This window comes from Triticum dicoccoides, chromosome 4A (genome assembly GCF_002162155.2).
Source record: "Triticum dicoccoides isolate Atlit2015 ecotype Zavitan chromosome 4A, WEW_v2.0, whole genome shotgun sequence".
NCBI classification, from domain to species: domain Eukaryota; kingdom Viridiplantae; phylum Streptophyta; class Magnoliopsida; order Poales; family Poaceae; genus Triticum; species Triticum dicoccoides.
In genome coordinates, this window is record NC_041386.1 from 645,416,485 (window position 1) to 645,488,573 (window position 72,089).

Genomic DNA, 72,089 nt, shown 5'->3' on the forward strand with positions numbered 1-72,089 from the left:
CTTGTACTTTTTTGTTCTTTTTCTTTTTTCATTTCTATTTTAAACCCTTTTTTCTTCTTTTTTGTGATTTTTTTTCAAATTCATGGACATTTTTCCTAATTCATGAATTATTTTCAAATTCTTGATTTTTTAGACCGTGAAGTTTTAACAAATGCATGAACTTCAGCTCGTGAACTTTTTATTGAATTCGTGTTTTTCAGATGTTGTGAAGTTTTTCAAATTTTATGAATGTTTTTCAAATTTTATGAACGTTTTCAAATTTCATGAACTATTTTCAAATTTCACAATTCTTTTTAGCAATTCTGTGAATTTTTTTTCAAATTGATGAACCATTTTTTAACTCAGGAACTTTTTTCAAATTCATGATTTTTTTTACATTTGTTCACCATTTAAAATGTATGACCTTTTTAAAATTCGCAATATTTTCCTCATTCCAGAATTTTTTTAGATCTATTTTTTTCTAAAAGTCAATCATCAAACCGGTCAATCAAACAAACGAGCGAGGAGGACCCGAGCAAGCGGAACTCTGGTTTTGTGGGCCAGCCCACACGAAGAGCTATCGTCTATCTAGGCACAACTTCTAAAAAAAGAGTCTAATCTAGGCACAAGATCCACTGCCGAGTATAGGATGTCGTAAAATAGCTCATATATTCGGATTCTGGGTGGAACTACTCAATGCGTGGCAACAAATCTTGGCAGCAGTCTCACATGATGCGGTACGGCCTAATCACAAACCTAACAGTAACAGATAAAATCAGGCAGGCAGGCAGGCATCGCCGCCTGGAATGACACGCTCCCTTCCTAACATAGTACTCCCTTCATCCGGAAATACTTGTCGAAAAAATGGATGTATTTACATACATTTTAGTATTAGATACATTCATTTTTACCTATTTTTTCGACAAGTATTTCCGGACGGAAGGAGTACTGCATACACCTCTTCTCTAGTGCTTCATGGAGCAGGACGCTACGTGCCGTGGTGGCAGCAGGATTGCGGCAAAGCCGAGGCGCCCCAAGAAAAAACGATGTGGCCGCCGTCGGTAAAGGCTGGTGGGAGCGAGCGGCTAGTTCAAAGCAAACTGAACCAAGCTTGCTGCGAATGTAGAACCATCGTTCACGGCACCACATTCCCAATGCCTAACAGTAATATATCAACAAGCCAATGCTTTGAGGTACTCAAAGTATCCGCAAGATATAGCAAGTAGAAACCATTCATTACCGCATAATCCAAAGCATATAATTACTGTCAAAACAACTCTAGTCAAATAAAAGAAACATCCATTACTATTGTTGTTACATATCAATTCCCAGGGGACGCACCCAATGAGGCTCGAAAAAGCAAAGGTGGTCCCGTACTACAAAGGGTTGTGCATAAGATCAGGAGGCTTATATTGATATGATCCAACAGCGTCTTGTTTCCCCGGTGTCTACCTCCAGGGGTGAGCCATCATCGATAGTGCCAAGAATGCTGATGCTGCAGTACTTCATTGAATGATCAAATGATGGGCGTGGGGGTGTGATGTCCTGCCTCGCGTTGTTCAGACTCTTCAAGGGGTCAGCATCCAAGAACTGGCTGAAGCAATAGCGGCTTTGACCAAAGGTCTGCATTTTGCTGTGTCGGAAGGCTATCGACGAGTGATGATTCTGGCTTCAGATTGTCTGATGGCGGTGAACAAGCTACAGGCCACAGCTAGTTGCTGATTTTGACTTCCATTGCTCTTTGGATTCAGAGTTGTTTCATCTCTCATGTTAAATGTATCCGCATCGAGATTGTACAAGAATCTGTCAGTTCTTCAATTTTCATAAGAGTTGAATTCATGATCTCATTGTCCAAGTGAGTAGCTTAGCATTATAATGTTGCATACCTTGCTGCAACGAACCAGCCCTTAAAATGTTTCCGGCTGGTATGTTTGCCACCCCAAGTTGATTCTTACATATACATTTTCCTGCTCTAAGTTTCTTCATGTGACAGCAATTGAGGTCACTAACTTCAGTTTTGGCTATGGCCTACGTTCTCCATTTATCGGATAGTTTCAAGAGATGTAGTGTCATTTGACATATCTTCATTCACAGACTGCACCCGGCTTTAGGGCCACTGCGCTCATCCTCTACGTCACCACCACCCTGGAACACACTGCTTAGGTCCAGTTTCAAGGTCCCGTGGCAGCAGTCACCAGCCAAGGCTCCGTCGCCGTACACCAGTGGCATCGCAAGGAGCCAGAAGACAAGGATACCTCGACACATCATGTGGTTTGTGTTCTGAGCAGACTTGAGTCGGTTGGAGTAAAAAACCATGCCAAAATGCTGCAAAGTGCACGAAGCGTTCAACTGAGTCACTCATGTTAACTGAATATGGAGGGAAAGATTAAGAGAACTAAATATTGTAGTTCTGATTGGATGTTATGATTGAATAAGAGTTCCAGTCGGTACTTGTATACGTGTAGGATTGAACATATATTAATGGCAAAATGTTCCAGTGTTTGCTTGAACGTTATGACTCTCTGAGCATTTGCAGAATTGAACAGAACAACACATGCAGAATTATGAACAAAACTGAACTGGATTCCACTTGTTGCTCCTAACACTTAACTAAATGCACAGAAAACTGAACTTGAACTGAACTAAATGGCAACTATTGCCTAGAGTTTGAACTGAACTTATAAGTAAATGGAGAGAGTACAAAATTATACTATGCTTGAGACACTTATTTTGGGACGGAAGGAGTACATGCGTATTTGCATGTGGTGCACGATGAACCAGAATTGCAACAAATTCATTAACGACATTTGCCCATCATGTAGTATGTTATAAAGGTACATTCTATAAAATAAAAAAACCTTTCTCCCATACCTTGCAAAAAATGCAAGGTAAATTCAAGCGGTGACTTTCATAAGGCAATTACGCTAGAGCTCTAAAGTCGACTCACACTAGGGGAATTCTGCAAAGAGGAGAAAACAGTAGTATGTTTCCATGGAGTTCATCATGATTAATGAAAAATTGATAATAACTAATCCCTCCATCCCATAATATAAAAGCGTTTTTTATACTACACTAGTATCACAAACACTCTTACATTATGGGACATAGGGAGTAGATCTTACTTATATGGTTGCGGCCTCACCTGGATCGCTTCAACTACCAAACTCAACTAAAGAATGAACCTTGCTTCAATTAATAGAAACCACGTCAAGAAACAATGGTAGTTGGAGGCAAATGCCTTTCTTTTGAAATTGGATATTTGTACCTCCATGAGAATCAGGAAACAGTAGAACATGCAACAAAAATTAACACCGCATGTACCCAAACTACAAGCTGAAGAAAAATTGCAAGAGGCTAGATACCAAGGTCGCAGCTATGCTTGCGCTGTGGCAGATGCCACAGTACGCCGATGCAATTTCTGTTGACCAGCTCGATACCAACATAGAACTGCTACCTAATCTACCTAACTAAGGTCAACGAGGCAGCACAAGAGATGTAAAATTTAATAATGAAGTCTCTGTAATTTTATTTCACTAGTTAAAAACAATCGAACACATTACAAAATATTCAATCCAAAAATGCTGGTTCTGAAATTGATAAATGGGTTCTTCCCCATTACAGTTTCCAGGAACCACCAGTGGCTCTAACATAGTGATTTTTGGCAGAAACTTTTGGAAAAACTTACTACAACTACTATTGTTCTCAAGTGAAAGAGCACACTGAATATGTATGGACATATCATGGCAAGGCATAGTTAAGGATAATGCCATCATCCAGATCACGTTTTACACTTAAATGCTTATGTAATTCGGTTTTACAAGACATCTTTTTTGGATCAATAAACATGTACACGGTTACTATGAGCTAACTAAAGCCCATGTATTTTCGGTCATATGATGTGTTGATTCCAGAATGATTAGTTTTGCTAAGCATACCTAATGTCGCCATTGGAGTGTCCAAAACTGAAATGCATAGTGCTAATGGAAATAGTACAGTACATGTTAAACTCAAATTCGGGAGAGAATGGGTGTGTCTTCCTTGAGAGGCAAAACCTAGACATGCCCATGCAAATGTGATGATGTCACCTGTTCTCGGTTTACTGTAAGCTACTAGCAACAGTATCAGGCTATGTTTCTTTAAAAAAAACATCAATTGGTGAGTTTTGCCATGTTTCTTTAATGGATCTTCTAAGAAGGCAAGTGTGGCAGCTTTATTATGGTAATTATTGATCCTACTAATCAGTGGGGTTACATTTTCAAAAGAAGATAAAAAAATAGGAGCTACAAATCACTAACAAAAACACATAAGTGTCAACCGAACCAAAACTTGCAAAATCATCTTGCTCTTCCCGGTTCCTGTATCCATGAACAAGGTCAGTAGTTGCTAAAACAAGAAGAACCAAAGTACAAACAGGATTAGGACCTCTCAATAGTTAAACTAATCCTTGAATAAAATTGTTTTAGAAAATTACTTGACAGATTTACAAGGGCAACTTACTTTTTATCATTGTTAGGTTCAAATTATTTTTTTGCAGCTTCTCTATTAGTCTCATACAAGCTAAGTTTCACAAAAGTTTCTCTTTCTCCAGCCCTATATTATGTGCCGCCTCTGCAGCTTGGATATCAAATTCTGAACAAAAGGTTTGACATCTCTGCAGCTTTACAACAACGGACAGTATATACTTAAAGTTTGAACTGATTAGTATCTACAAACGAAAGGCGCTAAGCATCATACCTACCCATTGCCTTAGTTGCTATGACCGTTCTTGACTATATATATGCTAATTAGATTTGGACGGTGTAAAAAACAAACCATGAGGTAATCACACTGATATCATGCATATTTCTCTGTAAATTTTGGACCATTAAGTGCCTGCACCTTTTCATACAGAGACATGGGGTTTAATTTTCTTCTGTTATCAAATGGGTAGTGAAAAACTAGCGAACAACAACAACTAATTCTATGAGTAAATCATCCTCCATCGTAGAAGCTACTAATTACTAGTAAGCAACTCTGCATCATGTTTGACTAATCACCCTTTTTAGAACAACACACTTAATTTCTTTCTCTTGTGTAGCAAACAGAGAGCCTACAATGGAATAGGTGCTTCCTCCTGGGGTATAATTTTACATGGTTGAGCCAGTGGTCACTTGGTCAATCGACCAGGGTGAAGAATAAGTCTTCAACCTGGGTCCTTAATAGAGTTTGTATATATAAAATGGATTATGTTAACCTCTGAGTCCTTCATTTTCCATGCACGTGGGATTTCCCATGATTTATGCAGGGGCTAAACTATTGCTTTTGGGTCACTATCATACTGTTGAGCACTAGAATCAGTTTGACCCCGTGTAATGTAAATATACACAATAATCCTATGCCCCTGCCTTCAGTCCTCAGTTTCACAGGAAGAAATTCATCTTATGACTGTATAAGAAAATTCAGTGCATACTACTAAAGCAAATTTCACTCCCCAACTAAGATTTTTAATGAGGCCATCTTCGATAGTGATGCTATCAAGCATAATCAAATATTCACAGTAACAGCAGGCAATCAACAAGTTGCACCATCAAAATGCATTTTTGGAACTAGAATAAGGCGCAGAGAAATATGAACTAGGGAGTGGAAATTCTGCTCTTCAACTACAAAGGGTTAACAGTTAGTACTTAATACTAGCATCTAAGGCCTAATATAAAGGCCTGTGTGACTGACAAGTAAGAACAACCAATCAAAAAAATATTTTTTACTACAGAACCTAAATACTGTACAAGGAACATCTTTATCTCTCATGTGAAGGAGACCCTATGCACAGAAGGTTAGACAAATTAAGTTTATATCACCGGAAGTAAAAGGAATGCACCTTTAGTTAAATGGGGGATATCTGAAAAGCCTGCCTTACAGGAAGATTCAAAAGAATTATCAGGAAACCTTGATTTAAATCTTTTCAACTTACTGATTGCTGGACTATCAAGGAGAACAAAGGAGAAGAGGGTCAACCAAAAATGGAAATAACTCCTCTTGGTTTGTGGCTTGGTACAACCAAAAAATAAGCAAATATTAATAGCCGTTCTCATTGCAATGGAAATAACTCTATCTGTAAACAGGTACTAGGAGCCAAGCATTGACAGCATGCACACAGACCAACATTTGAATTACTCATGTCATCAGATGGATAATCACAATAATTTTACTTATGCAGTTGGTTGAAGAGAGAATAGCAGGTTACTTCCATACACAAACTAATGGAGCCTAGCTATAACCATATGATCACTCAGCAAAATAACACATTCCCATCTAGTTTATTCTATAGAAATTAACAGGAAATAACCTGAATGAATAATGGGTGAGCGTCAGTACGACACTCTGCAGTTCAAATAAATCTAACTCGAATTCTGTGAATATCTGGCTAATGGCAACTAAACAAAAGAAATTACGTGATGCATTGTATCTGGAATTCTAGTGTGAGAAGAGATTTGGGAGCATTACTGAAGAATACACACGCAATGAAAAAGGGCTATGAAATTAGATCCTTGCCAGAATCTCATACCAGCCTGGCCTGACGGTAGAGGATGGAACTGCGGCAAGGAGGGCTAGTAAAGGACTTGTGGGGCTGGATGCAGGTCTTCCACCGGTAGGAAAATGCCCAACTCCTCTGCAGTAGATTTCACACGCTGCTGCCCACCGCCAAATAACCTCAGGGCAGAAGCGGTGGCGGTGGAGACGCTGTAAAGTTTCATCGTGAAGCTGAGGCGTCGATTCCTCCATGGCTGAAAGCCAATGCCGACGAGGGCGCCCAACGCGAAATCGCCCGCTCGCCGCTGAAACTGCTCGGCCCTCGCCCCCGATCTTGATACTGCTGGTAATGGATCCCACGTTTTCCAGAAACTGTGGGGAGGGGGTAGGATTAGCTCGCAATACCTGCACCAAAAAAAATCGTGCGCCAGCCGCAGAGGTGGTGGGAATTTTGTTTTCGGGTATAAGAGCATTATAAACATGAAGTCTGGTACACAAGCTATATATAGGTGACACCGAAGGTTTACGGTGGTGTCCTCATAGGGAGTGAGCAGTTAGACAGAGGCGGAGGCACTTTGCCTTGCGTCTGAAGGTGAAGGCATACATCGTTCCTTCATCTATGTTTGCCATGTGAAGAACTCCGTCCAGTTTGTTGTTAAGCCTTGTCAGCAGCTCCTTCCAGAGAAATGTTTTCTCTTGTAAAGTAGACCATAAAGAAACCTGCATCATACAAACAGAGAAATATTTTCTCTTGTAAAGTAGACCATCAAAAGTTGAGGAAGGTGCTTCAGAACTGGAAAAAAATAGTAACTTCACACGAGAAATAACCTCTCCAATATGTATGCAAATACAATCGGCTTAAAATGAAATGAAACAAAAACAGAAATCAAGAGAAACTGAGAAATGCATACTAGACCATGCTAAGCACCTTCAGTTTGACCATAAGTCAGGGTTCTAAACCAAATACACACAGAAAAAAATTAGGCAATATTTCAAGTGAATGAAGAAGGAATTAATAAGATGGAGAGCTGCATTATCATCATTAACAGAAGGAAAAGGCATAGGCAATGAAGAATGTTTGTTTTATAGTAGGCATGAATATAGACATACACAGGATAATTTTCGACAACATGTACAATTTAATTTAAAGAAATCCCTGTTGTTTGATAGTAGGAAGACAACACTTGCACCGACAAAAATACAAAAATCGAAATGTAAGATCCGAGTAACTATAAAGATAGGCGACACAACAGAATGCAAGACATGATAACATAGAGCACTGTGTCCAGGAGCAGTTCTTAGGAATAGCAGTCAATTACATCAAATAGTAATTGGATCCAACACCATCAACCCATGGTACTTTTCTACAGATAAAGCACACAAAAAGATGATATAAATGCTTCTTTTGATCTTCTGTACCAAATATGATCAGTCCTATCTTTGTGACTCATCAGTCCGATAAAATATGCAAGCCATATGATTACAACCAAAAAGATGGACACAAACTTGTGAGTTTCCTTATGCACAGATCAGAATATATGTGTACTGAAAGTTGAAAGAGATTCAAGTTTCCAGATAAAAAACATCGATAAAATAACTCAGGATGTTGCAATCAGTTGACATTATACTGCAACCTAGAGCTGCTGCTCACCATGAGACCTGTACTGAACCATGAAACAAAAAGAATGTGCGACCTGACATTATACTACAGTTTCTTGTGACCGGCAAATTAGGAATGCCGAGCATAAAAATATGGTGGATATAATGATAAATTGAATGACTGGAGCTAGCAAGAAGGGTCGTGGAATATGTCAAACAGAAGAAATTACTAACATGAAAGTAGTTGTCATTTGTAAGACCACCCCTCAGTGTTCTGGCATGCATGTGCGTCCTGAACATTGTTATGACGCTAAACATATTTCTTGTTAAAAAGATGAGTGGTTCCCTTTCATACAACTCTTGTATATTTATTTGAGTGGATGTCAATAAATTTTTTTTTAAATAAGACCAACCCAAGGGCTAACCCTCGTTGGCATTTTTTTATAGGAGAAACTCCGCGAGCACCACGCGTCAAAGCCGGGGCTCGAACTCGGGTGGGCTGGCAGCTACCCCAGCTGCCCAGCCAACGGGTCGACGCCTCGTCCTCGATGTTAATAATTTAGATAGTCGCTATGTGGGAATAAGGCAGCTCAAATCATTAGTAAAATGTAGTAGCGCAACTGATAAAAAATGCATTAAAACATCTCTGTAAAAGAATCAGAATCTGTTGTTCAAAGATATGGAATCTACTTAAAAGATAATCTTGGCTCTTGTAGATTGATTGAGGAGAGTAGTCATTAGAGCTCTACCCTGTTTTTCCATAACTATGAAGCAACACAGATAGCCAACTGACATAGTTAACTACTTAGTTCTGTATCATAGAGCAAAATCTAGGCATAATAGTCAGGCTACAAAACAACTATGAGGTGCACCAACTTCTTTTTGGAAAATACAAATACCCACTAAAGAAGAATGAAGTTGCACTCGGCCAGCAGGGCATTTAACGCAAATGCATTGGCTAATGCCAATGATGTCTGTTTGTTACCTAGGATAGCCATGAAATTGTTAATCGTATGAAAGTACAGGAATGCAAAGAAACCATGATCATTCTACAATTGTGGAAGCAAGTTATTACTCCCTCCATTCCAAAATAGATGACTCAACTTTGTACTAACTTTAGTACAAAGTTAGTTCAAAGTTGGGTCATCTATTTTGGAACGGAGGGAGTATGTTTCAAGAAATCCTACAGAAAAGAAGCAATGTAAAAAGGGGAAACAGCTAGGCACGCACTAAGAAACTGACGAACAATATCTGTCCAACTAAACATCTACACCTGATGAATCAATATCCTTGCGGAGGGCCCTATACAATTGGAACAGAAAAAACAATTTTCAAAAACAGTGCCCCTCTGTTATCACCATACTCTAGCAGATTAATTTAACACAATCTCGCTACTTGTGCTTTCTGATGCCTTGTGGCATTGCTAATGAAAATACCTTGCGAACCCATTTAAATGAATTTTGTACACTTCTGTTGATTTGTCAAAAGGAACATACTGTAATAAGACAAGCACCTCTACAGAAGTTGGCATTAGAATAAGCTTAATGACCTTTCGGAATAACTTCTGTGGTACTAAAAGAGCTACCCCGCAATTACAGTCAACAGTTAATGGCTTCATTCTTAGTGGAGCAAGGAAAATAGGGAGCACAGATGAAAATGCTCATGCAGGAAGATCGTCATCGATGGGGAGTGGGAAAGTGTTCTGCACCTGGAGAGCAAAGCCTGCAAAAATGTATAGAAAGAACATGAACTATTGACCTGTTGCCATGTCGTCGGCAGAGTGCCATCGCCATGACCGAGTAAAAAAAATATAGCCTATCCCAGCTTGACTGGATATATAGATTCCCAAGGAAAAATTACAAACCTATACTAATATAGTGAATATCAAGATTCTTAGGAGAAATGTGTAACCTAAAATACTAAAAAGGAATCATAGCCCATTCCAAAACGACTGCATATACATACAAAGATTTTCAGGAGTAGATATGATTCTAGCATATGTTCAAACCAGGAATACAAATAGTGAAAATGTTTAACCTGAAATTTGCTCTAAAACATGATATATGTTTATTTTACAAATAGTAAAACATAAACATAAGCATTCCTTTTAGCATTAAAAAGAGGATCGAAACAGTTAAAGAAAGAACCACCTTTTTTTGTCAAACCATTCCTTTTCTGGGAACCTTTGTTAGGCAAGCCTTGTGGCACTGGCATCTGTAACCCTGAAACCACACATAACTCCCCATCAGAAAATTGAAGTTTCAAGCTTCCTATAAAGGGGCATTTGCATTCCTAACATACCCAGCAAAATAATCAATCGTGCAATCAAGATATGTAGGTAAACAAATGAAAGAAATCTCTTCACTGCAAATCTCATCTAACTTTGTCGTATTCTTTTCTCTCCCTCATGTAGTCATGTTTATAGCATCAAAATGAGAGAACAAAGGTTAACAAGACGGAGAAAAATCACCTTGATCTTCTTCAGTTCTTCTTGATGTACTCACTGAAGTGAGATTGGTACTTCTTAGGTTCCTCATCAGCTATTGACTGAAATAGGGTAGGGCAGAAGTTAAAACGAGATCCAGTAAGCTGCTTCAGAAATAAGAACAAAGTACACTGCTTTTGGATACTTTATATGGGTGAATCAGGCCCAGATATATCTTCCAGAAAGAATTCATGTATACAACAATGATAGCCCTAGGGAATGAAGAAATGGCATTATAATACCACGAGGGCAATGGATCCAACTCACCTTCATGTAGTCAGCAACATGACCTTCATAGATGTATTTGAGGTGAATCTCAGCGCCCAGCTGCTTATCCTTCTTGAAGCCAGCAAATCTCTTGTCACTGTGCGGAAGATCAAGACCACCATCCAAAGCTCCCTGTAGTAGCCAACAGACTGAGCGGGTCTCAAGCGGATAAACTGTATGCTTCCTAATTCAATAGCTTAGAACCCCCCCAAATATAGAATAAAAGAAGCACACCTACGACAGGCAATAAATGCAGTCCAAGATTAGGCATACTTCAGTTCCATCGTAAGTAAGCTATATATTTTTCTTGGCTTTCCATGTTTACCAACTATATCCTTTAAAATGTCTATTGTTTAGATTTCTAAGCTATCCAGCAAAATTATCAATCGTGCATTCAAGATCTGTAGGTAAACAAAATAAAGGAGACTTTCACCACAAATCTCATCTAGCCATCACAAATCATAGCATCAGAATAAGATAACAAAGTTTAACAAAGTGACAAAACAAAAGAAAATTTAAAGCATTACAGCAGCAGCTCACCATGGCAATCCTGGAAAGCAAAGAGTTGTCAGTGTAGAAGAGGTGTGTGAAACCCTCTCTGCCTGATCTTCCTACTCTTCCTCGCGACTGCAGATGAAAAGAAAAGCAGTGAACTTGAGGTCCAGATCTCAGATTCATACATCCAATTCTTTTGCCAAAAAAGGCAAAGTAAAAATCTGAGAACTAAAACCAACTGATACAGCTACAGGAGCCCAAATAGTTCTGCATACAAAAATCTTTATTTCCCTATAAGAAAACTTCTTCATACCAAGTTGTAATTGTTTGACACTTTCAGTGGGAAAAATATTTAGCAATAAAATTAGTATCAGAGTTCTAACATCAAATGTAGGTGCAGTCCATAGATAGGCTAACTACCTGGAATACCTAGCAATTTAAAATATGCTTGAATGAAGCTGCAGAATGAGACAAAAAGGGAAGACCAGAGTGAGAGAGAGAGAGAGAGAGAGAGACATTCCCATCTACCAATATAATAAAGATTTTTTTATCTACCAATATAATAATCACCATTCCCATCTACTAAACCTAAAATCTCATAGACTAGCAAACATCTATGACAATATTCTCAAGACACAATCACCTAACTAAATCCACCTACAATCTCATAATCCAGAGTGAAATTCGGTTCGGTATCGCAACCACTTCACTAAATCCAAGTTGTTCAAGATTAATTAATCCACAAAACATCTTTGACTATCTCTTGAAGATCACAATCAACTAATTAATCCATCAAAAATCTCATAATCCACCATGAAATTTGGTTCAAGGTCACAATCGTCTAACTAAATCCAAATTGTTTTAAATTTATTAAAGATTTATTTATCCATCGATATAATAATCAACATGCTCACCTACTAGACCTAAATTCACAATAATTCACCGAGCATCTTTTACTAGCTCATCAAAATCACATTCACCTAACTATATAATAATCACCATGCTCATCTACTAGACCTAAAATCTCATGAACCACGAAACATCTTTGATTATCATCTCAAGACACAATCACCTAACTAAATCCATATTCTTCAAGATTAATTAATACACTGAACATCTTTGACTATCTCCTCAAGATCACAATCGACTAAATCCATTGAAAAATCTCATAATGCACCATAAAATTTGTTCAAGATCACAATCGCCTAAGTAAATCCAAATTGCTCCATGTTTACTAAAGTCACTACTTCCTTTTACTAGCTCATCAAAATCACATTCACCTAACTATATAATAATCACCATGCTCATCTACTAGACCTAAAATCTCATGAACCACGAAACATCTTTGATTATCATCTCAAGACACAATCACCTAACTAAATCCATATTCTTCAAGATTAATTAATACACCGAACATCTTTGACTATCTCCTCAAGATCACAATCGACTAAATCCATTGAAAAATCTCATAATGCACCATAAAATTTGTTCAAGATCACAATCGCCTAAGTAAATCCAAATTGCTCCATGTTTACTTAAGTCACTACTTCCTTGAGATTGAGGTTTCTTCTACCTCTAATGGCTTCTTTATTTCCTAAGAGGAGTATATCCAGGATCTTCTTGCTCGTGCTGCTCTTACTGATGAGCACACTGTTGAGACTACTATGGAGCTCAACATCCACCTTTGTGTCCACCTCCGCTCCCTGTAAGTCCGGATGGGCGTCCGTTGCCTGGTGGCGGGTTGCTATGTGTGCTATCTTGATCCCACATCCCGTGTTCCCTTGCTAGGCAGCACAATGGCGAGCAAGAGCTCAGACAATCGACGCATACCTGAATTTTACCCACGGGACGCGCCCGAGAACACGGCGCTACCTATCGTCAAGGCCAAGGGCGCACATTAGGAGAACGTGGGATGCTTAATCAAGTGCGTGACACAAATCCAGAAACAGGACAAGGACACCAAGCCGGATCAGCGGGGAACGGAAAGTGCACTGGTAGGTAGGATGCTGGATCAAAGTCCATCTACTGCCATCACCCCCAGTCTCTCCGCCTCTCTTGCCGTGTTTACCAGTTATTTTCAGTAGTGGCATCATCGCCTTGAGTCACTCGTGTGGCCCTTACTTCTACCCACCAATATAATAATCAACATGCTCTCCTGCTAGACCTAAATTCACATAATCCACCGAACATCTTTTACTAGCTCATCAAAATCACAATCATCTAACTAAATCCAACCAAAACCTTATAATCCACCATAAAATTAGGTTAAAAGATCATCATCACCGAACTAAATCCAAATTGTTTCAAACTAATTAAATATTTGTTTATCCACCAATATAATATCACCATGCTCATTTATTAGACCTATAATCTCATAACCCATCAAACATCTTTGATTATCTTCGGAAGACACGATCACCTAACTAAATCCAACTAAAATTTCATAGATCACAGAGAAATTTAGTTCAATATCACAATCACCTAACTAAATCCAAATTATTCAAGTTAATTAATACATCGAATATCTTTGACTATCTTCTCAAGATCACAATCAATTAACTAATCCATCAAAAATCTCATAATCCACATTAAATTTGGTTCAAGATCACAATTGCCTAACTAAATCCAAATTTTTCCGAGTTTATAAAAAAATTATTTATCCACCAATATAATAATCAAGATGCTCACCTATTAGACCTAAATTCACATAATCTACCGAACATCTTTTACTAGCACGTCAAGATCCCAATCACCTAACTAAATCTAATCAAAATCTCATAATCCACCCTAAAATTTGGTTAAAAATCACAATCACCATACTAAATCCAAATTGTTCCAAACTATATTAAATATCTGTTTATCCACCAATATAATAATTATCATGCTCGTCTACTAGACCTAAAATATCATAATCACCGAACGTCCATGACTATCTTTTGAAGACACAACCACCTAACTAAATCCAACTAAAATCTCATAAATCACCGAGAAATTTGGCTCAATATCACAATCACCTAACTAAATCCAAATTATTCAAGATTAATTAATCCACCAAACATCTTTTACTATCTCCTCAAAATCGCAATTAATCCACCATAAAATTTGGTTCAAGATCACAATCGCCTAACTAAATTCAAATATCTTCAAGCTTATTAAAGATCCATTTATCCACCAATGTAATAGCCACCATGCTCGCTTACTAGACATATTAATCCATCGAACATCTTTAACTACCTTGTCAAGATCACAAGCAGCTAACTAAATCCAACCAAAACCTCAATCCATTGTAAAATTAGGTTAAAAGATCACAATCCCTACCTAAATCCAAATTGATCCAAACTAAAATAAATATTTGTTTATCTACTAATATAATAATCACCTTGCTCATTTACCATACCTAAAATCTCACAATCCACCGAACATTTTAACTATCTTTTCAAGACTCAATCACCTAACTAAATCCACCTAAATCCAAATTTATTCAAGATTCATTTATCCACCAATATAACAATCACCATGCGCATCTATTAGACCTAAAATCTCATAATCCACCAAACATCTTTGACTATCTTCTCAAAACACAATCATCTAAATAAACACAACTAAGACCTCATAAATCACGAAGAAATTTTGTTCAATATCACAATCACCTAACTAAATGCAAATTGTCCAAGATTAATTAATACACCGAACATCTTTGACTATCTCCTCAAGATTACAATCAACTAACTAATCCATCAAAATTCTCATAATCCACCATAAAACTTGGTTCAAGATCACAATCGCCTAACTAAATCCAAACTTTTCCAAGTTTATTAAAAAAATATTTATCCACCAACATAATAACCAACATGCTCACCTACTAGACCTAAATTCGCATAATCCACCGAACATCTTTTACTAGCTCGTCAAGATCCCAATCACCTGACTAAATCCAAATTGCTCCAAGCTAAATTAAATATATGCTTATCCACCAATATAGTAATCACCATGCTCATCCACTAGACCTAAAATCTCATAATCCACCAAACATATTTGATTATCATCTCAAGACACAATCACCTAATTAAATCCAACTAAAATCCCATAAATCATAAGAGAAATTTGGTTCAATATCACAATCACCTAAATATATTCAAATTGTTCAAGACTAATTTATCCACCGAACATCTCTGACTATCTTCTCAAGATCACAATCAACTAAATCCATTGCAAATCTCCACCATGAAATTTGTAGTACATCACAATCGCCTAACTAAATCCAAATTGCTCCATGTTTACTAAAGACCCATTTATCCACCAATATAATAATCAACATGCTCACCTACTAGACCTAAATTCACATAATCCACCGAAAATCTTTTACTAGCTCGTCAAAATCACAATCACCTAACTAAATCCAACCAAAACCTTATAATCCATCGTAAAATTAAGTTAAAGGATCACAATCACCTAACTAAATCCAAATTGCAAACTAAATTAAATATCAGTTTATCTATTTATCCATCAATATAATAATCACCATGCTCATCTATTAGACCTAAAATCTCATAATCCACCAAACATCTTTGACTATCTTCTCAAGACACAATCACCTAGCTAAATCCAACTAAAATCTCATAAATCAAAGAGAAATTTGGTTCAATATCACAATCACCTAACTAAATCTAAATTGTTTCAAACTAAATTAAATATTTGTTTATCCACCAATATAATAATCGCCATGCTCATCTACTAAACCTAAAATCTCATTATCCACCGAACATCCTTGACTATCTTGTAAAGACACAATCATCTAACTAAATCCAACTAAGATATCATAAATCACCGAGAAATTTGGTTCAATATCGCAATCACCTAACTAAATCAAAACTGTTCAAGATTATAATCCACCGAACATCTTTGGTATCCCCCAAGATCACAATCTACTAACTAAATATATTAAAAATCTCGTAAATCCACCGTGAAATTTGTTCAAGATCACAATCACCAAACTACATCCAAATAGCTTCATTTTTACTGAAGATCCATCTATCCACCAACATAATTACCACCATGCTCACTTACTAGACCTAAATTAACATAATTCACCAAACATATTTGACTATCTTGTCAAGATCAGTCACCTAACTAAATCCAAAAAAATCTCAAAATCCATCGTAAATTTGGTTGAAACATAACAATCACCTAACTGAGTCAAAATTGTTCCAAACTAAAATAAAGATTTGTTTATCTACCAATATAATAATCACCATTCCCATCTACTAAACCTAAAATCTCATAGACTAGCAAACATCTATGACAATATTCTCAAGACACAATCACCTAACTAAATCCACCTACAATCTCATAATCCAGCGTGAAATTCGGTTCAGTATCGCAACCACTTAACTAAATCCAAATTGTTCAAGATTAATTAATCCACAAAACATCTTTGACTATCTCTTGAAGATCACAATCAACTAACTAATCCATCAAAAATCTCATAATCCACCATGAAATTTGGTTCAAGGTCACAATCATCTAACTAAATCCAAATTGTTTTAAATTTATTAAAGATTTATTTATCCATCAATATAATAATCAACATGCTCACCTACTAGACCTAAATTCACAATAATTCACCGAGCATCTTTTACTAGCTCATCAAATCACATTCACCTAACTATATAATAATCACCATGCTCATTTATTAGACCTATAATCTCATAACCCATCAAACATCTTTGATTATCTTCTGAAGACACAATCACCTAACTAAATCCAACTAAAACCTCATAGATCACAGAGAAATTTAGTTCAATATCAGAACCACCTAACTAAATCCAAATTGTTCAAGTTAATTAATACATCGAATATCTTTGACTATCTCCTCAAGATCACAATCAACTAACTAATCCATCAAAAATCTCATAATCCACCATAAAATTGGTTCAAGATCACGATTGCCTAACTAAATCCAATTTTTTCCAAGTTTATAAAAAAATTATTTATCCACCAATATAATAATCACGATGCTCACCTATTAGACCTAAATTCACATAATCTACCGAACATCTTTTACTAGCACGTCAAGATCCCAATCACCTAACTAAATCTAATCAAAATCTCATAATCCACCCTAAAATTTGGTTAAAAATCACAATCACCATACTAAATCCAAATTGTTCCAAACTATATTAAATATCTGTTTATCCACCAATATAATAATTATCATGCTCGTCTACTACACCTAAAATATCATAATCACCGAACGTCCTTGACTATCTTTTGAAGACACAATCACCTAACTAAATCCAACTAAAATCTCATAAAAGGGCAACCCCAGTGCATGTAGCCCCTGCTTGCGCAGGGTATGGGGAAGGGTCCGACCACTTTGGGTCTATTGTACGCAGCCTTTCCCTACATTTCTGTAAGAGGCTGTTTCCAGGACTTGAACCCGTGACCTCATGGTCACAAGGCAGCAGCTTTACCACTGCGCCAAGGCTCCCCTTCAACTAAAATCTCATAAATCACCGAGAAATTTGGTTCAATATCACAATCACCTAACTAAATCCAAATTGTTCAAGATTAATTAATCCACCAAACATCTTTTACTATCTCCTCAAAATCGCAATCAACTAATCAAATCTAGCTAAAATCTCATAATCCACCATAAAATTTGGTTCAAGATCACAATCGCCTAACTAAATTCAAATATCTTCAAGCTTATTAAAGATCCATTTATCCACCAATGTAATAGCCACCATGCTCGCTTACTAGACATATTAATCCATCGAACTCTTTAACTACCTTGTCAAGATCACAAGCACCTAACTAAATCCAACCAAAACCTCATAATCCATTGTAAAATTAGGTTAAAAGATCACAATCCCTACCTAAATCCAAATTGATCCAAACTAAATTAAATATTTGTTTATCTACTAATATAATAATCACCTTGCTCATTTACCATACCTAAAATCTCATAATCCACCGAACATTTTGACTATCTTTTTAAGACTCAATCACCTAACTAAATCCACCTAAAATCAAATAAATCACCGAGAAATTTAGTTCAATATCACACTCACCGAACTAAATCCAAATTGTTCCCGTCAACTACGAGGCGCCTACGGTGACTTCGTAAAATCTCAAGATGATAAGCCGGCTTAGTCTCTCGGGGATGCTCATAGGTGTAGGGTGTGCGTGTGTGCGTTCATAGAGGCGAGTGTATGCACGTCTATATAGCACTTGCGCTTGTACTATGTTCAAAAAAATATTAATTAATCCACCGAACATCTTGGACTATCTCCTCAAGATCTCAATCAGCTAATTAAATTCATTTAAAATCTCATAATTCACCATGGAATTTGGTTCAAGATCACAATCGCCTAACTAAATCCAAATTACTCCAAGTTTACTAAAAATCCATTTATCCACCAATATAATAACCACCATGCTCATTTACTAGACTAGGCATAAATTCTGACATAACCCATCGAGCATCTTTGACTATCTCGTCAAGATCACAATCACCTAACTAAATCCAACCTAAACATCAAAATCCACCATGAATTTGGTTAAAAGGCCACAATCATCTAATTAAATTCAAATTGTTTCAAGCTAAATTAGAGGTCTATTCATCCACCAATATAAGTCCCCATGCTCACATACTAGACCTAAAATCTTAAAATCCACCAAACATCTTTGACATCTTCTCAAGATCATAATAACATATTTAAATCCACCTAAAATCACATAAATCATCGTGAAATTCAGTTCAATCACAATAGCCAAATGTAATTCAAATTATTAAAGGATAATTAATCCATCGAACATCTTCGAGTATCTCTTCTAGATCACAATCAACTGACTAAATCCATCTAAAATATCGTAATTCACCATGAAATTTAGTTCATGATCACAATCGCCTAACTAAATCCAAAATTTCTTAAGTTTGTTAAAAATTACTTATTCACCGATATAATAACCACCATGCTCACCTACTAGACCTAAATTCACATAATCCACCAAACATCTTTTACTAGCTCGTCAAGATCACAATCACCTAACTAAATTCAACCAAAACCTCATAATCCACCGTGAAATTTGGTTTAAGATCTAAACCACCTAACTAAATCCTAAATGGTTCAAACAAAATTAAAGATCTATTTATCCATCAGTATAATAATCACCATGCTCATCTACCATACCTAAAATCTCATAATCAACCAAACAATTTAGACTATCTTCTCAAGATTAAATCACGTAACTAAGTCCACCTGAAATCTCATAATTCATCATGAAATACGGTTCAATATCACAACCACCTAACTAAATCCAAATTGTCCAAGATTAATTAATGCACCGAACATCTTTGACTATCTCCTCAAGATCACAACGAACTAAATAAATGCATCGAAAGCTTATAATCCACCATGAAATTTGGTTCAAGATTACAATCGCCTAACTAAATCCAAATTGCTTCAAGTTTATTGAAGATCCATTTATCCGCCAATACAATAACCACCATGCTCATTTACTATACATAAAGAATTTATAATCCACCGAACATCTTTGACTATCTCGTCAAAGTCACAATCACCTAACTAAATCTCCACTTCATCTCCATTTTATATAACCTTATTTTCAGAATCATACCATGGGCATTAGTGACACCCTTAGGTTTTTGTAAAACATTTATGAGTAACAAAAATTCTTCCCAAGTCCTATGATTTATGCGACTAGCATGGCTAAGCAATACTATTAAATTGCACATATGACCCACATTTATTTGTGACCACTACATGGTGAAGGAACGGTATTATCAAAGGAGGGTGTCAATATCAAGCACATAGAGCATAGCGAAACCCTAGCTAATTTACTTAGCATAAGAATGTCAAAGGGGTGTCAATATCAAGCACATAGGGCATAGCTAAACCCTAGCTAATTTACTTAATAGCAATACTAGTAAACAATACTTTATGCATGAAAAATAATTCTAAGTGTAATGCAAATATGGGTTCAACATGATCAAAGTAGGTTTCTTGCCTCGCTCAGCAAAGTCTTCAATGGTACTAGTCACTCCTCGAACGTCCTTGAATCTTTCAAAAGATAATGATTTCTACTCGTTGGAAAAATAAAATGAACACACAATCAATAAACAATATGTGCAAATGGATCCAAAATTTACATAAGTAGTATCATTGGAAAGAGGAAACTTTAGATGAATTCTGGAAGTACCCTGGATTTTAGAAAAAGAGAAATGGTATTGTGGGCCAAAGATGTACAAAAATAGCAAACGAAAATTTGACAGGACAAGACCAGGTATATGAAATCCAATCATATAATCCAAATACAAACTAGTTCCTTCTGTTTCGATATAGAAAGACCAGGCATGTTCCTGGATGTATGTATTATATTCTAATGGTATACTCCAATGGTACACATGAGACTTTTATACCAAAACAGAGGGAGCAATTCATAATTTTATCTTTCGTCCATCGGCATCAAGTATATTAACATTAGGTAGTAACAAATCTGCCTCCGGGATTGATGTGTGCAGCCCTCAAAACTAGTTACTGACACTAATTTGGCCTTATGTCAAGATAATGATCAATAGACAGTATAGCCTGCGATATATGGATAACACCACAAGCACCGGTATGATATGTGGTGAAGACGTATAGGGTATATAAACCTCCCAATGGAAGTATGGATTTGCCAGTATTTAACTATGATTGTTCAAAGATTTCTAGTATCTTCATTAGAGAGACTACACAGAGCATAGCAGCTAATAACAAAGACTGCGCAAATTACAAATATAATTTCAGATTTGTTGTGCATCTCTGAACATCTCAGAAGCAAGCACACAATTGTATAAAGTATACAATCATGTCAAAGCCATACTGCTGCTGCTCCTAGACCACCTTGTTTTACAAGACAACCCGTTGAGATAACGTTTTGGACATGTACATTTTGACAAGAATATAGGGTATGTCATAACTAAAGAGAAGAGTTTCACAAGCAAACAATGGAAAAGGAAGGTCAAGTAGAGAAATATAAATCGAGACAAAAAATACAGTAACATAAAAAAAATTGATAATTAAACCCACATAATTTTAACAACACTGCAAGAATGCAACAACCAAACGAGTAAACTCCCAAGTAGCATACCTTCCATTTGGGATATCAATCTTTTTTGTTGTACTACCACTCTGGTATCCACCACCATATGAAGAATACTGATGTGTGTTTCCTTGAGAAGATAAGGGTGGGATGGAAGAACCATGCCTGGAAACAAAACAACAACTCATTATATTACTGATAGCTGCAGATCTGTTGAGTGAGAAGAACCTTCATGTGGACAACATAAAACAGGACAATAATGTCAGTACATAAGTAAAAAAACTAATAACATTCAGAGGTGACTGAAAATATTACTGGAAATCTCATCATCTATGTACTACATGAGATAATCAAATATTTGGCTCTGTGCCGATAGACAATCGTCAATGCAGTATGTTACCGTTTTTTGCATGTTAAAAAGGAATAACGGAAACTATTGTCACTTGTTGCATCTAGCAAACATGGGCCAGTTCCATGAGACATTGAATAAAATATTACATGATATAACAACATCAAACTATGGATACTATTGATCATCTACACAAGATATACTTGCCAGAATTATTAACAAACTCTACTAGCCATCCTTATAAGCCCGTAATAATATTGGAGCTCATTATATGGAGATCTAGACTCCCTAGCGAGGATAAAGGAATTGCTAGGCGTTTTCTTGTTGCCTAGATCCTAGTACAGTTAACCTTCGCCTAGGCGGGCTATTTTCTTCCACTACTTCCTAAACATATCGCTAAATCGCATGGATCGCATAGCAGTACTCAGCAGCTAAGGCCCACTTGGTGGCGAGAGAGAGAGAGAAAAGGGAGAGGGTGACGGGTGGGAGCCAGCTGTGTAGTATGTATATGTATAAATTTCATGTAGATTTGATGAGAAACTAGTGACACTATCTTTTGACTTGGGTTGGGTTTGATTTGTGGGGTACGGACAACGGCAGCATCAAGACCAAGTTATTAAACAGGAACTCAACATGTATATAATTTGACTGCCATGCACATGCACATACTATATTCAAACTCGGCCTACAAGAACAACCTAAACCTCTGTTTTATTCTACACAAGAGTAATCAAACATCTAGTCATGTTAAACTCGGCGCGAAAATAACATATATACACTGTGAAAAATACATGTAGCTGTCGTACTTATTAAATCTTGTCACTTGCTGGGCACAAACACTGAAAGTCATATACTGTAAATTTATACAAGAATATTTTCACATGGCATAATTTTTGTTGAGCTTCTCAGGGATGAGCATGCAACTAAAAATTAATTAATGTGCAGTGTTAAGTTTCATTGTCTGCCAGGACCATCATCGTACTATTCCCAAACCAATACAATTATATTAGTAGGAGAGGGTCGATAACAGAAACTTTATATAATAATGCAGCAAGTCTGCAGCAAAATGCTGAACATCAACATGCATATGGGTAATTGGGATATTCTAATAAGCATGTACAACTACACGGACTTTAGCGTCGACTCTACTAAACCTTAGTATCAGGGACTAAACAAAAAGGAGAGAAGAAGCAGGAGAACATTAAGGAGCGTACTGTGGTTCCATGAGGTTGGCCAGTACTCCAACAAGTTGAAGATAGTGAGGTGGCAGAAGCTGTGGCATGCAACATGCTAGGACTGAAGTCATGGGCACTGCGACCAGGGGTATGGTGGCACACAAGAGTTAATTAAGTAGTATGACACCAGGTCGACCTCACAGAATATCGTAGTTGTTGGAATCACACTTGCTTATATTCAACCTTTAGTTCTGATGCTTCTCAAGCCAACATACTTGCACCTGAAACATAAGTTTTATGGTAAGCTTCACATGAACATCATTTCGAAAGATGGAATATCGAAGTTAACGACATGACACATGCAATCAGCTATAGCCTTGTTATGTTCCTCACTTACACAAAATAGAGACCGTTGAGTACAATGATTCCTGTTGTGCATTGCATTTGCATCAAACACATGATGTGTACATTGTTAAGGAAATCAAAGCCTGAATTGTTTACAGAAATTTTTTATATAAACTATGAAGACTTCACCGGGAAGAGAGACTTGCCTAGAGCAAAGAATGGAGCATTCAGACACACATTGTGCCGTCTTCTCCGCTTTCATAACGAATGCTCCCTCTAGTCAGTGCAAGTTACATGAATGAAAGCTTCTCCCTACAATGAGAATGAGATACTAAGTATAATCAACAACCAGTATAATGAATACCAATGGAAGCCATGGCTGGGCTGCAGCCTCACCATGGTCCTCCCCTAACGAGCTAACTTCTTATTCCCCTACATCATTGTAATCATGAGAAATAAATTTCATATAGTGTGCATGCCATAAATTGAAGGAGAGAAATAAGACATATACATACAAGAAGAAATCTGAATCGAGCATTTCATCGAACACAAGACTCGGAAAATCTCGAGCAAAAGGGGTAATCCAGTAGCATGAAGGAGAAGCAATTACGATTGGACTGTCCTTAATGCTGAGGTGCGAGAGAGACTGAGCGGCACACACATGCACGGGCGCGAGAGGCACGCCCATGACGCCGAGGAGCAACCGGAGGTCGTAGTGGGCTGCATCAGCGCCAGCCGCCTTGCAGACACGACGACTGCGTTCGCGTGAGATTAACGAGGACCAACCGCCCCAACCTCCCCTTCCTCCCACACCGCGGCCCCCGCCATCGGCGACTCCAGCTTAAACTCCCTCCCCACGCTGCCAGGAGGGCCTCGCCTTATTGAGATGGGTGAAGACCGTGACGGGAAGCAGAGGAGGTACCATGGTGCTTATCCAGATCTTCGGGATGGTGAATGTTAGCCGTCGCTTATCCAGATCGTCGGGGCGCCGCGAGCGGGGTGGAAATGCTGGGGCGCGGCCGTAGTAGGAAAGGAGGCGCGCTGTGGCGGTGGGTGGAGCGGCTAGCGGTGGCCGCGGGAGGCGCTTGCCTGCCGGCGGCGGTGGGAATACGGCAGATCAGGGTTGGTTAGATAAATGGGCTGTCTCTTCGTCGTCAGATAAATGGGTTGCGGTGGGCAGAACAAGCCCAATTTACCAGAGGGCTCCGTTACAGGTGTTTCTACAATCCGGCGCATACCCGCTCCACTCTAGGCCGGCCCATATTTCTTTTCTTTCCTGTTTTAAACGCCCCAAAAAAGGTGCGGGCAAAAGGATTCGAACTCGGGACCCTGCGTCCGAAGGTAACAGCAGTAAAAAAGAATTCCAAATTCGAATGAACTTTTTTCAAAATCGATGAACTATTTTTCAAAATTGATGAACTTTTTAATTTGTGAACTTTTTTGAAAATCAATGATTTTTTTCAGTTTGTTATATTTTTCTACTCGTGATTTGTTCTGAAATCTGTGAACTTTCAAATTTTCTTCCAAAAAAATCACATTTTCCCAAATCTGTGTGCAATAAATAGCGCAACTTTACTTATTCTTATATCTTTCGCGCTGGAAATATTCACGAGCAATTGGTTGTTCTAGTGGTTAGTCAACTGGAACGGGAACTTGATGTCGCGTGGTTGAATCCTCGTGGGAGCAACCCTTTTTAGTGGAAGATAAGGCGTGTCGTGCACCGGCCCAATAGGCGTAGCTGTTTTTTTTTCTAGAATACGCACGAGCATGCGTATCATATATTCATAGAAGAAGAGGCCAAGATGACCGATACAACGCCTTTCGGCACAATGCTATACCAAGAGGTTAGCATCCACGTCCACCATCACAACACCGACACACTACTTGCCCTGCCCAAACTCAAGCCATAAATGGCGAAGATGTAGAACACATCCGAATCCAACACCTCGGAGCACGACCTTCAAACCAAACTAGATCAACGCACCGTCCACTCTTAGTGTCTAGGAGATCGGCAAGTGAACAACAGGAGCTAGCCTAACTCGAGGAAGACATCTCAAAAAAGGCGTCGAAGATGGAGTACATTGCGCCCTGGATGCCCATGCCCACGGCAACAACCAACATGTGACAACATGTGACAAAGCCGCGTGGCCGAGGCAAACAAGGCAACCCGCACCAGGTACTCCTCCATGAAAGACACTCCAAGCACCCACGCAGCGTCTCCAAGGAGAGGACGACGCCATGGTGCCGCCGCTGCCTGGCCCGGCGAACCGAGCCTGGGGTTTCCCTCGGTGCTTGATCAGGGGATGGACATGGCCATGACAACGCCTCCAGGGAGGAGACGGCGCCCACAGGCGTCATCGTTACCCGCAGCCGCAGCAGCGCACGGATTTCTCCTGACCATGTCCATCAAGTCTCCGCATCATAGCAAACTGGGAAGGGGGAGCAAAGGTGTCGCCTTGGGCCATTACCGTGGAGAGGGAAGTAGCATGTCGCTGTCGTCGAGCCATAGATCAGCCAGCAGCAACCACACGCCACCAAGATCTCGAACCACCGCGCCACCTTGTCGCACGGTTTTCCGGGGCCGCCGCCCTGGCTTCCACACTGAGGATCCACTTTCCGGAGCCGCTCCGCCACTAGCCAACACCCGCCTACCATCCATGGGCCAACACCGCCATCACCAGGACATCTTTGCACCACCTCGAGCGACGTCGTCACGCCGCCTCCGTCCATCCATGGCACACCGCCACCACCGCGGATCCTCAGACGCCAGCCGGAGCAGCCACGCCCCAGCCCGCCTGCCATGTGCGGAGGCCTTCCATGGAAGCCGTCGTCCTGGCCGGATCTGGGAGAGCACGGACCCCGAAACGAGGCCATCCCGTAGCCCCCACGCCGGGAACAGCCGGCCACCGCACTCCCCTGCCTCCGCGTCCCCGGGGCCGCCGCCCCGGCATGTCCGTGCCGGCCAGCCGCCATCCCCGCCCCCAGCCGATTCCAGCGGTCGCCAGCGCCACCACGAGAAGGAGCCGCCCCCGGCGCCGTTTGGCAACGGGGGCCCGCCGCCACCGTGGCGCAAATGCCGGCGACAGCGGCGGAGAGGGAGCACCTGAGGGAGGGCTTCTAGGCGGCGGCGCGGTTGCGCCCTCGAAGTCGCCTGGGGAGCGACTCGGGGGGATGGGGAAAGGTCGACAGAGCGCTAGCTTCCTAAACCGGCGCATAAAGCGTCGTTTAGGAGCTCCCCTCCATTTCGGCCAGTATTTAACACACGCGGGAGAGGTGACTACAACCACCAGATCGGACGACCAAAAATGTTCAGATCGTGAAAATGGACAGCCAGAAATGCAAATCGCTGAGAGGGTTCGCTTTAGGTGTGGTTATACTGTTTTAACTAGACCATAGTGGCGCGCGTTACCGCGCCCGTCAGTTTTTTCTATAAAATGATAGGAATTTCTATAAATATATTAAGACATGAACCATAAAAGTAAATTTGCATTAAGACCAATAAATATCTCCAGTAATTATTTTTTGTGGGCGATTAAATATCTCAGTAATTAAACATATAAAATTAGTTGATACCGAGCGAAATAGTGCAAAGTCGGTTCGAGCCTTGTGGGTATTTAGTTAGGACTGTCCATGGATAAATGTTCGATTTTTGTTATGCATCCTACCCGCCACCTTGTTAGCCTTTAACTCCAGGTGCATACGACCTCGCAACATGCTCCAACTTACCATTTGTAAAAAAGCACACCATTATAGTATTTCCCTACTAATTTTTCTTGTATTTAAGCATTTACAGAGCTATAATATATTTTCTTAATAGCACAGATTAACACCTCTTGAAGAATTAACAATCCAAACAATATACCAGTTTAGGGGGTATTCCTAAATTATGAACGCAAAATTTTAGGATGATTCTTAGTCTTCACACCATGTATATTCATAGTAACTCACCACAAATACTTCACTCCATATATATTCAGATAACTTTACTCCATATTCAGATAATTCACATGACACAAATTTTGAGTATATGGCACGACATTTGATAAGACAGTTGGTGAGTGCAAGTCTGTTTCATCAACCAATGCTACCTGCAGATTTTCAACCTTACACGAGGTAAAAGATATGGACCAAACATATAATTATTGGCAGTGGGATTCCTTACCCCTAATCAACCATTAGTTGGAAAGCCTATAGAAAAAAAACACTGGGGCAGAGAGGAAAGTAATTTGATAAATTTGGAAGAAAAATATAATTCTGTCACTACATAGTTAATGATTTCTGTTGTGAGAATCCTTTTTTCCTTATAGTTTCAGCTATTTGTTCTGCTATAGATAGGAAAGTAGAAAAGGCACCTCAAGTTTCAGATTGTCCCAAACTTATGCAAGTTATGCAACAAGATATCTTCCTGCAAAAAAAAAAGCAACAAGATATTACACTTTTTGTGTATATATAAAGTCAGGATAAATAATTAAGAAGGAAATATATCTTATAAGGTTTGTTCACAATTACCATCAAGAAGGTCGCCGAGTTTCCTTCTGCTCACATAACACCCTGAAACAATTCTTCTACAGCCCTATAATTTTTTCCACAGACGTAAACCACCCACAGTTGGTCTCATGGCTGACAGGCTATTGGCAAATAGAGGATCCGAAGAAAACAGTAAGGACTTTTGAGCCATTGAATCCAACACCCTGCAGTAATATAATCAAATCTCGACTGGAATTAGTACGGCAAGATATAGCCTCGTGCATGATATTATACTCCACATCAAGAAAATGGTGAATCAAGGAGAAGTTGATGTATATGCCAAGTAGAGTAGGAAAAATTATAATGCCTTGTTCATCACACTGCCAAAACATTATGAAAAGTAAGAATCTTCCTATCTTTTTAGATCGAACATAATTAAGCTTAGTCTCAATCGTTGATCAGAAATTCAGAAGTGATGTGAGATTCTCACCTGACAGAAAAAAGGTTGTCGTGGGACAAATCAAGAAACCTATTATCCCAGTTTTAAATCAATCCAGAAGTAAATCAAGCAACAACGGACTGACCTTGTTTGAGGATGCAACCAGAACCACCGTCCGTTGCACATAGAGAAGGATATCGTAGGCAAAAAGGAGTGTGCCGGCGGCAGACAATAATGTTGGAGCAGATGATGCCAGCTTGCAGCCTTGGAGTGAATCCAAGCTGCAAAGCCAATGGAGGCCAGGAAAGTCGTCGAGCGTCAGGACCAGGAAAGGCATGAGGAATCAGGAATTCAAAATCTAAGTAGAGAAATTACATATAATGAACCAAAGAATATAAATAGGCTTATACGAAGTAAGGAGAACATAGGGAATCAGGCCACTAATTGATGCACCACCATCGAACTTGACCAGGGAATAGACCGGCGACACAATCAAATCATACAGGAAAGGGGGAGCGTCGGGAGACGAAGTATATACACACACCTCCATTAATTGCCATCGGCGAGTGGCGCACATCACCCGCGATGAATTCTCCATTGAACTGACAATTGATTGCCTCCTTCAATCCCGGCAAATCCGTTTCACTGGTATGGCTCACGAACAGTCCACCACCGCTTCGCCTGATCGCATCTACCTGCGTAGGAGGCTAGAACCTGCTTGGTCGCATGGTTCGCTGCCTCTGCGTGACAGGCAAGGCCGCGTGATCGCATCGCCAAGCTTGGCTCGCGGTCGCTATGCGGGTCTTCATTCATGTCCACCGTACATCACCATGCCAGGGTTGCGGCCGAGCGAGCGTAATAAGGGTCGTGTAGAGGCCTGTTCTTTTCCTCTTTTTTAGGCAAACTCGTGGCCTGTTCTTTTCCTCTCGCTACGGATAAGGGTCGTGTAGAGAGTGGGAAGTTGGCCAAGTAGGCCCAAAATAACATCAATGGCCCAAAATTGTCACCGGAGTAGCGTCCCAGTACGGACAGCGGCCCACGCGGGATTAAAAGCCAGTCGGACGGCCAAAAATGCGTACAAGTGATGATCCAACGGTCTCAAACGCAGATAGCCTGGGATGGCCGGAAAAGTGTTCGGTTATAATGTTTCTAAATAATAAATTTTCAGACTTTCTCAAACAAAATAGTTTGCCTGAATAAAAACGCATCATGTTTGTTTGATGGGATTCCTCACATCTAGAATCAAGATTGTGCACAAGTGCCAAAGCAAGCGTCCACAACATTAGAAGATTATATTTAGGACGTGACTCGTCGGCACCCGTTGGCTAGATTGTCGATCAGGGCACACACCCGTAAAAGGAAACCCCCTGCCAGCTGTCATATGTAAAAAGGAAAGGGTTGTCCCCGCGCCCCCGCAACACAAAAAGATTCGGTCCCCACCAAAATCAAGGACCGAATCAAAACGTAGCTGGACGTCGCTGTCCAAACTAGCGTCCACCCTACGCTAACCCTCACGCAACATCATACCTACACAAACCATCTGGACCCTTTTCCCTGCTTCTCCTTCTTCCTCCACCTCGATTGCCCCCAAGGACGCCATTGTTACTGGATCCATAGCTCCATGGCTATAGCTGAAGTTTGACCCAACCCCAAAATCCATAACAGCACCTTCCAGAAAACTCTTGCCCCCACCCCTCCCCCATAGGCCCTGCCCCTCTCATACTTCTGCTGGTATGTAAAATCTTCCTCCTTTCCCTCATGGACTCCCTCATTGCTGCAGGAAAAAAAGAATGATAAAACATAGGGAAAATAGAGGAGGATGCATAGAATTGTAGACAAGTTCCATCCACAGGATTAGCAAGTCAAAATAGATCTGCAAGCAGGTTTGGTTTCCCGCCCTAAGATCACACAATTTGTTAGGGGGCAAAGGAATGAGAAAACATAGGGAAATAGAGGAGCATGCATATAATTGTAGACGAGTTGCATCCACAGGGTTGGCAAGTCAAAATAGATCTGCAAGCAGGTTCTGTTTTCCCTCAAACAGCACAACATTTGTTGGGATGTATGCAATTACACTAGTTTCTCATCGAGCAAATTGATGTTGCAATCTAGGCAATAACAATGTTAATTTCGAGTAGATAGTGTGTTTAGCTAACAAGACTTTGACATTTTCAGGTCTCGGGCAAGTTCATACATAGGGGTAACAACTCTAAATTGATTTGTAAGCAGGTTCTGTTTTGCAGGAAAAATAACATACCCAGCCACCCCCTCCTAGTTTCCCATGAATTATCAGGTGTATTGTGTTAAAAAACAAGTTGTTATTGCAAAACTAGGCAAATAACAATGTTAATTCAACCATCTTAATTTTCATGAATGAAAACAGGCAAATTGTGTTGTAATAAAAGTACATTTTGAATTGAAATGGAAAAAAAGAACATGTTCACTACTGCAAAAAAATATGTAGGGCAAAGATATAGTATAAAAATACCTAGTAAGTTGCTTTCTCTTGGAATTCGTCTTTCTTCATTTACCTGCTGATTTTGTAACATTGATAATGAAACTATGGTTTCCAAAAAAAAGCATATAGTGTAACAACTATTATAGAAGTGGGATAGAAGTTTTATGAAGTGACAAAAAAGCACTACAAGGACAAACCCTTGATCGGGTCTAGAACACACGAATCAAGTCTAGAAACAAATGTGCAACTCCTATGAAAAAATGAGACATAATTCTGCTATAGTTTTTTACTTCCTTCATAAAGATGCACAGTTCCGCTACAACTTCTACAGTTTTGCCACATCTTTAGTCTTCATATTCCTACAAAACACAAAAAAAGCAAAAGAATGTAGTTCAAACTAAAAGAATGATATGGTCTCACTTTTGTAACCTGAAAGTCAATCATTTCTGTAAGTTGAAAAAATATGGTGCAATTCCATAAATGAATTTGCTCATATTTTATTATGCTTTTGCAGCAAGAGTTGCCTTGAATATTATTGTTAGTTGCCTTTAAACCACCATCTTTTTCTTGCTTTTTCAGGTTTGAAAATGATTGACCTGAATGAGTTGCCTGATGATACAAACTGTGAAGTGCCTAGTGCAGATGGCGAGGGAGTTCAAGACCCCATGTACTGCACGCAACCTGCTGCCCCACAAACTGGTGGAGAATATAATGAATCTGTTGCTGAATCTCCTAATCCCAAAATTTCCCAACATATTGCTGCCCAGTCTAACGAAGCCATCCATGCAAATAGTGACACTTTTAATGACACGACTACAGTTGGTGAAACAAGGGGAACTATTGCACAAGGAGGTTTGGGAATAGATAATGATGATGAAGCTTGGTCCCAGCCGAGAGAACCTTTCATAGGCATGAGGTTCGATACTCTTGAGGGTGCCCAACAACACTACAATGCCTATGATCTCCGCCTTGGGTTTTCAATCAAGATGGACACACCTCGAGGAAATCTTCTTTTACTGGCCAGCTGGAGAATCAACAGTTTGTTTGGAACAAGTTTCGAAAAGCAAAAGTTGACGATGGAGGTGCAAAAGTTGCCCCTACCCTAGATGAGCTTAAAGATATTTGTGAAAATGCAGATGACGATGATGCACATGATGACATAGTTTTCATTGATGATCAGTGTGCAAAGAAGAAGAGAAGAAAGAAACGAAAACGAGATACAATAGTGCAGACAGGGTGCAAGGCAATGACGGTTGTGAAGCTAAAGGATGGTCGGTGGGAAGTGATGTCGCTTGAAGCTACGTCGGTATTTCCCTAAAGAGGAAGGGATGATGCAGCACAGCGGCGGTAGGTATTCCCCTCAGATATGAAACCAAGGTTATAGAACCAGTAGGAGAACCAAGCAACACAACGTAAACAACTCCTGCACACAAATAACAACTCCTCGCAACCCGACGTGTAAAAGGGGTTGTCAATCCCTCTCGGGTAATGGTGCCAGAAATTGGTGCGTGGCGGGAGAAAGTTGTAATAGATTGAATAAATATATTGCAAATAAAATAAAGTGCAACAAAGTATTTTGGGTTTTTTGGATTAATAGATCTGAAAATAAAAGCAAATAAAAGTATATCGCAAAGGCAAATAATATGAGAAAGAGACCCAAGGGCTGTAGGTTTCACTAGTGGCTTCTCTCGAGAAAAATAGCAAACGGTAGGTGAACAAATTACTGTTGGGCAATTGATAGAACTCCAAATACTCATGACGACATCCAGGCAATGATCATTATATAGGCATCATGTCCAAGATTAGTAGACCGACTCCTGCCTGCATCTACTACTATTACTCCACACATCAACCGCTATCCAGCATGCATCTAGTGTATTAAGTTCATGGAAAAACGGAGTAATGCAATAAGAATAATGACATGATGTAGACAAGATCTATCTATGTAGAGATAGACCCTATCATTTTATCCTTAGTAGCAACAATACATACGTGTCGGTTCTCTTTCTGTCACTGGGATCAAGCATCATAAGATCGAACCTGCTACAAAGCACCTCTTCCCATTGCACGATAAATAGATCAAGTTGGCCAAACAAAACCCAAATATCGGAGAAGAAATACGAGGCTATAAGAGATCATGCATAAAAGAGATAAAAAAACTCAAATACTTTCATGGATATAAAAAGATAGATCTGATCATAAACTCAAAGTTCACCGATCACAACAAACACACCACAAAAGAGTTGCTTCATATGGATCTCCAAGAGACCATTGTATTGAGAATCAAGAGAGAGAGAGAGAGAGAGAGAGAGAGAGAGAGAGATGAAGCCATCTAGCTACTAACTACAGACCCGAAGGTCTACAAAGAACTACTCACGCATCATCGGAGAGGCACCAATGGAGGTGGTGAACCCCATCTGAGATGGTGTCTAGATTGGATCTGGTGGTTCTGGACTCTGCGGCGGCTGGATGAATATTTCGTCAACTCCCCTAGGGTTCTGGAAATATTGGGGTATTTATAGAGCAAAGAGGCGGTCCGGGGGGCACCCGAGGTGGGCACAACCCACCAGGGCGCGCCTGGGCATTGTGCCTCCCTCGGGTCACCCCCCAGGCGCAGCCAGGGCCTGTTGTGTTCCTTTTGGCCCATAAAAATTCTCCATAAAGTTTCGTGGCATTTGGACTCCGTTTGATATTGATTTTCTGCGATGTAAAAAACATGGAAAAAACAACAACTAGCACTTGGCACTATGTCAATAGGTTAGTACCAAAAATGATATAAAATGACTATAAAATGATTATAAAACATCCAAGATTGATAATATAACGACATGGAACAATAAAAAATTATAGATACATTGGAGACGCATCAGCATCCCCAAGCTTAACTCCTACCCGTCCTTGAGTAGGGAAGTGATAAAAACATAATTTTTGATGTGGAATGCTGCCTAACTTGTCATAGCATATTTCTTTCTTTATAGCATGGACATTTGGACTTTTATATTGTTCGAAGCAATAGTCTAGTTTTGACATGATAATTTAAATACTCAAGCATATCAACAAGCAACCATGTCTCCCAAAATATCAATGCTAAAATAAGTTATCCCTAGCTCATCATGCTCAACCATTGATCCATTCATGAAACACACTCGCATATTAGCTATGTCCAATACTCAAGTACGATCATATTGCCTCCTAGTTGGTGCTTTTATAAGAGAAGATGGAGACTCAAAATAAAAATTGCATAAAGTAAAAGAAAGGCCGTTCGCAGAGGGAAGTAGGGATTTGTAGAGGTGCCAGAGCTCAAAGCGAAAAACTTAGAGATAAAAAACATTTTGGGAGGTGTATCCATCTCACCAACGAAAACGTATTAGAGTTCCCAATACTTTCCATGCTTAGATATATCATAGGCGGTTCCCAAACGGAAAATAAAGTTTTCTCCTTTTCCACCATACTTTTACTTTCCATGGGTAGCCGTATCCACGATTGCCCTCCATACCAACACTTTCCAAGGAATTTATTATTTGACAACATAAATAAAATTCATTTTTTTGCATTTTGGGACTGGGCATCCCTAATACCTTTGCCTTACTCTCGTGCAATGACAAGTGAATAAACACTCATCTTGAGAATAACACATCTAGCATGGAAAATATTAGCCACCCCTCACCGCTCTGAGAGCGAAACAAACACACAAAAGAGAAGTTTATTTTTGAAAATTAGAGATGGCACATGCAAATTTGCTTAGAATGACAAAAGAATACCGCATGTAGGTAGATATAGTGGACTCATGTGGCAAAACTAGGTTAAAGGTTTTTGGATGCACAAGTAGTGATCATACTTAGTGCAAAATGAAGGCTAGTAAAAGATTGGGAAGCAACCAACTAAGAAACGAATAATCTCATAAGCGAGAATTAAGCATAACTAACACCAAATAATGCACCAAAAGTAGGATATAATTTCATTGCATAATTATTGACTTTCATGCTTGCATAGGGAATCACAAACCTTAACACCAATATTCTTACTAAAGCATAATTACTCATCAAAATGACTCACATCATCATATCTCAAAACTATTACTAAGAATCAAGTTTATTTTGTCCAATGATCTTCATGACAGTTTTTATTATATCCTTCTTGGATATCTATCACTTTGGGACTAACTTTCATATGTTGCTTTTGACAAGCTCAAACAAATATAAGTGAAGATCACGAGCATAATATTTCTTTCTCTCAAATTAATTTAAGTGAAGCAAGAGAGAATTTCTTGAAAAAATTACTAACTCTCAAATAAATCTAAGTGAAGCAAGAGAACAATTCTACAAAAATACTAAGCACACCATGCTCAAAAATATATAAGTGAAGCACTAGAGCAAGTCCATAGCTCATAAAAATTTAAGTGAAGCATAGAGAGCAATTCTAACAAGTCATGACATAATTTTGGCTCTCTCAAATAGGTGTATCCAGCAAGGGGTCAAGACTTAAAACACAAAATAAAACAAGCAAAGACTCATATCATACAAGACGCTCCAAGCAAAACACATAGTATGTGACGAATAAAAATATAGTTTCGAGTAAAATACCGATGGTTGTTAGAAGAAAGAGGGGATGCCACTCGGGGGCATCCCCAAGCTTAGTTGGATGCTCATTTTTGTATAATAGCTTGGGCTGCCAGGGCATCCCCAAGCTTAGGCTCTTATACTCCTTATTCCTTCATCCATCGTAAGATAAACCAAAACTTGAGAACTTCAATCACACAAAACTCAACAAAACCTTCGTGATATCCGTTAGTATAAGAATAATAAATCACCAGTATAAGTGTTGTATTAAACCAATTCATATTTTGTTTTTGTATTATATCTACTGTATTCCAACTTTTCTATGGCAAAAACTCATCAAAGAAAACCATAGAGCCATCAAAATAAGCACACAACACAAAGAAAACAGAATCTATCAAAACAGAACAGTCCATAACAATATGACTATTTCAAATACTTCTGTAGCTCCAAAAATTCTGAAAAATTAGGATGACCTGAGAAATTTGTATATTGATCTACTTCAAGTGGAATGGGTATTTTATTGCTCTCTGGTAAAAATGATAATTATTTTCATGAGCACAAAAGTTTTTTGTTTTTTCAGCAAGATCAAACAACTATCACCCAAGAAGATCCTAAAGGCTTTACTTGGGACAAACACTAATTAAAACATAAAAACACAATAATAACAGTAGCATAATTGTGCTAACACACAAAAATAGAAAGCAAAAAGCAAAAATAAATTTTATTCATTGGGTTGCCTCCCAACAAGCGCTATAGTTTTACGCCCTTAGCTAGGCATAAAGCAAGGATCTAAGTTTTGTCATCCTTCTTCTTAACCTTCTCAGAGGTGTTTTCATCATGGGGTTTTGTAAACACAACATAAAACATATTATCCATAGAAACCTTAGCATTCCTAAGTTGATGTTTATCATAACCTTTTTGATTCCCCGCAACAATCCAAGAATAATGTTGATTAACATTATTGAAAACCTGTTGGATTATATCTAGAACGGGGACTTCCTTTTTAAGATTCTCATCAAAGATTTTATTATCCCCAAGCAAATGTCTTAAAGCATAGTCACTATTGTAAATAATTTCATCTATCATAGGTTTTTCAGGATTCATACCATAAAAATCAAAGATTTCCCTAGCTTTCTCGTATTATGTAATCAAATTCATTCATAATGACAAGAGTGGCCAACCTTTTAGCTCTAGGACTCTTTATAACAGGAAGCTCAAAAACAATATTTGCAAAGTAGGATGGGTATGAATAAATTTACTTTCAAGTTTTAGAACTAGTGCTGAAATAACATCTCCCTAAGATCTAGTAGTTTTAAGTATAGGAGCATCATCAAGACTTAGATTCCCAACACAATTGAAAAATTCCTGGATACATTATTTTCCCATAATGTTCCCTTGCCCCAAGATAAAAAAAATTAGCATCCAGATTGCCCGTACGTCCAATCGTAGGAGTAAGGCCATCATCTGTTGGTGCCATACCGAAATCACTCATGATTGCAAGCAAAGGATAGATCTGACGAGAAAACGGCGAACAAAAAAGAGGGCGAATAAAACGGCAATTTTTTGTGAAGTGGGGGAGAGGAAAACGAGAGGCAAATGGGAAATTATGTAAATTGCGAGGAGATGAAACTTGTGATTAGGAACCTGGTATATGTTGAAGATCCTCCCCGGCAACGGCGCCAGAAATTCCTTTTGATGTCTCTTGAAGCTACGTCGGTATTTCCCCAAAGAGGAAGGGATGATGCAGCACAGCGGCGGTAGGTATTTCCCTCACATATGAAACCAAGGTTATCGAACTAGTAGGAGAACCAAGCAACACAACGTAAACAACCCATGCACACAAATAACAACTCCTCGCAACCCGACGTGTAAAAGGGGTTGTCAATCCCTTTCGGGTAACGATGCCAGAAATTGGTGCGTGAAGGGAGAAAGTTGTAATAGATTGAATAAATATATCGCAAATAAAATAAAGTGCAGCAAAGTATTTTGGGGTTTTTGGATTAATAGATCTGAAAATAAAAGTAGATCGCAAAGGCAAATAATATGAGAGAGACCCGGGGGTCGTAGGTTTCACTAGTGGCTTCTCTCGAGAAAAATAGCAAATGGTGGGTGAACAAATTACTGTTGGGCAATTGACAGAACTTCAAATACTCATGACGATATCCAGGCAATGATCATTATATAGGCATCATATCCAAGATTAGTAGACCGACTCCTGCCTGCATCTACTACTATTACTCCACACATCGACCGCTATCCAGCATGCATCTAGTGTATTAAGTTCATGGAAAAACGGAGTAATGCAATAAGAACGATGACATGATGTAGACAAGGCCCTTGAGCCAATACCGTCAAGATACTACCGCGCTGATGAACTAGACCGACCACCACGTGGGCGAGATAAAGGGGCTACTTATGCCGAACACCAGCCCCTACCACCTCACCATCGAGGCAAACAGGTAGCAGCTCTGGGCTATACCTACGACTTAAGCCAGGACCTAGACAATAGAGCTGGTCAGGCCAGATCAATCTATGGATCAAGGGGGAGAGCCCCAACGTAAGACGACGGCCATCTAGCCTGGCGCGATAGGCATAACCTCACCCGGGCCAAAAACCGAATACGGATGTCATCCGAACTCCATCGCGATGTTGCCTGTTACAGAGGTGCCGCACACCCCTTATGCTTCACCGATGAGGTAATGCAACACTAGTTCCCAGAAGGGTTTAAACCCGTAAACATTGAAGCATATGATGGAATGACGGATCCCGCAGTATGGATTGAAGACTTTCTCCTCCATATTCACATGGCTCGCGGTGACGATCTCCACGCCATCAAATACCTCCCCTTAAAACTGAAGGGACCAGCATGACACTGGTTAAACAACCTCCCAGAGAGCTTCATTGGTAACTGGGAAGATCTGGAGGATGCCTTTAGAGACATCTTCCAAGGCACCTATGTCCGGCCCCGGACGCTGATGACCTTAGTCATATAGTTCAGCAACCCGGAGAGTCAGCCGGCAAACTCTGGACTAGGTTTTTAATTCAAAAGAACCAAATCGTCGACTGTCCGGACACCGAAGCCCTCGCGTCCTTCAAACATAGCGTCCATGACGAATGGCTCGCCTGACACCTTGTCCAAGAAAAGCCGAAGTCCATGGCAGGCCCTACCGCACTTATGACCCGCTTTTGCACGAGAGAAGACAGCTGGTTAGCTCGTAGAAGCAACAATACCAGCGACCCAGGAACCCAGGAACCTCCGAAGCGAGAGACGGCAATGTGTGACGCCCCTGATTCAATCATACACTAATCATACACGCAAATGTGTACGATCAAGATTAGGGACTCATGGGAAGATATCACAACACAACTCTAGCCACAAATTAAAATAATACAAGCTTTATATTACAAGCCAGGGGCCTCGAGGGCTCGAATACATAAGCTCGAATACAAACGAGTCAGTGGAAGCAGCAATATCTGAGTACAAACATAAGCTAAACAAGGATGCCTTAAGAAGGCTAGCACAAACCAACATCGATCAAAAAGGCAAGGCCTCCTGCCTGGGACCTCCTAACTACTCCTGGTCTTCGGCGGCATCCACGTAGGAGTAAGCACCCTCGAGGTAGTAGTAGTCGTCGGTGGGGGCGTCTGGATCCTAGGCTCCACCACCTAGTTGCGACATCCGAGAAGAATGGAAAAGGGGAAAAGAGGGAGCAAAGCAACCGTGAGTACTCATCCAAAGTACTCGCAAGCAAGGATCTACACTACATATGCATCGGTGTCAATGAAAAGGAGTAGTATTTGTGGATTGAACTGCAGATTGCCAGAAGAGAAGGGGGAAAGCCTAGACTATCGAAGACTAGCATCTTCAGCATCTTCAGCGGTCTTGCAGCATTAGAAGAGTGCATACTAGCATAAGTAAAGTAGTAATAGTGTTATCAACCTCGCCCTCAGATTCTTCCTCGACTCCCTGTGAGAAAGCAATCCCAGAGCCATACTATCCATTTCTCATCACAAGTATCCAGTTCTAGTTGTATCAATTGGGATACAACTCCGAGTGTCCGTTACCGTAGGACCGACTATCGATAGATGTTTTCTTCCCTGCAGGGGTGCACCAACTTACCCACCACGCTCGATTAACTCCGTCCGGACACACTTTCCTGGGTCATGCCCGGCCTCGACCAAACAATACGCCGCAACCCGACCTAGGATTAATAGAGAGGTCAGCACGCCGTACTAAACCTATGCCCCCAAGGATCTTGGGCCATCGCCCCGGGAACTCCTGCACATTGCGTGGGCTGCTGGTGAGCAGGCCTAGCTACCTCCTTAAAAAGGCAGGAGCTTACCAGTCCAACCCAGCGTGCGCCGCTCAGTCGCTGACGTCTAATAAGCTTTGCCTGATGCATATGACGCAGAACACCCATACAATGCACACGTGATGGTTAGTGCTATCAGGCCAGAGGCCCCTCGGATCAAATATCCAAATCGTAGTGGATTAGGAACGCGCAGTAACAAGCAGAGACTCACGAAAGATGTGACCCCGTCGCCCCATCTTGAGTACTTGCGGCAAGGGCTAAGAATGCCCGACCACGCCTCGTAAGTATCTCGCGGGCACCTTCCAGGTCAACCCAACTCCACATCACTCGCAATTAAGCTCGCGCGGGTACCCCTCAGGGCTGACCCATCTTTAGTAACATGGTTCAGTGTAAAGTTATAGTAACCATAGTAACTGTGTGTCTAACACCAAGGGAAACCCTGAGGAACCACCCTCGGTGGATTCCACTCGATGTAATCATCAAGGTGAACATAAGAGGAACCACCCTCGAGGTTCACACTTGAGGGGTTGCACGACAGAGTCGTATCGGAAGTGGTTAAGGAGGAAATCACCCTTGATGACCATGACCGAATAGCTACACTACAGAGATCTCATCAGGAGTGATGTATGAGGTGTCACCCTCGGCACTCAATAGTAACTTTGTAGAGTCATACAACTAGGGGGTGATGTGCGGTGTCGGGGCCTGGACGTCGATCACGTTGATCGAGTCATCGAACATAAAGCGGGGCAACAAGGACAAGGTGGGGGTCACTGATGGATCACTAACCAACCTATTCTAAGCAGTTTAGGATAAGCAGGTAAGGTAACAATAAGCAGGTTACAAAAGCAGGCTATGCATCAGAATAGGAGTAAACAGTAACAGTAGCAAAATCTAATGCAAGCATGAGAGAATGGAATGGGCGATATCGGGATGATCAAAGGGGGGGCTTGCCTGGAAGCTCTGCTGAAAAGGAAGAAGTGTCGTCGTCGACGTAGTTGATCACAGGGACATCAGCAGTGGTCTCGGGGTCTACCGAAGAAGAAGAGAGGGAAGAAATAGTAAATACAGAGCAAACAGAGGCATGGCATGACAATAGACAAATCTAGGGTGTTCTAACACGGTGCTACACGATACCAGCGAAGGGGGAAACATCCGGGAAAGTTTTCCCGAAGTTTGGCATTTTCGGACAGATGAATCGGAGGGGGACAGTTGCATGTTCGCTATGCTAGGGGCATGTGATAGATGAACGGAGAGCGTATTCCGATTCGTCTCATCGTTCTGAGCAACTTTCATGTAGAGAACTTTTTCATTCGAGTTATGATTTATTTTATATTAATTTTCAAAGGTTTATAAGATTTTCTATTATTATTATTTTTATTTCGAAAATAAACAGTAAATGCTACGGGTACACCGAAGTGTACCTAGCATAATGGACATGTGGCTGATAGATGGGGCTAGAGGGCCCAGTTTGACCAAGTCAACAGAGACCAGTCAAGCAGTGAATAGTAGAAGTGGGTCTGCATGTGATCCTCACATAAGCTAATCTAACAGTTAAAATTACTCTAATTCTAATTAGGTTAATTAAACAAAGTTAATTAGTTAGTTAATTAAACAAAGTTAATTAACTTAATAATTAATTAACATTATTTTTATTTGTACCAGTATATTTATTTTTGTTTCTAGGGGCTGGACCCCGCCTGGAAGTGGCCCAGGAGGCCAACTGGGTGGGGGTAGCGGGCTATCGGGCCTTGCGGGGCGAAGGCGAGGCCAGCGCAGGCGTAGGCAGCGACGGCCTCGACGAGGGGCGGCGAGCGGCGTCGGCAGCAGATGTAGCCGGTGAGCGGGGCGACCACCGGACCGAGCGGTTAGGAGGTCGGAGCGCCATGGGGAGACGGCGGTGGCAGCAGCCGAGGCCAACCGCGAGATACGCTCTACCACACATAAACCTCCTTATATCTTCCTCAAAACAGCCACCATACCTACCTATCATGACATTTCCATAGCCATTCCGAGATATATTGCCATGCAACTTCCATCATCATCATATACATGACTTGAGCATTTATCGTCATATTGCTTTGCATGATCATAAGATAGCTAGCATGATGTTTTCATGGCTTGTCCGTTTTTTGATGTCATTGCTACGCTAGATCATTGCACATCCCGGTACACCGCCGGAGGCATTCATATAGAGTCATACCTTTGTTCTAGCATTGAGTTGTAAATAAATAAAAGTGTGATGATCATCATTATTAGAGCATTGTCCCAGTGAGGAAAGGATGATGGAGACTATGATTCCCCCACAAGCCGGGATGAGACTCCGGATGAAAAAAGAAAAAAAAGAAAAAAAGAGAAAGGCCAAAAAAAGGAAGGCCCAAAAAAATGGGAGAAAAAGAGAGAAGGGACAATGTTACTATCCTTTTACCACACTTGTGCTTCAGAGTAGCACCATGTTCTTCATATAGAGAGTCTCTTGAGTTATCACTTTCATATACTAGTGGGAATTTTCATTATAGAACTTGGCTTGTATATTCCGATGATGGGCTTCCTCAAATGCCCGAGGTCTTCATGAGCAAGCAAGTTGGATGCACGCCCACTTAGTTTCCAGTTTGAGCTTTCATACACTTATAGCTCTTAGTGCATCCGTTGCATGGCAATCCCTACTCCTCACATTGACATCAATTGATGGGCATCTCCATAGCCCGTTGATTAGCCGCGTCGATGTGAGACTTTCTCCTTTTTTGTCTTCTCCACACAACCTTCATCATCATATTCTATTCCACTCATAGTGCTATGTCCATGGCTTGTGCTCGTGTATTGCGTGAGGGTTGAAAAGGCTGAAGCGCGTTAAAAAGTATGAACCAATTGCTCGGCTTGTCATTGGGATTGTGCATGATTTGAATGCTTTGTGTGGTGAAGATGGAGCATAGCTAGACTATATGATTTTGTAGGGATGATCTTTCTTTGGCCATGTTATTTTGATAAGACATAATTGCTTGGTTAGTATGCTTGAAGTATTATTGTCTTAATGCCAAATGATAGACTATTGCTTTGAATCACTAGTGTCTTAATATTCATGCCATGATTAGATTATGTGATCAAGATTATGCTAGGTAGCATTCCACATCAAAAATTATCTTTTTTTTATCATTTACCTACTCGAGGACGAGCAGGAATTAAGCTTGGGGATGTTGATATGTCTCCGTCGTATCTATAATTTTTGATTGTTCCATGCCAATATTCTACAACTTTCATATACTTTTGGCAACTTTTTATACTATTTTTGGGGACTAACATATTGATCCAGTGCCCAGTGCCAGTTCCTGTTTGTTGCATGTTTTTTGTTTCACAGTAAATCGATATCAAACGGAGTCCAAACAGGATAAAAACTGACGGAGATTTTTTGGAATATATGTGATTTTTGGGAAGAAAAATCAACATGAGACAATGCCCGAGGGGGCCACGAGGCAGGGGGCGCGCCCCAGGGGGTCAGGCACGCCCTGGGCACTCGTGGCCACCCCGTAAGGCGGTTGATGCCCTTATTTTGCCGCAAGAAAGCTAATATCCGGATAGAGATCATGTTAAAATTTCAGCCCAATCGGAGTTACGGATCTCCGGGAATATAAGAAACGGTGAAAGGGCAGAATCTGAGAACGTAGAAACAGACAGAGACAGAGAGACAGATCCAATCTCAGAGGGGCTCTCGCCCCTGCCATGCCATGGAGGCCATGGACCAGAGGGGAAACCCTTCTCCCATCTAGGGAGAAGGTCAAGGAATAAGAAGAAGGAGGGGGGCTCTCTCCCCCTCGCTTCCGGTGGCGCCGGAATGCCGCTGTGGCCATCATCATCACCGCGATCTTCACCAACACCTCCTCCATCTCCACCAACATCTCCATCACCTTCCCCCCTCCATCTACAGTGGTCCACTCTCCCGCAACCCGTTGTACCCTCTACTTGAACATGGTGCTTTATGCTTCATATTATTATCCAATGATGTGTTGCCATCCTATGATGTTTGAGTAGATTTTTGTTGTCTTATTGGTGGTTGATGAATTGCTATGATTGATTTAATTTGCTTGTGGTTATGTTGCTGTCTTTTGGTGCCCATCATATGAGCGTGCGTGTGGATCACACCATAGGGTTAGTTGTATGTTGATAGGACTATGTATTGGAGGGCAAAAGTGACAGAAACTTCAACCTAGCATAGAAATTGATGCATACGGGATTGAAGGGGGACCAATATATCTTAATGCTATGGTTGGGTTTTACCTTAATGAAAGTTAGTAGTTGCGGATGCTTGCTAATAGTTCCAATCATAAGTGCATAGAATTCCAAGTCAGGGATGACATGCTAGCAGTGGCCTCTCCTACATAAAACTTGCTATCAGTCTAGTAAAGTAGACAATTGCTTGGGGACAATTTCGCAACTCCTACCACCACTTTTCCACACTCGCTATACTAACTTTATTGTTTCTTTATCTAAACAGCCCCTATCTTTTATTTACGTGCTCTTTATTATCTTGCAAACCTATCCAAAAACACCTACAAAGTACTTCTAGTTTCATACTTGTTTTAGGTAAAGCAAACGTCAAGCGTGCGTAGAGTTGTATCGGTGGTTGATAGAACTTGAGGTAATATTTGTTCTACCTTTAGCTCCTCGTTGGGTTCGACACTCTTACTTATTGAAAGAGGCTATAATTGATCCCCTATACTTGTGGGTTATCACACTACTAGTTGGAATAGCTTCTACCCACTTAGTAACGTAATCAACAGCAACTAAAATATGTGTGTACCCATTAGAGGAAGGAAAAGGTCCCATATAATCAAAGCCCCAAACATCAAATGGTTCAATAACAAGTGAATAATTCATAGGCATTTCTTGACGTCTACTAATATTATCGATTCTTTGACATTCATCACAAGATAAGACAAACTTACGGGCATCCTTGAAGAGAGTAGGCCAATAAAAACCAGACTGCAATACCTTGTGTGCAGTTCTATCTCCAGCATGGTGTCCTCCATAGGCTTCAGAGTGACACTTGCGTAGGATCTGTTCCTGTTCATGCTTAGGTACACAACGTCTAATAACACCATCTACTCCTTCTTTATAAAGATGTGGGTCATCCCAAAAGTAATGTCTTAAATCATAGAAGAACTTTTTCTTTTGCTGGTATGTGAAACTAGGTGGTATAAATTTAGCAACAATATAATTAGCATAATCAGCATACCATGGAGCAGTACGAGAAGCATTTATTGTTGGGGAACGTTGCAGAAAAACAAAAAATTTCCTACGGTTTCACCAAGATCCATCTAGGAGTTCATCTAGCAACGATTCATTGGATTGCATCTACATACCTTTGTAGATCACGCGCGGAAGCATTCAAAGAACGGGGATGAGGAAGTCGTACTCGACGTGATCCAAATCACCGGAGATCTTAGCGCCGAACGGACGACACCTCCGCGTTCAACACACGTACGGTCAGTGTAACGTCTCCTCCTTCTTGATCCAGCAAGGGGAAAGGAGAGGTTGAGGAAGATGGCTCTAGCAGCAGCACGACGGCGTGGTGGTGATGGAGCTGCAGTACTCCGGCAGGGCTTCGCCAAGCTTTATGGAGGAGGAGGAGGTGTTGGAGAGGGAGAGGGAGGCACCAAAGGCAAAGGTAAGAGGTCCTCCATACCCCCCACTATATATAGGGGGGCCTAGGGGGGGCGCCGGCCCTAGGAGATGCAATCTCCTAGGGGGGCGGCGGCAAAGGGGTGGGGGGCTTGCCCCCCAAGCAAGGGGGCGCCCCCCCCTTTAGGGTTTCCCCCACCCTAGGCGCATGGGCCCTAGGGGAAGTGGCGCCCAGCCCACTTTGGGCTGGATCCCTACCCACTTCGGCCCATGGGGCCCTCCGGGATAGGTGGCCCCACCCGGTGGACCCCCGGGACCCTTCCGATGGTCCCGGTACAATACCGGTGACCCCGAAACTTGTCCCGACGGCCGAAATAGCACTTCCTATATATAATTCTTTACCTCCGGACCATTCCGGAACTCCTCGTGACGTCCAGGATCTCATCCGGGACTCCGAACAACATTCGGGTTACTGCATATACATATCCCTACAACCCTAGCGTCACCGAACCTTAAGTGTGTAGACCCTACGGGTTCGGGAGACATGTAGACATGACCGAGATCGCTCTCCGGTCAATAACCAACAGCGGGATCTGGATACCCATGTTGGCTCCGACATGCTCCTCGATGATCTCATCGGATGAACCACGATGTCGAGGATTCAAGCAACCCCGTATACAATTCCCTTTGTCAATTGGTACGTTACTTGCCCGAGATTCGATCGTCGGTATCCCAATACCTCGTTCAATCTCGTTACCGGCAAGTCACTTTACTCCCACTTACTTCTTTCGAGAGAAACTCTTTCTCTAGAAAGGATCCATTCTTGGCAACAAAGACCTTGCCTTCGGATCTGAGGTAGAAGGTATACCCAATAGTTTCTCTAGGGTATCCTATGAAGACGCATTTTTCTGACTTGGGTTCGAGCTTTTCAGGTTGAAGTTTCTTGACATAAGCATCACATCCCCAAACTTTTAGAAACGATAGCTTAGGTTTCTTCCCAAACCATAATTCATACGGTGTCGTCTCAATGGATTTCGAAGGAGCCCTATTTAAAGTGAATGCGGCAGTCTCCAAAGCATAGCCCCAAAAAGATAGCGGTAAATCGGTAAGAGACATCATAGATCGCACCATATCTAATAGAGTGCGATGACGCACGTTCGGACACACCATTACGCTGAGGTGTTCCAGGCGGCGTGAGTTGTGAAACTATTCCACATTTTCTTAAGTGTGTGCCAAACTCGTGACTCAAGTATTCTCCTCCACGATCTGATCGCAGGAACTTGATTTTCCTGTCACGTTGATTCTCAACCTCACTCTGAAATTCCTTGAACTTTTCAAAGGTCTCAGACTTGTGTTTCATTAAGTAGACATACCCATATCTACTCAAGTCATCAGTGAGGGTGAGAACATAACGATAGCCACCGCGAGCCTCAACACTCATTGGACCGCACACATCAGTATGTATGATTTCCAATAAGTTGGTTGCTCGCTCCATTGTTCCTGAGAACGGAGTCTTGGTCATTTTACCCATGAGGCATGGTTCGCATGTGTCAAATGATTCGTAATCAAGAGACTCTAAAAGTCCATCAGCATGGAGCTTCTTCATGCGTTTGACACCTATGTGACCAAGGCGGCAGTGCCACAAGTATGTGGGACTATCATTATCAATCTTACATCTTTTGGTATTCACACTATGAACATGCGTAGCAATACGCTCGAGATTCATTAAGAATAAACCATTCACCATTGGAGCATGACCATAAAACATATCTCTCATATAAATAGAACAACCATTATTCTCGGATTTAAATGAGTAGCCATCTCGAATTAAACGAGATCCTGATACAATGTTCATGCTCAAAGGTGGCACTAAATAACAATTATTAAGGTTTAAAACTAATCCCGAAGGTAAATGTAGAGGTAGCGTGCCGACGGCGATCACATTGACCTTGGAACCATTCCCGACGCGCATCGTCACCTCGTCCTTCGCCAGTCTCCGCTTATTCCGCAGCTCCTGTTTTGAGTTACAAATGTGAGCAACCGCACCGGTATCAAATACCCAGGAGCTACTACGAGTACTGGTAAGGTACACATCAATTACATGTATATCACATATACCTTTCGTGATGTCGGCCTTCTTGTCCGCTAAGTATTTGGGGCAGTTCCGCTTCTAGTGACCACTTCCCTTGCAATAAAAGCACTCAGTCTCGGGCTTGGGTCCATTCTTTGGCTTCTTCCCGGCAGCTTGCTTGCCGGGCGCGGCAACTCCCTTGCCGTCCTTCTTGAAGGCTTTCTTACCCTTGCCCTTCTTGAACTTAGTGGTTTTATTCACCATCAACACTTGATGTTCCTTTTTGACTTCTACCTCTGCTGATTTCAGCATTGCAAATACTTCAAGAATGGTCTTTTCCATCCCCTGCATATTGAAGTTCATCACAAAGCTCTTGTAGCTCGGTGGAAGCGACTGAAGGATTCTGTCAATGACCGCGTCATCCGGGAGATTAACTCCCAGCTGAGTCAAGCGGTTATGCAACCCAGACATAGTGAGTATGTGCTCACTGACAGAACTGTTTTCCTCCATCTTACAGCTGAAGAACTTGTCGGAGACTTGATATCTCTCGACCTAGGCATGAGCTTGGAAAACCATTTTCAGCTCTTTGAACATCTCATATGCTCCGTGTCTCTCAAAACGCTTTTGGAGCCCTGGCTCTAAGCTGTAAAGCATGCCGCAATGAACGAGGGAGTAGTCATCGGTACGTGCCTGCCAAGCGTTCATAACGTCTTGTTCTGCAGGGAGAACAGGTGCGTCACCTAGCGGTGCTTGTAGGACATAATCTTTCTTGGCAGCTATGAGGATGATCCTCAGGTTCCGGACCCAGACCGTGTAGTTGCTGCCATCGTCTTTCAGCTTGGTTTTCTCTAGGAACGCGTTGAAGTTGAGGACTACGTTGGCCATTTGATCTACAAGACATATTGTAAATTTTTTAAACTAAGTTCATGATAATTAAGTTCACCTAATCAAATTATTCAATGAACTCCCACTTAGATAGACATCCCTCCAGTAATCTAAGTATAACATGATCCGAGTTAACTAGGCCGTGTCCGATCATCACGTGAGACGGACTAGTCAACATCGGTGAACATCTTCATGTTGATCGTATCTTCTATACGACTCATGCTCGACCTTTCGGTCTTCTGTGTTCCGAGGCCATGTCTGCACATGCTAGGCTCGTCAAGTCAACCTAAGTGTTTGCATGTGTAAATCTGTCTTACACCCGTTGTATGTGAATGTTGGAATCTAACACCCGATCATCATGTGGTGCTTCGAAACAATGAACTATCGCAATGGTGCACAGTTAGGGGGAACACTTTCTTGAAATTATTATGAGGGATCATCTTATTTACTACCGTCGTTCTAAGTAAACAAGATGCAGAAACATGATAAACATCACATGCAATCAAATAATAATAGTGACATGATATGGCCAATATCACATAGCTCCTTTGATCTCCATCTTGGGGCTCCATGATCATCTCGTCACCGGCATGACACCATGATCTCCATCATCGTGTCTCCATGAAGTTGCTCGCCAAATATTACTTCTACTACTATGGCTAACGCGTTTAGCAATAAAGTAAAGTAATTTACATGGCGTTTCTCAATGACACGCGGGTCATACAAAAAATAAAGACAACTCCTATGGCTCCTGCCGGTTGTCATACTCATCGACATGCAAGTCGTGATTCCTATTACAATAGCATGAACATCTCATACATCACATATCAAGTCGTGATTCCTATTACAATAGCATGAACATCTCATACATCACATATATATCATTCATCACAACTTTGGCCATATCACATCACAGAACACTTGCTGCAAAAACAAGTTAGACGTCCTCTAATTGTTGTTGCAAGTTTTACGTGGCTGCAATAGGGTTCTAGCAAGAACGTTTTCTTACCTACGTGAAAGCCACAACGTGATTTGTAAACTTCTATTTACCCTTCATAAGGACCCTTTTCATCGAATCCGCTCCAACTAAAGTGGGAGAGACAGACACCCGCCAGCCACCTTATGCAACTTGTGCATGTTAGTCGGTGGAACCGGTCTCACGTAAGCGTACGTGTAAGGTTGGTCCGGGCCGCTTCATCCCACAATACCGCTGAAGCAAGATAAGACTAGTAGCGGCAAGAAAGTTGACAACATCTACACCCACAAGAAATTGTGTTCTACTCGTGCAAAGAGAACTACGCATAGACCTAGCTCATGATGCCACTGTTAGGGAACGTTGCAGAAAAACAAAAAATTTCCTACGGTTTCACCAAGATCCATCTAGGAGTTCATCTAGCAACGAGTGATTGGATTGCATCTACATACCTTTGTAGATCACGCGCGGAAGCGTTCAAAGAACGGGGATGAGGAAGTCGTACTCGACGTGATCCAAATCACCGGAGATCCTAGCGCCGAACGGACGGCACCTCCGCGTTCAACACACGTACGGTCAGCGTAACGTCTCCTCCTTCTTGATCCAGCAAGGGGAAAGGAGAGGTTGAGGAAGATGGCTCCAGAAGCAGCACGACGGCGTGGTTGTGATGGAGCTGCAGTACTCCGGCAGGGCTTCGCCAAGCTCTATGGAGGAGGAGGAGGTGTTGGAGAGGGAGAGGGAGGCACCAAAGGCAAAGGTAAGAGGTCCTCCATCCCCCCCACTATATATAGGGGGCCTAGGGGGCCTAGGGGGGCGTCGGCCCTAGGAGATGCAATCTCCTAGGGGGGCGGTGGCCAAGGGGTGGGGGGCTTGCCCCCCAAGCAAGGGGGCGCCCCCCCTTTAGGGTTTCCCCCACCCTAGGCGCATGGGCCATAGGGGAAGTGGCGCCCCAGCCCACTTTGGGCTAGATCCCTTCCCACTTCAGCCCATGGGGCCCTCCGGGATAGGTGGCCCCACCCGGTGGACCCCCGGGACCCTTCCGGTGGTCCCGGTACAATACCGGTGACCCCGAAACTTGTCCCGACGGCCGAAATAGCACTTCCTATATATAATTATTTACCTCCGGACCATTTCGGAACTCCTCGTGACGTCCAGGATCTCATCCGGGACTCCGAACAACATTCGGGTTACTTCATATACATATCCCTACAACCCTAGCGTCACCGAACCTTAAGTGTGTAGACCCTACGGGTTCGGGAGACATGTAGACATGACCGAGATCGCTCTCCGGTCAATAACCAACAACGGGATCTGGATACCCATGTTGGCTCCGACATGCTCCTCGATGATCTCATCGGATGAACCACGATGTCGAGGATTCAAGCAACCCCGTATACAATTCCCTTCGTCAATCGGTATGCTACTTGCCCGAGATTCGATCATCGGTATTCCAATACCTTGTTCAATCTCGTTACCGGCAAGTCACTTTACTCGTACCATAATGCATGATCCCGTGACCAGACACTTGGTCACTTTGAGCTCATAATGATGATGCATTACCGAGTGGGCCCAGTGATACCTCTCCGTCATACGGAGTGACAAATCCCAGTCTTGATCCGTGTCAACCCAACAGACACTTTCGGAGATACCCGTAGTATACCTTTATAGTCACCCAGTTACGTTGTGACGTTTGGTACACCCAAAGCACTCCTGCGGTATCCGGGAGTTACATGATCTCATGGTCTAAGGAAAGGATACTTGACATTGGAAAACTCTAGCAAACGAACTATACGATCTTGTGCTATGTTTAGGATTGGGTCTTGTCCATCACATCATTCTCCTAATGATGTGATCTCGTTATCAATGACATCCAATGTCCATAGTCAGGAAACCATGACTACTTTTGATCAACGAGCTAGTCAACTAGAGGCTTACTAGGGACATGTTGGTGTCTAAGTATTCACACATGTATTACGATTTCCGGATAACACAATTATAGCATGAATAAAGACAATTACCATGAACAAGAAAATATAATAATAATGCTTTTATTATTGCCTCTAGGGAATATTTCCAACATTTATGACATTTAATTGTTCATCAGGAAAGCTATCATCAATAGGTAGTGGGTCATCAAGAACATTCTCTAACCTAGACAAGTTGTCTGCAACGGGGTTCTCAGCTCCCTTTCTATCAATGATATGCAAATCAAATTCTTGTAGCAAGAGAACCCATCTAATAAGTCTAGGTTTAGCATCTTTCTTTTCCATAAGATATTTAATAGCAGCATGATCAGTGTGAATAGTTATTTTAGAATCAATAATATAAGGTCTGAACTTATCACAAGCAAATACAACTGCTAAAAATTCTTTTTTAGTAGTAGCATAATTTCTTTGGGCATTGTCTAGAGTTTTACTAGCATACTGAATAACATTTAATTTCTTATCGACTCTTTGCCCTAGAACAACACCTACATCATAATCACTAGCATCGCACATAATTTCAAATGGTAAATTCCAATCAGGTGGCTGAACAATAGGTGCAGAAACCAAAGCTTTCTTAAGTATTTCAAATGCTTCTACACAGTCATCATCAAAGACAAAAGGAATATCTTTTTGTAATAGGTTAGTTAGAGGCCGAGAAATTTTTGAGAAGTCCTTAATGAAGCTCCTATAAAAACCGGCATGACCAAGGAAACTTCTTATACCTTTGATGTCCTTGGGACACGACATCTTTTCAATAGCATCAACTTTAGCTTTATCAACTACAATACCTCTTTCAGAAATTTTATGCCCCAAGACAATACCTTCATTAACCATAAAGTGGCACTTCTCCCAGTTCAAGACAAGATTAGTTTCTTCACATCTCTACAAAACTCGATCAAGGTTGCTCAAGCAATCATCAAAAGAGGATCCATAAACGGAGAAATCATCCATGAAAACCTCACAAATCTTTTCACAAAAGTTAGAGAATATAGCCACCATGCATCTTTGAAAGGTAATAGGTGCCTTACATAAACCAAAAGGCATACGTCTATAAGTAAAAGTACCAAAAGGGCAAGTAAAAGTGGTCTTTGCTTGATCATCAGCTGACACAGGTATTTGAGAGATGCGAGAGTAACCATCTAGAAAGCAAAAATGTGTATGTTTGGATGATCTTTCTAGCATTTGATCAATAAAAGGCAAAGGGTAATGATCTTTTTTAGTAGCTTTATTTAGTTTGCGGAAATCAATTACCATCCTATAACCCGTAATAATTCTTTGTGGAATCAATTCATCTTTATCATTAGGAACGACAGTAATACCTCCCTTCTTAAGGACACAATGGACAGGACTTACCCACTGACTATCAGCAATGGGATAAATTATTCCTGCCTCAAGGAGCTTTAATATTTCCTTTCTTACCACTTCTTTCATCTTAGGATTCAGCCGTCGTTGGTGATCAATAACTGGTTTGGCATCTTTCTCCAAATTTATTTTGTGTTGACATAGAGTGGGACTAATGCCCTTAAGATCATCAAGAGTATATCCAATAGCAGCGTGGTGCTTCTTCAGAGTTTTAAATAATTTTTCTTCCTCCTTCTTTGAAAGGTTAGCACTAATAATAACAGGATATATCTTCTTTTCATCAAGATAAGCATATTTAAGAGTATCAGGCAAAGGTTTAAGCTCAAACACGGGATCACCCTTGGGTGGAGGAGGATCCCCTAGAATTTCAATAGGCAAGTTGTGTTTCAGAATAGGTTCCTGTTTAAAGAATACTTCATCTATTTCCCTTCTTTCATTCATGAACATATCATTTTCATGGCCTAGCAAATATTGTTCTAAAGGATCAGTAGGAGGCACGACAATAGAAGCAAGACCAATAATTTCATCTTTACTAAGCAATTCCTCATCATGGGGTTGTCTATGAAACTTAGCAAAATTAAACTCATGAGACATATCCCCTAAACCAACAGAAACAATATCCTTATTGCAGTCTATCTTAGCATTAACAATATTCAAGAAGGGTCTACCAAATATAATGGGACAAAAGCTATCTTGTGGGGAACCAAGACAAGAAAATCAGCAGGATATTTAACATTCCCACACAAGAATTCAACATCTCTAACAATCCCAATTGGTGAAATAGTATCTCTATTGGCAAGCTTAATGGTAACATCAATATCTTCTATCTCAGCAGGTGCAATATCATGCATAATTTCTTTGTATAAGGAATAAGGTATTGCACTTGCACTAGCACCCATATCACATAAGCCACGATAGCAATGATCTCCTATTTTAAAATAAACAACATGCATGCCTACAATAGGTCTATGTTTATTTTTAGTATCAGGTCTAGCAATTCTAGGAGTCTCATCACAGAAGTAAATAACATGCCCATCAATATTATCAGCCAAGAGATCTTTAACCATAGCAATATTAGGTTCAACTTTAACTTTCTCAGGGGGTTTTGTGTCCTTACATTACTTTTGTTGACTACAATTGAAACTTTAACATGATCCTCTATTCTAACAGGGAAAGGTGGTTTCTCAACATAAGCAGTAGGAACAATAGGATCATTATAAGTGATAGTCTTTTCTTCAACTTTAATAGGTGCAACTACTTTTACTTCAATGGGAGGATTATATTTAAACCACTTCTCCTTAGGGAGATCAACATGAGTAGCAAAGGATTCACAAAAGGAAGCTACTATCTCAGAGTCAAGTCCATATTCAGTGCTAAATTCACGGAAAGCATCGGTATCCATAAAAGATTTAACACAATCAAACTTATGTGTTATACCTGACTCCTTACCTTCGTCGAGGTCCCAATCTTCAGAGTTGTGCTTAATTCTTTCCAATAAATACCATTTGAATTCAATAGTCTTCATCATAAAAGATCCAGTACAAGAAGTATCGAGCATGGAGCGATTATTGAGAGAAAGCCGAGCATAATTTTTTTGAATAATCATTTCTCTTGAGAGCTCATGATTGGGGCATGAATATAACATTGACTTAAGCCTCCCCCAAGCTTGAGCGATGCTTTCTCCTTTGCGAGGCCAAAAATTGTATATATATAATTACGATCACGATGAACAAGATGCATAGGATAAAACTTCTGGTGAAATTCCAATTTCAATCGCTTATAGTCCCATGATCCCATATCATCACATAGCCTATACCATGTCAATGCATATCCCTTCTAAGATAAAGGGAAGACCTTCTTCTTGATAACATCATCGGGCATACCTGCAAGCTTAAATAATACACAAACTTCATCCACATAGATTAAGTGTAAATCGGGATGCAATGTTCCATCTCCTGCAAAAGGATTAGCTAGCAGTTTCTCTATCATACCCGAAGGAATTTCAAAGTAAACATTTTCAGTAGGTTCAGTAGGTTGAGGAGCAACTCTTTGCTCTACTGGTCGGGGTGAAGATACCCCGAACAAACCCCTCAAAGGATTATGTTCCATAGTAACAAGTGACAGTAAATTTCAGCACACTATATAAATTTTTCCTTACCAAATTCCACCTACCAAAGGCGCTTCACTCCCCGGCAACGGTGCCAGAAAAGAGTCTTGATGACCCACAAGTGTAGGGGATCTATCGTAGTCCTTTCGATAAGTAAGAGTGTCGAACCCAACGAGGAGCAGAAGGGAATGATAAGCAGTTTTCAGTAAGGTATTCTCTGCAAGCACTGAAATTATCGGTAACAGATAGTTTTGTGATAAGGTAATTTGTAACGAGTAGCAAGTGATAAAAGTAAAGAAGGTGCAGCAAGATGGCCCAATCATTTTTATAGCAAAGGACAAGCCTGGACAAACTCTTATATGAAGGAAAGCGCTCCCGAGAACACATGGGAATTATCGTCAAGCTAGTTTTCATCACGTTCATATGATTCGCGTTCGGTACTTTGATAATCTGATATGTGGGTGGACTGATACTTGGGTGCTGTCCTTACTTGGACAAGCATCCCACTTATGATTAACCCCTATTGCAAGCATCCACAACTACAACAGAAGTATTAAGGTAAACCTAACCATATCATGAAACATATGGATCCAAATCAGCCCCTTACGAAGCAACGCATAAAATAGGGTTTAAGCTTCTGTCACTCTAGCAACCCATCATCTACTTATTACTTCCCAATGCCTCCCTCTAGGCCCAAACAATGGTGAAGTGTCATGTAGTCGACGTTCACATGACACCACTAGAGGGATGACAACATACATCTCATCAAAATATCGAACGAATACCAAATTCACATGACTACTAATAGCAAGACTTCTCCCATGTCCTCAGGAACAAACGTAACTACCCACAAAGCATATTCATGTTCATAATCAGAGGGGTATTAATATGCATAATGGATCTGAACATATGATCTTCCATCAAGTAAACCAACTAGCATCAACTACAAGGAGTAATCAGCACTACTAGCAACCCACAGGTACCAATTTGAGGTTTGGATACAAATATTGGATACAAGAGATGAACTAGGGTTTGAGATGAGATGGTGCTGGTGAAGATGTTGATGGAGATTGACCCCCTCCTGATGAGAGGATCGTTGGTGATGAAGATGGTGATGATTTCCCCCTCCCGGAGGGAAGTTTCCTCGGTAGAACAGCTCTGCCGGAGCCCTAGATTGGTTCCGCCAAGGTTCCGCCTCGTGGTAGCGGAGTTTCTTCCCCAAAGCTTACTTATGATTTTTTTCCTCGACGAAAGACCTCATATAGCAGAAGATGGGCATTGGAGGGCCACCAGGGGGCTCCTTTTCCAGCCCAGAATCCCAGCTGTCGGCATTCTCCCTCTTCATATAAACCTTGTAAAATAAGAGAGAATAAGCATAAGTATTGTGACACAATGTGTAATAACAACCCATAATGCAATAAATATCGATATAAAAGCATGATGCAAAATGGACGTATCACTTAATTATCCGGGCATCACAATTCTCCTCCACTACAAGAAATCTCGTCCCGAGATTTAATGGGTGGAGTAAGGGGGAAAGACTCGAGAAGGAAGGAGATCAACACAAGATAGGTAACTGGGGGCTATCTCAATGAACATGGCATAGAGGCACCTCTCGAGTCGAAATTCAAGAAAGACGTCGAGAGCAAGGTAAGGAGGTGCAATAAGAAGCTACAACCGGGTAGGCAATCGTTCGTTGCGTGAAACAGAGGGTGAAAGGGGTTCAGAGCAATGGGAATAGGTATTGTGTCTTATACCAGAATAGATCGCTAGGAATGTGGCTCGTGATTTACATACAAAGCCAAGTGCGAGGAACAATTTTTGAAAACAGGGATGTATAGGAGAGTCAGGTCTCGATCCCGTGGAACTGTGGGTTATGGGCCCACCATGTGGGTTACAAAGTAGGAAGGGTGCTGACATCTTGCACGGTCATGATAGCAAGGCATGTCAGAGGATAGCCTGTCAGTTATGTTAGCAATAATGTTGGTACCAAGGGCGAGGGACGAAGAGAACCATTTTCCTGCTCGTTCAAACGAGGCAGACCAAAAGGCAAAGTTCTCGTCCATTGGTGGTTACCGGAATGTCATCAACAATAGTAACAGGGTCTTACAGACAGAGTTGGGCACCGAGGGAGTCCAGGATTAGGGGGTATCCGGACAGCCGGATTATATCCTTTGCTGGACTGTTGGACTATGAAGATACAAGATTGAAGACTTCGTCTCGTGTCCGGATGGGACTCTACTTGTCGTGGAAGGCAAGCTAGGCAATACAGATATGTATATCTCCTCCTTCGTAACCGACCTTGTGTAACCCTAGCCCCCTCCGGTGTCTATATAAACCGGAGGGTTTTAGTCCATAGGACAACATACAATCATACCATAGGCTAGCTTCTAGGGTTTAGCTTCTCCGATCTCGTGGTAGATCAACTCTTGTAATACTCATATCATCAAGAATAAATCAAGCAGGACGTAGGGTTTTACCTCCATCAAGAGGGCCCGAACCTGGGTGAAACATCGTGTCCCCTGCCTCCTGTTACCATCCGCCTTAGACGCACAGTTCGGGACCCCCTACCCGAGATCCGCCGGTTTTGACACCGACATTGGTGCTTTCATTGAGAGTTCCTTTGTGTCGTCGCCATTAGGCTTGATGGCTCCTACGATCATCGATAGCGATGCAGTCCAGGGTGAGACTTTTCTCCCCAGACAGATCTTTGTGTTCGGCGGCTTCGCACCGCGGGCCAACTCGCTTGGCCATCTGGAGGAGATCGAAAGTTACGCCCCTGGCCATCAGGTCAGGTTTGGAAGCTTAAACTACACGGCCGATATCACTACAAAAAAAATACACTTCCATGATGATACGTGTTTGTCACAGTAGGTCACTTTTTTGTCATGCATGTACATCCATGACAAATTTATGACAGAATCAAGATAGTCATACCTATGCTGTCGTAGAAGTGTTCCATGATATTACCAAAATTATCATCACGGAAGTGTCCACTTCCATGATGATAAATCACGCGTCACAGAAGTGCTTTCGTCAAGGGTGACCGACACGTGGCATCCACCATAACGGAACACCGTTAAGCTATCGGGTCGGGTTTTGGATCCGATAACCCGTTAACAGCCCCGACCAATGTGGATTTTCCACGTGTAAAATCATCATTGGCTAGAGGAAACACGTGTCGGCTCATCGTCGGGACAGATGTCATCCACTCACTGGACAGAAGGCGCCTATGATACGTCGACACGTGGCACGTCCCAACAAGTTTAAATGGGCCAGCCCAACTAAAGGCCCACAAGATTTTGCTGACCATAATGGGCCGGCCCAGCTAAAGGCCCACGAGATTTTGCGGACCATAATGGGCTGGCCCAGCTAAAGGCCCACAAGATTTTGCGGGCCATAATGGGCCGGCCCAGGTAAAGGCCCACAAGATTTTCGTGTGCCATAATAGGCCGACCCAGGTAAAGGCCCACGGCGACTCTAGCCCATAATGAACAGTAATTTTCTTTATACCCATTAATGGCCCGTGATTTACATGGGCCGTTTCCAGCCCGTGTTAGCTTTCGGCCTATTGACGGCCCATACGTTCTTGGGCTCCTTTTCGGCCCTCGATTACTTCCGGCCCGTTACTGGCGTGTTCCCCTAATGGGCCAAATTCGACCCATGGCAAGAGTCAACCCGTTACTGACCTGTTCCACTAATGTGCCAAATTCGGCCCATGGCAAGAGTCGGCCCGTTACTGGCGTGTTACCCTAATGGGCCAAATTCGGCCCATGGCAAGAGTCGGCCCGTTTCTGGCCTGTTAACCCGTTGCGCCATTTCCAGCCCGTCCTATATTCTAGCCCATTAACGACCCGTTATTCCTATGACAAATTAAGCCTTTGCTATCCTACGACCTGTTAACGGCCTGTTATCGTGCTGGGCCGATACCAATTACGCCCGATTATGGCCCAGTAGACCCATTTATCCGACGGCCCGAGGCCCACCGATTACATGCCCATTTATCGACGGCCCATAGGAGACCCATGGATCCTACGGCCCGTAATGGCCCATGGTAGTTACAGCCACTAGCAAACCAGGGAAAAAGAAGACTAGGAAATAAATAAGGCCGAAACTAATGCTAGGCTATTAAGGCGATTGCACAGATTACATCCACTCGGCATCAAAGATCGCCACCAGTGCAAATATAGGGAACACCCTACACTATACAAAAATGGCTTGCTGTTTTCTTCAGGCGGTGGTTGCACGTTAAGAATAAATTTTGTATCACACCAAAACAAATTACAACTATATAACAAAAGGAAGGTTGGCATAAAACTTAACAGTCTAGCAGATAAATGCACCACCAGAAGTTCAGAAGCCCAGTTCATTTGACCTGACTGTTACGTTTTCATGCTGTATTGTCCGATGGAGCACCATAACCCTCGCCTTCATTTCCCCTAGGCTCCTGAACAACATAGCAAATGTCTGATAGTCTGGTTTCAAAACCATGCATATCTTGACGACATTGATCAATGTTTCTCCTTGTTTCACAAAGGGTCTCTGTTAGGGAATGGACTTGTGTCTGGAGCACAGATACAACATTGCTTTGAGCTTGCATATCTTAATCATGAGGCAGTTTGGACGATATTGCCTTAACAACCAACCTAATATTATGCAGGAACGTGCTTTTGGCACTGTTAGTGGACAGATACTGACCCACTGCAGCAAGAGCTGACATTGCGGTTATAGTTGCTTCGCCACCTTCAGAAGGGGGCAGTTCCACCATTTTTTCCATAGCTTGCTGAAAAGTTGAGGTTTTACATTAGTAGTACCAGAACAGAAGATATTAATGTTGTAAATATGCCCTAGAGGCAATAATAAATTATTTATTATTATATTATATTTCATTGTTCATGATAATCGTTTATTATCCATGCTAGAATTGTATTGATAGGAAACTCAGATACATGTGTGGATACATAGACAACACCATGTCCCTAGTAAGCCTCTAGTTGACTAGCTCATTGATCAATAGATGGTTACAGTTTCCTGACCATGGACATTGGATGTCGTTGATAACGGGATCACATCATTAGGAGAATGATGTGATGGACAAGACCCAATCCTAAGCCTAGCACAAGATCGTGTAGTTCGTATGCTAAAGCTTTTCTAATGTCAAGTATTATTTCCTTAGACCATGAGATTGTGCAACTCCCCGATACCGTAGGAGTGCTGGGTGTACCAAACGTCACAACGTAACTGGGTGGCTATAAAGGTGCACTACGGGTATCCCCGAAAGTGTTTGTTGGGTTGGCACGAATCGAGACTAGGATTTGTCACTCCGTGTAAACGGAGAGGTATCTCTGGGCCCACTCGGTAGGACATCATCATAATGTGCACAATGTGACCAAGGAGTTGATCACGGGATGATGTGTTACGGAATGAGTAAAGAGACTTGTCGGTAATGAGATTGAACAAGGTATGGGGATACCGACGATCGAATCTTGGGCAAGTATCGTACCGCTAGACAAAGGGAATTGTATACGGGATTGATTGAATCCTTGACATCGTGGTTCATCCGATGAGATCATCGTGGAGCATGTGGGAGCCAACATGGGTATCCAGATTCCGCTGTTGGTTATTGACTGGAGAGTTTTCTCGTCCATGTCTGCATGACTCCCGAACCCGTAGGGTTTACACACTTAAGGTTCGATAATGCTAGGGTTATAGGGAAGGTATGTACGCGGTTACTGAATGTTGTTCGGAGTCCCGGATGAGATCCCGGACGTCACGAGGAGTTCCGGAATGGTCCAGAGGTAAAGATTGATATATAGGAAGTATGGTTTTGGCCACCGGAAGTGTTCCGGGCGTCACCGGTAGTGTACCGGGACCACCAGAGGGGTCCGGGGGTCCACCAGGTGGGGCCACGCGGAGGCCTACATGAGCCAATAGTGGGAAGGGACCAGCCCCGGAGGCCTACATGGGCCAATAGTGGGAAGGGACCAGCCCCTAGGTGGGCTGGGGCGCCTCCCACCAATGCCCAAGGCGCAAGGGAGAGTGGGAGGGGGCAAACCCTAGGTCCAGATGGGCCTTAAGGCCCACCCTAGGTGCGCCCCCTCTCCCCCCTTGGCCGCAACCCTTGATGGGTTTTGGGGCCGCCGCCACCCCTAGGGAGGAACCCTAGATGGGGGCGCAGCCCCTCCCCTTCCCCTATATATACTTGAGGTATTGGGGGCTGCAACATACACGAGATCATCTCCCTCTTGGCGCAGCCCTACCTCTCTCCCTCCTCGTCTCTCGTAGTGCTTGGCTAAGCCCTGCTGGAGTTCTGCGCTCCTCCACCACCACCACGCCGTCGTGCTGCTGCTGGACGGAGTCTTCCCCAACCTGTCCTTCTCCCCTTGCTGGATCAAGGTGTAGGAGACGTCACCGGGCTGTACGTGTGTTGAACGCGGAGGCACCATGGTTCGGCGCTTAGATCGGAATCAACCGCGATCTGAATCGCTACGAGTACGACTCCTTCATCCGCATTATTGCAACGCTTCCGCTTAGCAATCTACAAGGGTATGTAGATGCACTCCCCCTCCCCTCGTTGCTAAATTACTCCATAGATTGATCTTTGTGATGCGTAGAAAATTTTAAATTTCTGCTACGATCCCTAACAGTGGCATCATGAGCTAGGTCTATGCGTAGTTTCTATGCACGAGTAGAACACAAAGCAGTTGTGGGCATCGATATTGTCAATTTACTTGCCGTTACTAGTCTTATCTTGATTCGGCGGCGTCGTGGGATGAAGCGGCCCGGACCGACCTTACACGTACGCTTGCGTGAGACTGGTTCCACCGACTGACATGCACTAGTTGCATAAGGTGGCTAGCGGGTGTTTGTCTCTCCCACTTTAGTCAGATCGGATTTGATGAAAAGGGTCCTTATGAAGGGTAAATAGAAATTGGCATATCACGTTGTGGTTTTCGCGTAGGTAAGAAACGTTCTTGCTAGAAACCTATAGCAGCCACGCAAAAAACTTGCAACAACAGTTAGAGGACGTCTAACTTGTTTTTGCAGCATATGCCTTATGATGTGATATGGCCAAAAGGATGTGATGAATGATATATGTGATGTATGAGATTGATCATGTTCTTGTAATAGGAATCACGACTTGCATGTCGATGAGTATGACAACCGGCAGGAGCCATAGGAGTTGTCTTAATTTATTTATGACCTGCGTGTCAACATAAACGTCATGTAATTACTTTACTTTATTGCTAAAGCGTTAGCCATAGTAGTAGAAGTAATCGATGACAAGTCAACTTCAAGAAGACACGATGATGGAGATCATGATGATGGAGATCATGGTGTCATGCCAGTGACAACGGTGATCATGGAGCCCCAAAGATGGAGATCAAAAGGAGCAAAATGATATTGGCCATATCATGTCACTATTTGATTGCATGTGATGTTTATCATCTTCTACATCTTATTTGCTTAGAACATCGGTAGCTTAAATAAGATGATCCCTCACTAAAATTTCAAGAAAAGTGTTCCCCCTAACTGTGCACCATTGTGAAGGTTCGTTGTTTCGAAGCACCACGTGATGATCGGGTGTGATAGATTCTAACGTTCGAATACAACGGGTGTTGACGAGCCTAGCATGTACAGACATGGCCTCGGGACACATGCGAAACACTTAGGTTGACTTGACGAGCCTAGCATGTACAGACATGGCCTCGGAACACGGAAGACCGAAAGGTCGAACATGAGTCATATAGAAGATACGATCAACATGAGATGTTCACCGTTGATGACTAGTCCGTCTCACGTAATGGTCGGACATGGCCTAGTCGATCCGGATCATGTTTCACTTAGATGACTAGAGGGATGTCTATCTGAGTGGGAGTTCATTAAATAATTTGATTAGATGAACTCAATTATCATGAACATAGTTTAAATTGTCTTTGCAAATATGTTGTAGATAAATAGCTCACATTGTTGCTCCCTATTTCAATACGTTCCTAGAGAAAGACCAAGTTGAAAGATATTGTAAGCAATGATGCAGACTGGGTCCATAGTCCGAGGAGTGTCCTCACTGCTACACAGAAGGCTTATGTCTTTGATGCACCGCTCGATGTGCAAACCCCTACAACGTCGTCTGTGGATGTTGTGAACACCTGACAGACACATCCCGATGACTACTTGATAGTTTAGTGCACCATACTTTATGGCTTAGAATTGGGATTCCAATGATGTTTTGAACACCATAGAACATATGAGATGTTCCAAGAGCTGAAATTGGGATTTCAGGCTCATGCTCGTGTTGAGAGGTGTGAGACCTCCGACAAGTTCTTTTGCCAACAAGATGGAGGAGAATAGCTCAGCTAGTGAGCATGTGCTCAGAATGTCTGGGTGCTACAATCACTTAAATCAAGTGGGAGTTAAACTTCCAGATAAGATAGTGATTGATAGAGTTCTCTAGCCACTATCACTAAGCTACTAGATCTTCATGATGAACTATGACATGCAAGGGATGGAGTTGATCCTAGAGCTGTTCGCGGTGCTTAAGACCGCAAAAGGTAGAAATCAAGAAGGAGCATCAAGTGTTGATGGTTTAACAAGACCACTGGTTTCAAGAAGGGCAAGGGCTAGAAGGGAAACTTCATGGATGGCAAACCAGTTGCCGCTCCAGTGAAGGAACCCAAGGTTGAACCCAAACCCGAGACTAAGTGCTTCTATTGTAAGGGGAACGGTCACTGGTAGCGGAATTACCCCAAATGCATGGTAGATAAGAAGGTTGGCAACTTCAACAAAATTTATACATGTTATTAATGTGTACCTCACTAGTACTCCTGGTAGCACCTAGGTATTGGATACTGGTTCAGTTACTATTATTGGTGACTTAAAGCAAAAGCTACGGATTAAACGGAGACTGGCTAAGGGCGAGGTGACGATGTGTGTTGGAAGTGTTTCCAAAGTTGATGAGATCACCATCGCACGCTCCATCTGCCTTCGGGATTAGTATTGAACCTAGATAAATGTTATCAGGTGTTTACGTTGAGCATGAATATGACTAGATCATGTTCATTGCAATACGGTTATTCATTTAAGTTAGAGAATAATGGTTATTCTGTTTACATGAATAATACCTTTCATGGTCATGCACCCTATGTGAATGGTTCATTGAATCTCGGTCGTAGTAATACACATGTTCATGCCAAAAGATGTAGAGTTAATAACGATAGTACCACTTTCTTGTGGCACTGCCGCTTAGGTCATATTGGCGTAAGATGCATGAAGAAACTCCATGTCGATGGATGTTTGGAGTCACTTGATTTTGAATCGCTTGACACATGCGAGCCATGCCTCATGGGCAGGATGACTAAGACCCTGTTTTCAGGTACAATGAAACGGGCAAGTGACTTGTTGGAAATCATACATGCTGATGCGTGTGATCCAATGAGAATTGAAGCGTGCGGTGGATATCACTATTTTCTCATCTTCACTAACGATTTGAGTAGATATAGGTATATTTACTTATTGAAGCACAAGTTTGAAATGTTTGAAAGGTTCAAGCGATTTCAGAGTGAAGTTAAGAACCATCATAACAAGAAGATCAAATTCCTACGATCTGATCGATGAGAATTTCTGAGTTATGAGTTTGTCAATCACTTAAGACATTATGGAATTGTTTCACAGTTGAAGCCACCTGGAACACCACTGGGTTATGGTGTGTCCGGACGTCGTAATCGAACCTTATGAGATGTGGTGCGATCTATGATGTCTCTTACCGATCTACCATTTCATTTTGAGGTTATGCGTTAGAGACAACTGCATTCGCTTTAGATAGGACACCATCTAAGTCCGTTCAAATGACGTCGTGTGAACATTGCTTTGGCAAGAAACCAAAGTTGTCGTTTCTTAATGTTTGGGGCTGCAATGCTTAAGGCTTCAGCCGGAGAAGCTCGAACCCAAAGCGGACAAACACATCTTCATAGGATACCCAAAGGTGATAGTTGGGTACACCTTCTATCTCAGATCCGAGGGCAAATTGTTTGTCACTAAGAACAGGTCCTTTCTCGAGAAGGAGTTTCTCTCGAAAGAATTGAGTGGGAGGAAGATAGAACTTGATAAGGTTGTCGAACCTTTGTGATGCAACACAGAAAGATGTTTTCTGTGGTGCCTACGTCTGTTGAAGAGGAAGTTAATGATAGTGATCATGGAGCTTCGGATAAAGTTGCTATCGAACCTCATAGGTCGACAAGGATATGTACTACTCCTGAGTGGTACGGTAATCCCGTCTTAGATATCATGTTGTTAGACAACAATGAACCTACGAGCTATGGAGAAGCGATGGTAGGCCCGTATTCCGACAAATGGTTAGAAGCCATGAAATCCGAGACAGGATCCATGTATCAGAACAAAGCATGGACTTTGGTGGACTTGCCCGATGATCGGCAAGCCATTGAGATAAATGGATCTTTAAGAAGAAGACATACGTGGGCGATAATGTTACCGTCCATGAAGCTCGACTTGTGGGAAAGAGTCTTTTCACAAGTTCAAGGAGTTGACTACGATGAGAATTTCTCACCCATAGCGATGCTTAAGTCCGTCGGAATCATGTTAGCATTAGCTGTATTTTTTGATTATGAAATCTGACAGATGGATGTCAAAACAAGTTTTCTTACCAGTTTTCGTAAGAAAAAGTTGTATGTGATACAATAAAAGGTTTTGTCGATCCTAAGGATGCTAAAAGGTATGCTGGCTCCAGCAATCCTTCTATGGACTAGAGCAAGCATCTCGGAGTCAGAATATATGCTTTGATGGAGTGATCAAAGCTTTTAGGTTTATACAATGTTTGCTAGAAACTTGTATTTACAAGAAAGTGAGTGGGAGCACTACAACATTTCTGATAAGTATATGTGGATGACATATTGTTGATTCGAAATGATGTAGAATTTCTGGAAAGCATAAACGGTTGTTTGAAGAGTGATTTTCAAAGGAAGACCTAGATAAAGCTGCTTACATATTAGGCATCAAGATCTATAGAGATAGATCAAAACGCCTAATGATACTTTCAAAGAACGCACACCTTGACATGTTTTTGAAGGAGTTCAAAATAGATCAGTCAAAGAAGGGGGTCTTACCTGAGTTGTAAGGTGTGAAGTTGAGTAAGACTCAAAGCTTGACGACGGCAGAAGAAAGAGGAAGGACGAAGGTCGTCCCCTATGCTTTTGTCATAGGCTCTATACGGTATGCCATGCTGAAATACCACACCTGATGTGTGCCTTGCCACATGTATGGCAAGAGGATACAAAGGTGATCTAGGAGAGGATCACCAGATAGCGGTCGAAATTATCCTTAGAGGAATAAGGAAATGTTTCTCGGTTATGGAGATGATAAAGAGTTCGACGTAAAGAGTTACGTCGATGCAAGCTTAACACCTATCCGGATAGCTCTGAGTAGAGATACCGGATACGTATAATGGAGCAAAAATTTGGAATAGCTCCAAGTGGAACGTGGTAGCAACATCTACGATATAAAGTTTTGCGAAATACATAGGGATCTGAATATGGCAAGACCCGTTGACTACAACCTCTCTCACAAGCATAACATGATCAAACCTAGAACTCATTGAGTATTAATCACATAGTGATGTGAACTAGATTAGTGACTCTAGTAAACTCTTTAGATGTTGGTCACATGGCGAGGTGACCTGTGAGTGTTAATCACATGGCGATGTGAACTAGATTATTGACTCTAGTGCAAGTGGGAGACTGTTGGAAATATGCCCTAGAGGCAATAATAAATTAGTTATTATTATATTATATTTCATTGTTCATGATAATCGTTTATTATCCATGCTAGAATTGTATTGATAGGAAACTCAGATACATGTGTGGATACATAGACAACACCATGTCCCTAGTAAGCCTCTAGTTGACTAGCTCGTTGATCAATAGATGGTTACAGTTTCTTGACCATGGACATTGGATGTCGTTGATAACGGGATCACATCATTAGGAGAATGATGTGATGGACAAGACCCAATCCTAAGCCTAGCACAAGATCATGTAGTTCGTATGCTAAAGCTTTTCTAATGTCAAGTATCATTTCCTTAGACCATGAGATTGTGCAACTCCCGAATACCGTAGGAGTGCTTTGGGTGTACCAAACGTCACAACGTAACTGGGTGGCTATAAAGGTGCACTACGGGTATCTCCGAAAGTGTCTGTTGGGTTGGCACGAATCGACACTGGGATTTGTCACTCCGTGTAAACGGAGAGGTATCTCTGGGCCCACTAGGTAGGACATCATCATAATGTGCACAATGTGACCAAGGAGTTGATCACGGGATGATGTGTTACAGAACGAGTAAAGAGACTTGCCGGTAACGAGATTGAACAAGGTATGGGGATACCGACGATCGAATCTCGGGCAAGTATCGTAACGCTAGACAAAGGGAATTGTATACAGGATTGATTGAATCCTTGACATCGTGGTTCATCTGATGAGATCATCGTGGATCATGTGGGAGCCAACATGGGTATCCAGATCCCGCTGTTGGTTATTGACCGAAGAGTTGTTTCGGTCATGTGTGCATGACTCCCGAACCCGTAGGGTCTACACACTTAAGGTTCGATGACGCTAGGGTTATAGGGAAGGTATGTACGCGGTTACCTAATGTTGTTCGGAGTCCCGGATGAGATCCCGGACGTCATGAGGAGTTCCGGAATGGTCCGGAGGTAAAGATTGATATATAGGAAGTATGGTTTTGGCCACCGGAAGTGTTCCGGGCGTCACCGGTAGTGTACCGGGACCACCGGAGGGGTCCGGGGGTCCACCAGGTGGGGCCACCAGCCCCGGAGGCCTACATGGGCCAATAGTGGGAAGGGACCAGCCCCTAGGTGGGCTGGGGCGCCTCCCACCAATGCCCAAGGCGCAAGGGAGAGTGGGAGGGGGCAAACCCTAGGTCCAGATGGGCCTTAAGGCCCACCCTAGGTGCGCTCCCCTCTCTCCCCCTTGGCCGCAACCCTAGATGGGTTTTGGGGCTGCCGCCACCCCTAGGGAGGAACTCTAGATGGGGGCGCAGACCCTCCCCTTCCCCTATATATACTTGAGGTATTGGGGGCTGCAACATACACGAGATCTTCTCCCTCTTGGCGCAGCCCTACCTCTCTCCCTCCTCGTCTCTCGTAGTGCTTGGCTAAGCCCTGCTGGAGTTCCGCGCTCCTCCACCACCACCACGCCGTCGTGCTGCTGCTGGACGGAGTCGTCCCCAACCTCTCCTTCTCCCCTTGCTGGATCAAGGTGTAGGAGACGTCACCGGGCTGTACGTGTGTTGAACGCGGAGGCACCGTGGTTCGGCGCTTAGATCGGAATCAACCGCGATCTGAATCGCTACGAGTACGACTCCTTCATCCGCGTTCTTGCAACGCTTCCGCTTAGCGATCTACAAGGGTATGTAGATGCACTCCCCTTCCCCTTGTTGCTAGATTACTCCATAGATTGATCTTGGTGGTGCATAGAAAATATTAAATTTCTGCTAAGATCCCCAACAATTAAGGAGGCAGCAAAACCAAACAAAATAGCTTTGGTCTATATACAGAACTTATTCTGGTGAACCCATGTAAAATATTAGTTGTATTTTATTGCAAAGTACATAATAAAACCAGGTTCCAAACATATGACCATGTACCATTGCTAATGTATTGTCTATTTCTTCACATTGTATTGAGGGTTAAGGATAAAGAGACGAAGTTTATAATGCGGTAAGCATAGTATGACATCATTCATATCACAAAACAACTGAGAACAGGCAAACAGGCAATTGTAACGTTGTGTGGGCAAGTCCAGCACGGAACTAGATTATGGGTCAAGATCAAAGGAACATCACTCCTCTCTTTTAAACCTTGTAAGGTGCAATGATACGCTAAGACAATTGTGTATAAAATTGAAAAGAGTAATAGACATTGGCTGCAAACCATGCAGTTCAAGGCACAAGTCAGAGTAAGTAGTAGTTAAAAGGCATGAGGATTAAGGACTTACAACAGCGGCTTTGACTGGTGTAGTCATGCCCTTCTTCTTGCTGGTGTGACAGTCCTTGAAGATTTCCACAACATTTGGTTCAGGTACTTTTTGGTCCTTGTGGGCTTTCCTTTGCATTTGGAACAAGTCAATATAGATCTGATAATATGGTACAACGAAAAGAGTGAAACATCAGCTAATTACAAGAGCCTCGCAGTGTGCAATATAGCTACGAGATCCTGTCGTCTGTTGGAATTTCACTTTCGTACTGTTGGCCTTATTCTTTGAACAGTTCACCTACAAGAAGATAGATTTGTGTGGCACATGCGTAAATAGGACTTTAACATGTGATCTAATGACATATATATAATGTACCTGATACTTCGGATCGGACCAGTGTTTAACGAGGCCTCTCCAGTCTTCATCAGATATATTTTCCACTGGAGATGTTTGGGCAAGTTCACTGTTAGCCTTGCCTTCAAAGTGAGTTTTCCTCAAGTTATACCGATACTGTCGCAGAGCAGACTTGAAAACATGGGTGCAAGCTTGTCTGGTTGCATCATCTTAGCTATCCAACTTGAACCTCATCTGTTGAAAATTATGGGAGTCTCATTATCAGCAACCTAGAAAGTATTGGACAGAGCAAGACGATATTACTAGTTTCCATACATAACCATACTTACAGATAAATGGTCGAGGAATATGTTGAAATGGGTTTCGTCTTTGTCATTCCTGTACTGAATCCATGTTGGGAGGATACGTACATGACACCTAACAGCAACCGCTGCCTCTGATACTAACTTGACTGACTCTGTAGCATCACGTGGCCTTTTTAAACCTGCCTCGAAACGGATCTCCATTCTTCCTCCTTTAGATTTAGTTAACCTATCGAGTATTATCCCTGATGTTTGTTTCCTCTTGCGCCTAGGTGCTAGTCGAACAACAAACATAGGAAGTGTTAGTGTACATCAAACTGTGAGACTACATATAAAGAAGCATGCAATTGTAACTTGACTCCAGCAACTACCTTCTTGCTGTTGAAGCTCACAAGGTTCATCTGATATTGCCAACTCGTCTTGTGTCAATAGTGCTTGGGAAGTAGTGTTAGGTGGCAAGGGAGCTTGGGAACGTGCTGCTAGCTCAGTTGACACACGAGTACGTCGTGCTGCTGGTAGTACTGTGGTAGGTGTTGCAAGAACTAGGGTTGTCTCTGCTTGTTTGGTGGCAGCTATTTGTTTCTGTTTGTCTTTTTTTGCAACTCGTGTAGCATGGGATGCCGTGTTTGTAGAATTTTCTGCTGGACTTTGACCTTCTATTGCACCATCAGTACCAGCAGAATCTGTAGGATTCATCCGCTTCTCATTCCATGCCATTCTGTGTTTCTTCCTCTTTCTCTGTGCCATGTTAAGTCAAGCTGACAAGAAAAATGAATAACAATTTAGTTCTTCAGAACAAATTGATGCGTGATGCAGACGAACTAAACTTTGATGTTAGACAACCACATGATAGGAGGATGCAATATGTATGAAAAACAGGACGGAAGAGATAACCAGAACTATGATGTGTAAACTAAGAAGAAGACATTTCACCAAATTAGAAGCAATGCAATGGAAGGTAGACACCATATGAAAGATGCTACAAATATCGCTCTACCAAGTTAACAGTGTCTCATCATAAATGGCGTTTAAACAAATGTGAAGCAGTACAAGAAATAAATCATATGCAAGATGCAAACAACATCACACTACCATGTTAGAGGTCTCTTGTCATTAGTGCCATTGCATATTCACAGCATTGCATATTCACAGCTTATGATGTGTAAACTAAGGAGAATGCATTTCAATAAATTAGAAGCAATGCAAGCTAGACACCATATGAAAGATGCAACGAATATCACTCTACCAAGTTAAAACTGTCTCGTCATAAGTGCCATTTCAACAAATTAGTAATACAAGCTAGAAAATAATGTGAGATGTAATCTATATCACACTCCGAATTCAAACGTGTCTTATGATAAGTGATTGTTGCAGGTTACACAACAGTAGTAATTTGATGTAAGAACATGGTGTGATAGACAGATATTGTATGTTCTAGAAACAAGAACACATGTCTTATTCAAGTATAATGTGTAAAGTAAGCAGATGGAATTCAACAAAATTAGAAGCAATACAAGCTAGACATCACACATAACATGCAACCACATATAATAGTGCCAAGTTAGAGGGAGCACCGGTGATGCTGCACTAGGGGAGACGTGCTCATCATAAACACAACTTTGTTGAGTGTCTATGCATGTGTTGTCTTGGAAATCATCTTGGGGGTGTGGAGGAGTAGAAACTGTAGAGGCCCTCCGTTCGGAAGGAGCACCTTTATCGCTGCCTTGCTAACATCCCTCCGCTTTATTGATTTTGAATTGTCAAGTAAAACCGACAAGAAAAAGCAATAAAATTCTCTCTTCAGAACTCATTCATGCATGATACTGACAATCACTACTTTGATGTAAGGCAAACACATGATACCAGGATGGAATATGTACGAAAAACAGGATGGCATGGCATGTTCATAACTGTTTGTGTAAACTAAGCAGAAACCATTCCAGCAAATAAGAAGCAATGCAAGCTAGACACCACATGAAAGATGCAACCGATATGACTCTGCCAAGTTAAAAGTGTCCCATCATAAATGGAATTTCCACAAATTAGAAGCAGCGCATGCTATAAATCATATGAAAGATGCAACTAATATCGCACTGCATATACTAAAGGTGTCTCGTCATGTTGATTGATGCGGGATACAAAAAAACAATAGTTTTATGTAAGGACATGCTTAATAGACAGATGTACTATGTACTAAATACAGGAAGGCATGTCACATTAATAGGTATAATGTATAAGCTAAGCAGACTAGCACATGCAGTTTAACCAGATTGGAAGAATTACAATCTAGACACCATATGCAACATGCAACCACATATCACGCTGCCAAGTTAGAGCAAGCACCTGCGATGCTAGTGTAGGGGAAATGCTGTAATCAACTACAGAGCTACGTTCACTATCTTCATCTAGCATTTCTGTTTCTTGAGAATCATGTCGGGAGGCTGACGCTGCATTCTTTAAATGAGGAGTAGTCCCTTGCCTGCCTGCCTCGTCATAAGTGATTGATGAGGGATACACAAGAACATTAGTTTTATGTAAGAACATGGTTAATACACAGATGTACTAGTATGTACCAAAAACAGAAAGGCATGTCATATTCAAAGGTATAATGTGTAAGCTAAGCAGATGCAATTTAACCAAATTGGAAGCAATACAAGCAAGACATCCGGCTGGAGTGGTGGGCATGATCATCTAAGACCTGAGAGCCTGGTGGGAGGCGGGCTGCTTCGCCACCATCGCAGATTTTTAGTTGGCTTCCAGGTGATGCCTATCTTTGCTGGGCTTGTCACTGGCTCGGCCAGTGCCCTGACTAGCTATTTGTCTTCTGGTGCTCACGGGATGGTGGTTCATGTAAAAAAATATATTTCCTTATCTTATCGACTTCGG

The 72,089-nt window shown here is 41.6% G+C and overlaps 1 protein-coding gene across 6 annotated transcripts; it reads right to left on the reverse strand.

Annotated features, from left to right (window-relative positions):
- Window positions 1–1,215: 1,215 nt before the first annotated feature.
- On the reverse strand, window positions 1,216–26,520 carry LOC119287664. 6 transcript variants are annotated; one of them, XR_005140895.1, is made up of 10 exons: window positions 24,237–24,421; window positions 23,009–23,250; window positions 21,494–21,610; window positions 11,381–11,467; window positions 10,841–10,989; window positions 10,559–10,635; window positions 10,239–10,310; window positions 9,638–9,810; window positions 6,524–7,209; window positions 1,216–2,304 (listed from the first exon to the last, which is right to left on the reverse strand). XR_005140895.1 is itself a non-coding variant. In XM_037567246.1 (10 exons), exons 4-10 carry the CDS (start codon window positions 11,381–11,383, stop codon window positions 9,348–9,350), a joined length of 450 nt encoding a protein of 149 aa, XP_037423143.1. In that variant the 5' UTR covers window positions 11,384–11,467; window positions 21,494–21,610; window positions 23,009–23,250; window positions 24,237–24,421; the 3' UTR covers window positions 7,216–9,347. The 6 variants fall into 6 exon arrangements, 4 of the variants coding, with proteins under 4 accessions (XP_037423146.1, XP_037423147.1, XP_037423143.1 ...); XR_005140896.1 differs by having other exon boundaries at window positions 9,602–9,810; XM_037567246.1 differs by lacking the exons at window positions 1,216–2,304; window positions 6,524–7,209 and adding exons at window positions 7,216–9,390; window positions 9,525–9,583 and having other exon boundaries at window positions 9,755–9,810; window positions 10,593–10,677; window positions 10,841–10,972.
- Between the last annotated feature and the right edge of the window lie 45,569 nt (window positions 26,521–72,089).

Coding starts and splice junctions, on each gene's coding strand:
- LOC119287664 (XM_037567245.1), bottom strand. CDS start 26,287: ATGGCGGCTGGCCGGCACGGACATGCCGGGGCGGCGGCCCCGGGGACG. Junction 25,708..25,782: donor ATGCTACTTCCCTCTCCACG/GTAATGGCCCAA, acceptor GGACATGGTCAG/GAGAAATCCGTGCGCTGCTG.